Source organism: Blennius ocellaris (genome assembly GCF_963422515.1).
Source record: "Blennius ocellaris genome assembly, chromosome: 11".
In the NCBI taxonomy this organism is placed as follows: domain Eukaryota; kingdom Metazoa; phylum Chordata; class Actinopteri; order Blenniiformes; family Blenniidae; genus Blennius; species Blennius ocellaris.
The window spans coordinates 18,358,095-18,430,183 of NC_137660.1; the positions used below are offsets into that span (position 1 = coordinate 18,358,095).

The following is a 72,089-nucleotide window of genomic DNA, read 5'->3' on the forward strand; positions in this document are numbered from 1 at the left end:
TATCGTCCGTCTCTTTGTTTTATACACAAGAAACTGTTTTCCATTTGTCTCAGATGGCACTGCAAAATGAAGAGAAAATTTAACGACAAAAAAAAAAAAGAAACAACAATGACTGGATTTCTCCTGTTGTAGCTTTTACAAAAATGACCTCGCTAAAAGTGCCCTCTGTGTTGTGCAAACAGTGTGAGATGTTATTTTATGGGAGGTTGAATCTTTCTTTGTTTTTTGGTTGTTGTTTTTTTTTTAATTCTCTGCAGTTGAGCAATAACTAAATACAAAAATTGAGCTTTTATTTTTATTCAGGTGGAAAGCAAAAAAAAAAACAATTTCTGAAAGAAAGAAAAAACAAATACTGTAGAAAAAAAAGGGCAAAATGGTATTTAAAAAACAGTCACTGTGCAACCAAAAATAACAATAAGTTAGTGTGTGATATAACAGTGTGTTGAATGCATTTATCTATTTGTAAAACCTGCTTGTCTGCAGAAGTTTGAGAATGTTATCAGTAGTTTCAGCTCAAGAATACCTTGAGGTGTTTTGAGTGTAAATCCGTCTAAAGCTGCCAGCACTGACATACACAGCATATGCTAAATACAGATAAGAGTATTTTTAATAGATCGGCAAAAAGTCTCCCCACATAGCTCAATGGATGTGCTTTGAATGTAGTTGATAAGTTGGCTTAAGCTGAATGCTGTATCCCAACGCAACATTGTGCTACTGGGTGAGCCCATCACAAACTAGCCTTCCAGTAAAGACCACTTCCAGGGGGGGGATTATAGAAAAGCCTCCGAGATCAGCTTCATGTCTTGCTGGAGTTTCTGATTATTAATAGTGCTATGTTACAGCGGAAAAAAATAGGCATTGGCGAGGATCATATGGGGGGGAAAAAATCTTCAAGCCATTTATTTACCTACAATGTCAAACTGAAAAAAAAGGAGGGAGGAGATGTGGGACACTTTCAAAGTTTTCTGATTCTTTTAATTAATTAACATTTTTTTGAAAAATTCAACCATCGCTTCGTTCTTTTAATTTATGTTTTACATTAAAACACAGCAACGTGCATATTTCATACATTAATAGCTTATGTATACAATTTAAACATTGAATATAAAAAGATTCAGCCCGTCGTTGCTGTTTTACTCTCAAACAAACTTAAGTCATGAAACTTGTTCTCAGAATCTTAGATTTATTTATGTTTAGAGAAGTGACTTACTTCTATTTAAAGTTATTTATGTGATAGATAGATAGATAGATAGATAGATAGATAGATAGATAGATAGATAGATAGATAGATAGATAGATAGATAGACAGACAGACAGACAGACAGATAGATAGGGTTTTTTGTTTTTCTTCAACTCTCCTCAGGTCATCTGATTATGTTGGTGAAGAAACGCGAGGGGCAGATAAGCCTCTTTTATGCTTCCAAGCCACTTAAAGAGCTGAAGCACCAGCTTCTGTTGCTACACTGTGAGGGAAGAAAACAAATCATTCTGAAACGGGTCCTTTTAATACCGTCCACACATGTGAATCCACGTGGCTTTGATAGTTTATCTACTTATATGTATTTTTTTTTTAAGTTAGTTTCACAAGTTGTAAAAATGGTTCATCTGATCCACCTAAGTGGAAATCCATTAATGCATTTTAACTTATGATAAAGCCTGACAGCACCAATAATGCTCAAAAGATGATGCATGCATTAAGCTATAAAACAGCAAGGATCAATTATCTAGCGGCTTTCATATTAATATATAAATGTATGTAATGTAAATATTGTAAAATCTTGATATTCATTGTCCATCCAACTATTTCTTAGTATTTCTATTCACAATGCATGTTTGTTTTATTCCCTTTAGGAGTTTATTTGAAAGTTTCTACCTGCTTCTACTCTAATGAATTAATCTCTTACTCTTTGTAAAATGCTGTCAAACACAGTACAGCTATCTTTTTCTTTTTTTTTTGGGGCTGCAAGGCAAATAAAACAGAATCTAAGATTGTATTTTATTCAGTAATATGGAAATGTCCTCAGTTCCTGCTGGATGTCACGGGGGCATCTCTTCTCTGCCTTCTTAATAAGCTAGTTCTGCAGGCCTCTACTGTAATATATTTCCCCAATAAAGCAATTCCAGAGCCAGCCTGGCCTTTTGACCAGCACTGAGAGCGTGGAAAGCAGCAGGCCGCCTTTGCTAACTAGGCTTACTCTCTAATATTAGATACCTGTCCCTTGGCTTTTCAGAGGGGGGCTTAGCAGTTGATATTTTCATTTGGTCCTGCCAAGATGCGACACCCCCGCTTTAATCTTGTGTTTGACGTTAAGCGCTCTGTTCATGAAAAGTCTGTGTGAACTTCAACCTTCGGGTGGTGCTGTCATACAAAAATGATGTGGTGGGGGAGTGAGGCTGGTTGGTCTATCCTTGACCTCTCCCATTGGCCCGCCAAAGTCTTTCCCCTGCCCTTCTTAATCAGGTGGGACCCTTCCCTTTTAGACTGGAAGATGGTATATTCCCCGCATCCAGCTGCGTCTTTTATACCAACTGGCACAGATGAAGACATGGAAGAGACATTTATTAAGGAGGAAAACACGCCGCTGTTTTTCCTGTTTGTTGGATAGAAACATAATTCAGCGGATAGAAAGTAGTGAAAACCGCAAATTAGAGAACATCTCACAAGTCAAATATGAAATGTTATGTAAAAGAACATTTTGATATAATAAAATATACTTTTTTTTTCATTGAAAGAATTTGTTAATTCGTTTTCAGTGTCATTTACATATTGAAAATGTCAACACTTTATCAGTGTTTCAGGATATTTACAGCCTTGCTTTAAAGTTCTTTTTTTTTACTTTTTAAAGTCATTTCAAATAAATGTAAGTATATGTTCTGAATACAACTGAACATAATCTGTTGAAATACAGCAGTAAAAACCACACACATTTCACCATTTATAGCTCAATCGGTCTCTGGAACTGTATACAATTCTTACTGGGTCGCAGTAAAATATTATACCATCCTTTTGCGACATCATGTGCACTACTGAGCACTAATACATAATGTAATATCTGTAAAACATAAACTGTATATCAAAGATATTTGCATTTGTCTCCAATTCAACATACTTCCAATCACACTAGTTTTGCACATGTTGCACCAATGATCAAATATGGTGGGACGTTTTATATTTTTTAAGTGAAATACATCAATCAGACAAAGCACAGAAGCCAAACTCAAAAATGTGTAGGTCGTAATAAGAAATTCAAAGCAACAGTATCATTTATTTATCACTTTCACAAGTCCTACACGTGCAAACTTTTTCAATGTTAACTTGTACGTTTAATTCATGTCAGCTCGGGCTGTCATTATCTCACTGTTCTCATGTCGGCAGAAATGCGCAGAGAATGATGAAGTTTCACTTGCTTGATAAAGGGTTAATCGGGATTAATAAATCCAGAGTTGCAGAATATTGGTCATATGCCAGATTAATGGCCTGAATGGGAAACCAGGCACACTCCTTTGTTGAATCTCTCCTGTCTTCCTCCGCTGTGAGTGCCGGTACACATTTGCAGGTATTAAAACATGTTTGATAAAAAAAAAAAAAACAATCAGAGGGATGAGCAGGGGAGGGGAGGGCAAAGTAGGAGTAAACTAATGAATTTCTTATGATGAGTAACTACCTCTTCATTCATCTGCGGGGTATTGTGTGCTGCTTCCGTGTTAGCATTTATCGTGATGTTGAGGACAAACAAGCCACTTCTGTGCAATCGTTAAGGCGAGTTTCCCTACTGATTGATGTGTGGAATCAATTGCTCCCCATAGCATCCATGTCAGTCTATTACCACACTGCTTGGTAATGATAGGCTGTTCTCCACCAGATTATAGAGCACAGTCACAAAAGCAACAAAGACTTGCTTCTCTGTGTCTGACCTGGTCTGCTATAATTGAGAATAGCTTCTTTTTTTCTGTCTTTTTTTTTTTTTACTCTGCAGGTAAACAGAAAAAAAATACGTTGATGGATTTATTATATTTAAAATAGTGATAGTTTGGAATGAATTATTAATGTAGTTTCTGAATGAATGAATAAAAAGGTATGTTTTAACCCTTTCCCGGGAACTCCTTATAAAAAACGTGGAATTTTGAAAATTCATTAGTGCAATTAAAGTATATTTCAAGGCATTAAAGTCTGACTAAATACTGTTAAATGACATTTCTATTGAATGAAATCTGCTAACAACGTGAATCTGACACAAAATAACAAACGTGACATCACTTTTAATTGGATGAAGTTGTAAAACACTGGCTGCAGACCATTAAGCACCGCTCTACTAATATAATATAAGCATTTGATGTGTGCTTGGGAAGAGGCACTATATGCATCTGCATTATTTAAGTCTGTTTTTAAAACATGTTCTTTTATATTTTAACTATTACAAGCAATAGATGAATTGTACCAACTGGGAGGAAATCATGTTTTACCAAAGACAATGGGGCAAAATGGATGATCTAAATCCATAATCTATTTAATCATGTTTAATCATGTTTTCTATGGTTGTCATTTATTTACAATTGAAGGAATGGATGAATATACTAAATATAGTCACTTGTTTTATAAAAGACTTAATAATGTGAGCCTGAAAAAGAAGAAGCTTTTTTCTTGTTAGAAACTTGTTGAACTCTTATATGATAAATAGAAATCATCTTCAAATCTATTGTATTTGTCTTGTTACAAATCAAATCACATTGCATTGAAAACGTACATCCGCTTGCAAATTTAAGTGTCATCTTTTCCAATGCAAACATATTTGAAGTCATCAAAACAACAGGTGTTTTCCACTCAAAATGCCCATCTGAGTAGCTGTCCTTTTTTTGTCATGTGAATACACTGCAGCTCGGTTACTGCCAAGCTGACTACCATCCAAAGCAGCAAGTGCCAGCAGCATTGCAACTCATTTAGTTTGTGGCCCGGAGATGCAGCGCACAGCCCTGATCCTGATTACACATGATCAAAGATGAGTTCTTCAACAATTTGATGATGTTTTTGAGCTTGAATAAAACCGACATGCCTGCTGCTTGCACTGTTTCTTCTGAAACCCTTAATTGAAAAGACTTTTGCGTATTATATGAGGTTTAATACAACAATTGCAGTTTTCTTCAGGTTGACCTCCATCATTGGAGTAGGACTACAGTATACGCTGCATTTAATTGCCAACAGTGAATTTGATTATCAGGAAATATGGTGCGTATCAAGTGATTCCCTGCCCTAAAGTAATATTATTCTGTATAGTTAGAGTTGGAAAAAGATGACATGAGAACTTCAGTCAAGACAAAAGGCAGTGGCTAATGAGACTGGTTAGTGATTCAAATTTATGGAAATTTTATTAATTACAGACACCTATCTTTCATCTGCACCATTTGGTGGTGAAGTAATTAAAACCAACAATGACGGTCCCAGCAGTGCAAAAAGCAAACAAGATCAAAGAAAGTGGAGCAGGCAGGAGAAAGTCTGGTGTGTCCTGAACCGGGGCCTGGCCGTGGGCAACGTGGCCTCATTAAAGTCAGACTGAGTTGATCACCAATTAACCTGCTTTGTTTGGCTTCTGATTTGAAACTTGCATAACACCCACTTCTCCTCGGGCTCGTCACTGATAAGGGTTTGTGCGTGGTGTTGGCTGGAGGTTGACCGAGACACATCACAAGTGCCGCCTCGGGTCCTGAAGGGACAATTTCTTACTAGTTGATTGGGAAGGACGATTGACCCATAAATATCCTCATAACATCATGGTTAATACGATTCTTTTTTTGGGGGGGGGGGGTATTTTGTGTATTTTCACAATTTCAGCTGTTGTTGTCATTATTGTCTCTGAGTATAAAAAAAAATTAAAAAAAATTGGGAACTGGAGAATTAGAGTAATTCAGTTTCTCTTTTTCTCTTTTTCTGTATGCAAATTTGGCCACTCCAAGAAAATCATGTTGGAGGAAATCATTGTGACAAGAACAAATGAACCTCATTGTCTTAACAAAATAGTTGGAAATACTGTAAACATGTAAATATTGCAATCATGCGGATGATTAAAACCATGTGTGAGTTGAGAAGTCAAAAATTTGCATTTCAGACTGATTCCCTGCACATGTGGAAAAAGTTTCCTGTATTGTTATTTATTTTGTGTGAGTGTTTCTCTACAATTGCTTTTGTTTAAAACATGCCAGATCCTGATTTTAATCCCTGTGATGAATGACTCCTATTTGTAGGAGGTAAAACACAACAAGTACATATTAAAATAGGATTTTTCTGACCTACGTACCGTCATTCAGTCTCCACATGAGATTTAATTAGTATTTTAACATTGTTGGTGACTAATCAGGTTATTAAACCTGTTAATTGACTCAAAATCTGAGGCGAAGATTAACTCAAAAGTGCAGAAACGGATCACAAAAATCTCCTCATAAACCATCAGGAGACCCTTTGGTATTACAAACAACAAACGCATGGCCGGTCTTAACTTTTATTATGTGCAGTGGAGGTCATATTTAAAATGAGAGATTAGCCACTCATCACAATATTGGTGGATTATCACCATACCTGCAATGAAAGCAACCCCTGGCTGCGGGTCGATAAGAGTTTGACTGCATTTCGAATTAATTTTCGTGAGCTTAGAGAGCTGGACTCCTATCTTGTTATTGATCACGGCGTTAATCCATAACCAAGCTCATCCTCTCCCCGTGGAACGAGCAGGAAAATATAAAGCGATCACTGTGGGGGACTCTTGACTTCGCTTAAAAACTGGAACAGACTTAGGAGTGATTTGGAGTTCATTATTTAAAGAGTGGCTTCCAGCCCTTCCTTCCTCTTCCTTTTGTATCGACCTGCATGTGTTTCTTCTTCTTTTACAGTTTTGTACCAACATTTTCTCGGCTCTGCATTGCTTTGGTCTGGGTTGTGTTTATACATGGCGGCTGATTGATTCCCCCGACAGCAGGAACACTTCACACCTCAGCTGCTTTCTCTGTTTGTCTTTTCCAACAGAGGGACCTCCACGGCGGATGAAATTTAGCCCCGACCCCTGACCTTTGGGTTCAGCGTTTGTCTCCAGTCCAGTGACCACAAACAACTCCTGGATTGCTGTAAATGTCAGTGCAGCGGTGTCCCCGCCCTCTCCCCTGTGAACCACAGAGACGCACTCAACCTGCACTAACAGGACACTTTCATGAGAGCTCCATTATCAGTTATGCTGTATTTGATATCTCCCTTTTTTTTTTTCCATGGCGTGTTTAATAAATGAGCATCTGTAATCAAGCAAGAAGCCATTTTAAACCTTCCTTTTCATGATCTCTATTTTCTTTTTTTTCCTCTCTTTTTTTCTTTTTTTGTTTTTACAAATAATAAGTGACGAAGCATCTTTATGTAATTCAAACACACAATTTATTTGTATTAATTTGACTCTGGTGGGAATTTTAGATTTTAGAGGCAGAGCTTTAAACTGAATGTGACCCATTTAGCACACAAAGTAGTCTGCACCATCCATCATAAGGCTCAGTTATAATAGATTGTAATTCATGTTCTGAAGACACTGGTTGTAATGCATCCCATTTTGAAGCACTTTGGCCTGCCCTTCCCCCCACTCATAAACACACACGCTCCCCTTTCTCTCCTCTCCGGGCCTCCTGAGGTTGGTGTCTCTGCGTTAGGACTCCATTGTTGCCTACTGCTGGATAATGCCCTTATTAATTGTACCTCTTTGTAAGGTGTCAGCTGTAGCCTCAGATTGAGATGGATGGATCTCTGGAGTCTGCTCCCTGGCCCTACACAGACGCTCTATCTCCGCACAGCACACAGATGCAACAGTGAGTGCTGCCACACTTTGACTAAAAGCTCAGATAAAAACAGCCTTTTTAATTATTTCACACACGCACAAAGAAAAGAAACATGTCTCCACACTGAAAAGCCTAATTCTGCCACTGCTAAGGTGAGCTAGCATGTGATGTGTTTCAATTATCTGAGTATCTGAGCGCAGTATCCATAGCAGTGATGAGCTATCTTTTCTTTTTTTTTTTTTTTTTTATTGATTATTTTAGTGTGTTGCAGAAATACTGGTTAATTAGGTGGATTGAAGCCTCCGCGAGATCAACAGCATTAACATCAAATCCTTTCCCTCTCATTAAAGGAAACAGAGTCAATTTAATTAATGCATATTAATCCCTACTGATGCTCATTTTAGCTTTTAAAAAAGGCTGTGTGACGGAGAGAGTTTGTTGTTATTCATATAGTTTTTTAAAATGTGAAATGTTTGATCCATTTCGAAAAACACTGAGGACTCCAGTTTAGATCATTTCGAAATGTTTTTGTTTTTTTAATCGTCTGTAGATTTGTTGATTCAGTTGATGTTAGGGAGGTTACCTGTTCCACACCACCAATAATTGTACAGGGATGCGTCTGTCGTTCTTATATGTTGAATTAATTCAACAAATATCACAGCTGATTGACAAGAAATAGAGATATTGAGGAAAAGAAATAGACTCAACTGAGAAAAATTAAGATCCTGTGAAACAAATGATGGTTTAAAATAGTGTAAAGAAAGATATTTTAAATATATATTTGCACAAATATTTTAACTTGGAGTAAAAAAAAAAAAAGGATTTAGGATATTTTGGGGATTAAAAAAAAAAGAAAAGAAAATTGTAAATGTCACTGTGCTGTGATAATTATCACAGCATTAATTTAGCCCATATCTGCCCCCCTCCGGCTCCTGTTCCACTGATACCGGCCAGCTTTATATCTTGTTTGAATGTTCCCTGCTGTTCACTCTCTTAACACGGCTTTATGAATGTCAGCGGATGCCACTTTAACCGACCCAATCATCACGGTCAGACAGTTAACCAGGGCTGTTGAGTTTAGAATAATGAGTTGATCTTAAAGCCCCCCTCGGGTAACGTGTACTGCAATCATTTCACTGAGCAGCATCAACATTTCACATACGGATCCTGCAGAAGCTCCAGCGCCTGGACTCTGCACCCGCCGTATGAACGGGAGGAAAATATTAATTTGTCATCACTTCTCACGTTTTATCGCCTCGCAGATGTCGTGCCCCAATTTTTATTGAAATGATTACACTTATAGACGGTCCCAGCTCAAGAAAATCCCCTCACATGCCTTCTTTGTTCGACAATATACAGTGTAGATTTTTCACTCCTGAAGTAAATTTATAGGCTTTTTTTTATTTTTTATTATCACATTTTATAGAATGTAAATAACGTCGTCGTATTTCAAAAGTTAGATAAAAAATTGTAGTAAAACAGGATGTACAAATCATTTTTTTATGTCCTTCCCGACGGAGCAGATTCCTCGACACATTGTAATTCTTTTAAAGCTCTTTATCCACACTTCTCCTCAGAAACAATACGCTGGCTGCACAGGCAGGAGGCTGGAGGAGGAGAGAGGAGGAGAAAAAGAAAGAAGAAGGAAAAAAAAAAGCGCAGAGCAGAAAATGGAGATCCATTCCCTTCAGATCCCATTTAGAGAGGCCCTGCACATTTTTAAAGTGTCAATTGTTTTTGTCTCTTGAAGTGTAGATGGAATGTTTGAATTCCAGTATTAACTGTAGTGCCTGCTGAGTTAAATTATGGTCCCTGGGCTGTGGGGTGGGAGTAATCAATAAGAATACACGAGGCAGTGTGTAATGTGTCTGCTCCTAGCAGCAGGGACACTGTCCCCCTTACCCTGTCCCCCAGCAGGTTAGATAAATATGATACTGAAACAGGGCACACTGGATTATATGATATCAATGTAGAATCAGGGAAGTGCTATTACACTCCCCTAGCCCACTGTGAGTACTATTGACAAGGTTGGCTTTGAACACGGTAGTGTATTGCTCTCTCTGCCTCTCCCTCACTCCGTCTGTTTCCTCTCCCCTCCCCCCCCCCCCTCACTTTCACTCTTTTCCTCTGCATAATGTGAAGAACCCCAGGAGGAAAAGGATCTATATTTCACTTAGCTTTGATTAAAGTGACTATTTTATTATGCCTTTGTCTTGAAGTTGTTTATTGCTTCCACAACTTAATCTGTGAAGGGCTTGCTGTGATCACAATTTCCAAATTTTTGAAATGTTCTCTTTTTTTGGGGGAGGGGGGCTGAAAAGCCAATAGCATAACGCACAATCAATATGCAATTGATTTGATTTTTAACCCTCCCCCACAACATGATCCTCAAAACATTTCCCTGATTGATAAGTCGATCTTTGTTTCTTTGTCACGCTGACCTCCTTCAAATGTCCGGCCAATTAAGTTGTGTGCAGATGTTGTTGTTTGCCTGCTTACCAGTTGCTTATACAGTAACCTCATATCACTGCTCCACTCAGGCTATTGATTAACTCTTCTGGCTCAGTGCGGAGAGATCAAACCTGGCATGTCTAAAAGGCCATTATCAGTGTCCACTTCAGATAACCTGCTCCGACCTGATACAGCCCCCTCTCACAGGTCGCAACCCCGCTGCCCTCTTCAGCCATCATTATCATTCGTTGTGTTAAATGACATGCAGGTCAAGAAAACTGCGCCGCGCTGATGTGTCACCTGTCAAATAATCCATGTTGCCACAGGACAGCGCCTGGAAAATGTCACCCTGCTGCTTCCTCGGGTAGATTTTAGCTTCTTTTTTTTTTTTTAAACGTATATTTAGAATCTACAGTTATAGTTGCAGTACTTTTTCAAAACAAATTCATGTTCATGCACTTTTATTGGTTCGTATTTATTTTGTTATCCTAATAATCAAACGCGATAACAATCCCTATAATACAATCCAAGGAAATACTTTACATTTTGAACACATTATTTTGATAAGTGACAGGCTGATGCACAAATCTAGTCAATCCTTCATGTGTAGTTGACTTCTCCTTATTAGACCATTAGTTTATTTTACGCTTTGGCAATTTTATATAACATGCCAGCCCTTGATATTCACATCTCAATCACTTTTCTCTCAGAATAAAATGACAAAAATTGTGAATAGGCTTTCCTCATTCAGACTCAACAAGTGTGCCCACCCAGTGGATAGGTGGAAATATGTTAATATACTCATTATGATCTGTAAAACTATATGCTGTAGCTATATCAAAGTGTGGGAGGATGAGCCGCTCCAGATGTTGTTAGTATAACATGATTGTATTGTTAGTGGCTTTTGGATCCATAGAGAGAAAAAAACCTCCTTTACTGCTTGTGAGTCTTTAGATACAGCCTGTGTTGTCGTAATGGTCACACTTCTGGTTTTACACTTAAACTTAATTATCATTTTCCATTTGTCCACATTCTGTCATCATCATCATAATAAAAATAATAATAATAATAACTGATCATTTTATGCTCCATTTATTTCTTTTATCGTGATTTGGTGTCAGAAATTAAGATGAATAAGCCCACCCCACAGATTGAAAAGCACTGCTCTGAAAGTGTATGGGTTTCGTATCCAACATCCAGCAGCCTTCCTGGTGACCTATTGGTGGACCCCCCCCCCCCCCCACCCCCCCTTCCAGGAATGGAGTGGAGTCTCCATCCTTGATCCCAGCTGTGGATTTGTTGCACTGCTACCCGTCCCCAAGTGCATTTCTGCATCCTGAGAGGAATCTGGATATTAAAGCTTTTTTTTTTTTTTTTTTTTTAGGCCAGGTATTAGTGACACCACGCTCGCTTTTACACAAAAGATTTGGCAGAAGCTTATTTGCATAAGGTCAGAGTCAAGCTCCTGATGGAAGTTGTGCAGCATCCCCGTCTCTTAGCAACACTCCTGCTCTCTTGGTGTCTGTGCTGGATTGACTGCTCGTTGGCACTCATCTTTCACCAAGAAAATTCATAATGAAATGCCACCCCACAACCTGCATCCATCCCTGTAACGCCTGACACTCTTCACTCTCCTCCCGGGCTGCAACAATTCTCCCACTGAAATTAATAAGTGGTCACAGTGTTTAATGACAGTGAATGTCACTGTGATGTGCTCATGCAGATTTCCTGCAACTTTGGTTGGCGGCTGTGGTGGTGGGGGGTTTGTCTGGGTGTGGATGGGGGAGGGTGGGGGGGGGTAAACATGTTTATGAAGAATTGTTCCAAGATTAGAGGCAAATTAGCAGGTAATTGGAGACACCTGCAAAACAAAGGGGAGGATGGAGAGGTGCGGGCATGGAGAGTGATAAAGGGAGTGAGACTGGGCTTCTGTGCTGGCCTCCACCCATTTATTGGTGGGGGGAGGCATTTAAAAAGAGGGGATTTGGTGTGTTGGGAAAATGACTTTTGTCCTCGTCCATGGTGACAGAATACAGATGCTGCCAAGAGATGTTAATAGAGGGTCAAATTTTGGACAATAGTATCCATCATTGCTTTCACAACTGCCTCCATCCTCCAAAGCTGAACGCTTTCTCTGGTTAAAAGAAGAGATGTGAGCTCCAATTACTGTTTTTGGCGAAGGCAGCCAGCCATAAACTATACTGTAATTACCGCTCTGATGAGGATTTCTATCATCTCGGCCACCTCGGTCACATGTGGTCCTTGCCCAGCACATTTAAACTTTCTGTGAGAGGTCAGTGCAGTCTCTCGCCCACTCTTTCACATCCTCCTCGTCCTTACTTTTTTTTTTTTTTCCCTCAATGCGCAGGTCCTTTTCCTTTTTCCACCTCCCGCTCTTCAACAACATCCAAGTCATGACAGGTGCTGGGCGGACATTAAAACCTGCTGTTTTCTGTGGCCAAGAGAGCCGCGTTTCCCCACTCATTTACAGCCTGAGTGTGAGGAAGTGCGCCTGAACTGAAGAGACGCGCTCACGGCGGCTGCGCCCACAAAATAGCACACTATATTATTATTATTATTATTATTATTATTATTACTATTATTATTATTATTATTATTATTATTATCCTACTGACTCGTGTTGATTTTAAGTATAATATTTTTTTTATATAAGCTTTGAATTAGACGAACGGCCGAAATTAAATCAAAAGTAATAGATACAATATTGTTTTAAATGGACAACTGTCTTGGGAGGAATACACAATATATACATTTAGGTTATGTTGTTATTATAGATTTTCTAATGATGAAAAATGAAAGAAAATGCTGTTGAGATGTATTTTATTTTCTGTATTTTATCTTCTATTCGTTGCCCCTCTTCACAAGAAGAAATGTCCGCCCTATAGATTAAAGTGCGAACCAATACAAACTAGAAGCGCATAAAAATTATTGCGCTGCAGAATTACCAGCTAGATAAAACTATTTGTTTAATTTATTTTATTTTGTTGTAGTTTAGATTATCACTGGGCTCTTAATTTATTGTGGCTACTATTGTTTGATTGAGAGCTAATAAGAAGATGACTTGTGCTTTGAACGTTTTTTTTTTTCTCTCGCTTATTTTATTTGGTCTGTTTTATCCAGTCTTCGACAGTGGGGAACTTTTTCAGACCTTCTATATGAGACGTGCTTTGCGTGTTTTTCTTCCACCACCAGCACTGATCAAGAAAGTCTCTCTCTCTCTCTCTCTCTCTCTCTCTCTCTCTCTCTCTCTCTCTCTCTCTCTCTCTCTCTCTCTCTCTCTCTCTCTCTCTCTCTCTCTCTCTCTCTCTCTCCAGTCCTTTTGCCCCTCAGCTGTTTCCCGCTGCCAGAGGTCGCTCAGTTGTGTCGTGCGGCTTCACTGACTTCAGCATAAGCAAACGACTAATTGTCACCCTTTAATTGCCACCCAGTTGCCCTCCTCTGGCCCGTGCAACGCCGTGGAAAATCGCAGCAACATAAACTGTTGTAAATAACAAACCCTTTGAGAAGCTTATTGACTGATGCGCTCACGTGTGTCAGACAGAGCTGCTCTATCTGTCCATCTCAGGATCAGCAGCGCACCAAGTAGGTCTAATTTCTGGGGACATTCAGCTGGGATGTGTCTCAATTGGAAGTGAGATCAGAGGCTGTGATTGTCTATTGGTTTGGATTGGGTTGCTCAGTGCAATTCTGGGAACTTTTATTGCAATCTACAGATTGCCATGATGGAGAGCCCTCGATGTGGCAGCAGCTGATTACATCAGCCAGTCTCTGAGTCTACCTTTCATCTCAGGTATTTATTCGTTCTGTGCGAGTCCTAAACAGCTACACCTTCTATATTTGTCATTGTCCGTGTAGGTGCGGGCTCTCCATTACTGACGCTGAGATTACCAATCTGCCACTTTCATTTCATCAATTTATGCAGTCATTACTCGATCTCAGAGTTTGATTAGAAAACAGACTAAATTGGCAGTGATATTCCCCACATTTATCAGGTGTGAGCGTCCACATTCTCATTTAAAACACGTTTTATTTGATGTTGACTAATGAAACACGTACGCCTTTTTTTTTATTTGTACTCGATTTCATCAACATGTTGCCCCCTTTAGACATGTCAGCTATAATATTTGATGGAAGAGATTAAATAAACGGTGAAAATGCACAATACAAGAAGAATCTACGCAATGCGTAAAAAAAAATAAATTCATTTGTCATTTTCAAATGTTCTATCAAGGCTAAAAGTCACATTCGTATATTTTTGCTGTGTATTCCTGCTGAAAGTTTTGCTCATCAGTTATTTTTTAATCTGAATTAAAAAAAAATTTTTAAACCACATTGTTCTCATAAATTGTTGGGAAATTTAAAGTCCTACTTCCTAAGAAAACAGAGTCTCCAATTGTCTTTCATGTAAATGTAGTAAAAGCACTTTATTTTCCTTTGAAGAGCTGAAAAATTGAAAAAGAAAAATGACAGAAAATCAATAACAAACAAAGACCTCACACAAGTAAGAATGCAAGTAATAGTGAAAGTATGCATGACAGAGTTATGTATTTAACTTAACTAATGGCTATATTTTACATCATTTTGACACTTAAGTGTAAATGTATTTTGTGGGGGTTGAGCTGGATTAGTTATATTTTTCTCTGCTATTTAATGAATCCTTTAGTTTTACCATGATGTGTTGGTGGAAGTCAGCAATAAGTTACATTTCCAAGACAAAACATGAATACTCGTATCAAAATAAACAGATACATATTTGAAACGCAATTGAAAAACAGATTCATCTCATTATGTCTTCAGCAGAGTACTAATGATAGTCTGCAATTTCTGTATATAATAAGTAAAAAAAAAAAGGTGGCATTGCCCATGCTATTGAAGCTACAGGTTTATAAATATAATCTGTAAATGCATGTATAGGAGCTGATGAATGTGAACACAAAGTAGCATGCAAATAGGGCACTCGGATACAGTAACTGAGTAAATGCACTCAATTACTTGCCACCTCTGCAGCTCATGATAAATCTCCCTCATCTCTGTGCAGGCTGTGATCACTATCAACATGTGGTTTGCAGCATGTTCTGGTGAGCAGCAGCTCTGTGACATATGGAGATGCTTCCTCCCACAGCCACACCTGACTGACTCTCCTCTGTCTGCACAGATGATATCACACAGCTAACTGCCACCATATTCCCAAAAGACCCTCCTTTTTACAGTGAAACGTGTCATCTGACCATGTCCCCCAGCTCAACCCAAATATTGTGCGTTGTTGGTAAAGCGAGGTCAGACAACTTGCAAGTCGGGTATTTCAGTCTTGCGTGCTCTAATTAAGTATTCATGAACAAGCAGTGGGAGGAAAGTATAGGTTTACACGACACTGGTGGCTGCCGGCCTCCCTCACATACACACACACATGCACCAACCACCCTGCCCCCACCCTTGCAGACAGGCCATCATTCCTCGTGTACTTCCAGCAATGATATCAAAAAGGTTTTTTTTTTTTTTGGTCAAGCCAAAGAGAGGTCACTCTAATAATACCCAAGGTCAGTGGTGGGAGCCAGCGAGTCTCCCAGTCATTATTCATTTGTTCACAGAGTTAATGACAGTTGCGGGGGGAATTTGGAGCCACAGCCATGTGATGTCACCAACACATGCCAAGGGATTAGGAGGGCAGGCAGGGGACAAGAAGTGAGGATTATACAGAAAAGACAACAACCTTTAGTGCTTCACCACGCAACTCTTCATGTTTATTGCTGGAGTAATGACAAACACATGGAGGCATCACAGAGTGGCCGAACGACACAACACTACCGCCAATGTGAGACATTGCCACGTTTGTCCTGTGCACCTTTCATGAGTTCCACTTAGAGAATTAATACATATTAACATGTTTATCACCAAATATCTCCAAACATTTACACCCTTGCAAATCACTGTATTTCCTTTATTCAGTGGATTAGTTCCTGTGGTACTTAAGTGCAGCAGCAACACTGGTGAAAGACTGAGCATGTTGGCTGTCGCGCAGACAGAATGAACAATGAACACACCTTATTCAGTCATTGGGCAGGCAGCACACAGTGAACAATGAACCCCTCCCTCCTGTCTAGCACCATGTCTGATAATGACCACATCCACCGCCGGCTGATAGCGCTCTTCTTTTATGACCTACATGAGCATAAATACGGGCTCAGATAAAACATTTGAGGAAGGATATTGAGAATATTATCAGCTGTGCAAGAAGAGCAACACACACTGTAAATTTCACGCTTTTCTTTTTGTTCCCATAATGTTTTTGTGAAGAAACACATGTGCATGGCTACCTGCGGTGTACTCATCCATAAAGTAAAAAGATGTCATTTGCGTCATGCACAGGCGGAAATTATGGGGAGGGGGCAGTTGGGGGCTTTACCCCCACCACCCTTTCGTGAGGAACAATTATAATTGCCCCTCTCTAATATAATGTTTCAAGAATGACTGATAAAAGTCCTATATTTCCCTGTGTTAGCTGAATTTCTGCCCATTTTATACACTATTCTGTTATTTTGAGGGGTATTTACATACTTTGGTGACCCCCTCCTCCCTTTGAAACACTAATAAACCAATTAAAAGTTCTTCAAAACTATATTAATCTATCATTTGTAAAGCAGACTAAAACACATGGCTCTCTGTTCTGTTATGATGTAGTGGTAGTACATCATAACGTGTTAGCCATGGGAAATGTTTCTGTTTATTGGCACTTTAAATTTCTTCACTTTTGTTCTCATTCTTTAAAATGTCCCTGTGTTTTGTTTTTTTGCCCCTTGATTTGATGTTATTGAAAAGTATCCATGAAAAAGAAGAGCAATCTGCTCAAATGATTAGTCAGGAAATCTTATGGATTTGGACACATCGTGTTAGCAGGAATCCGCCGCCGTGGCCTTTGTCTCAGCACCTAGCATGTAAATACAGCGGCTTCCCTGTTTGAGCGTAAGGTCGGAGAATAAATATGAACTGCATTTTGCATTACTTTCAGATGAGTGAAGCTGTCAGACCAATAATATGAGCTTTCAGCCCTACTTTCTGCCACTTATCCCCCATTCTAGGACTGAGGGGTCATGTGAAAATTGAAACTGACAGTCAAAGCAGCATGTTGAACAGGCTGATTGGACTAAGCTGCCACGGCCCAGATCAGAGCTCTTTAACACCAGGCCAATCAAAGGTCTTTCTGGTGAAGCCACCCGATCCTGACGCAGGGATGCCTGTGAGGAAAAGGAAACTTCTCAACTATTTGATAAACTTGCAAAAGTGAAAACCCAGATTATATAAGAGGCTGAAGCAATAAGCTCTAAATGAACCACAGAAGAGATTAATTAGAGAGGCAGTTCTAGTTAGCTCCAGGAAAAAGAACTTGAAGATTACCCTGAAAGGCAAAAAAAACAAAAACTTCAGAGTTCACAGGGTGGGACTCTTCTTCTCACAGCTCTCATTTCCAGCTTCACATGAATGAAGTCCAGTTCTGTTTTTCCTCCTTTGTGTTTGTTTGAATGAGGATATTTGTATCACCTGTGTTGCAGATGATTTAATGAGCACATGATGCTGTCACATGAAAGAGTTTTTACTTCATCAGCAGCACTCCCTGTCAATTTAGATTGTGTTCCATATGCAGCATTGCATGAAGCTCCATCCAAAGCAATCAACTCGCCGCCATCCATCCAGACGATAATGGATCACGTCATTATCACTTTTGCTTGGGTCCATCTTTGAAACGGAGGGAGGAAGAAATATTTTTTATCAGGTGGAGGAATAACTCATGAACCTTTTTATGTCCTGCTGAGAACCCTTGAAAATAATAATACACCACAGCAGACAAGCACAAGAACAACTGAAAGGCGGCGAGTGTTATAAATCTGATGGGATTTGCATATTTTGCCTGCTTCGCAAGAATCATGCAAAAAAAAAAAAAGAAAGAAAGAGAAGCAGCAAATCAGTCAGAAGTTAAGAGTTCACATTAAGACAGACATGCTTCTCTAGAACTCACTTGTGATTGAAAATTCAGATCATTTGAAGGTAAAAGCATCTTCATGAACAGTTTTTAAACTTGTGTGTCTGAAAGGCTCAAAGTCAAGAAGATTATTATTCCAATAATCAGTCACAATGTGCATGTTTGAACTTTGTTCCTCCTCTCTTTTGCTATAGCAGCTTCTCTTTGGTTCACTTCTCTTTTGTTACATCTTTACACACTAATTCCTTTATTCTGCCATTTAAAATGGTTTAACATTGTCAAAACACACTGAAATCTCAGCTGTCAAAGTTAGTCTTTGCTTGTGGACCACTGTCATACAACAAAGGAATCGGTGTGTTGCATCTTAGTTTTCTGCTACAAGAGAACTACAGAGAAGAAGACGGCAGAATTGTTGTGTTGAAAGGAAAAAAGTTGTCAGATTTATTGTAGATTTATTGAAGGAATGAATACTGATGATCATATTGATATGTCATGTAGGAGATGGAGACAGAAAAAGCCCCAAAATAAAAAAAAAAAAACAACAACTTTAATTTGGACAGTGAAAATAAAATAAAATAAATATGTATTTGTAATACTCATTAGTGAGATAGGAGATAGAAAATGGTTTCATTGAATTTGCTTTGCCTAAACATCCAAATGGACATTTTATATCAAAAATCACTTCATAATAATAAGAATTTAAAAGAAGTTGAGAGCAGTTCAGGTGAAAATGGGACCTGTGTTCTCCACTGAGAATGTTTGACTGAACTTGTGTTGGTTTTGTGTGTAAACCGTTTTTATTTTAGATATTGTTGTGGTTTCAGAAAGTAGGTAAAATGTTCCCATCAACAGACTTTATATTTTATAGGCAATCTTCAGTCTTCAAGTTTAAGCCTCATTGGACTGAACTTTGAATATATCCACGTTGAATGTTTTGTTTTTGGCCTTTTACTAATTTGAAATGTTTTACTGAAATTCTAGGAACGTATCAACTCACCTTTGGTTCTCATCTGCTTAACTCCAAAACTTTGAAGTGCATGTGATTGTGCAGCCTCGTTTTGTGTGAAACCGTCTGAGATCCTGAGGGGGCGCAAGAATATTGATCTCCCAGAGAAGGAAGCGATTACAAGTGATCATCACAAAACATCCTTAAAATGGTCAAAGTTAGACACAGTGGTGGATCCAGTTTAGCTCAGCTGCTATAAAAGAATCAAAAGTTGCTCAAAGGCAGAACAAAGTAACAGCAAATGGAGTCAGTTAGATCCTGAAAATAATGAATAATGAAGTGTGCAACTCCTCTAATTTATTTGCTTTCTTGTGCCAAAATGATTCACATGTGTTGGGTGATGGGGTGGGGGGGTGGGGGGTGGGGGGGGGCTCCGTATTTCAACTATAAAGGTTGTCTAACAGCAGCAAACTGAATCCAAGAGAGAATCATGAAACACTTCAGAGTTCAGAGTTGTTTTCCTTCACTCCTTCTTTGTCGACAAGCTCAGCAAATTAGAGGAGAGCGCAGAGCAGGTTTTGTACATTAAATTTCCTTTACACGCGCAGAAACATTAGAGACGCTGTCGTTTTAACTGCGTGATACACGTTTTAATGTTGGAACATAACAAAAAAAAAAAAACTGGGTTCTCCTCCTCCTCCTCCCTCTGAAGGATCAGGTAAAAGACTTGTCTCCTGCCTTCCAAAAAGCACTCGTCCCATGTCCATCCCAACATCAGAATTCTCCAACCCATGTTCTCCGTTTTTTTTCTCTCCTCCTGATTCCACTGATCTGAGCTTGAAATGCGAAGACAGCAAAGCACTAAGCCTTCAAACGTGTGATTTTTTCAAAAGATCTCTAGAAGCAATCTCTGCCTGACTGACCCCTGACAGCTGCAGATCTCTTTATTTCTCTCTCTGCTGGCACTTCATTTGGTAGAAAAGCTCTCAGATTCACACCTCTGTCAGGCAGCACGAGTGTTTATTATGTGCATACACACAGAATCTCCCGTACACTGCACACCTCAAAGGCAGGCGTGGTGGAGTCTGCATGTCTTCTAATAAACATCTTAGAAATTCGGACCAAAATAATGCATGCGACTAACACTAATTGAGCTTCCCGTTTTGTTCATGTTTATCTTGCACAGATCTTGTTTCAGCTACAGTAAAAAAAAAAAAAAGAAAAAAGAAAAAAAGAAAAGAGTAAATATTTCCATAGAAATCAGGTGTGGTTTTTTTTCTCTCTCTTTGCTTGTGGAGTGAAGAAAGCCAGTAAGATCCATGAGAGGTGTTTCGTTAATACCACAATGAACCAGAACGGTGTCCTCTGACTTATCTGCTCCTCAGTGCAGATCCATTAAGTAAAATGATTTGCAAGCTCCTATTTTTTGCATTTCTCTCTTCTTTTTTTTAATCTTCCAGACAAAAGCAAAAGTTTAAACACATAATTCCTACAGAAAAAAAAAAGACATGACAATGTTGTTAAAAAAAGGAGAAAATTGAATTTGTTACACGTGCTTCAAAACAGGATCCTGGAGACAGAAAAATACACACTGAAGCAATTAAATGTAAATACACTCACTCATTTTAGATTATAAGCATCCACACCACAATAAAATTACCTGAACAATGGCATGTGTTTTTATGTGCACTTGTCTTGGTTTTTTCCAGCGTCACTCGAAGTGCAGGGCTTGCTGGAGCTTCCCCTCTCTGGAAATGAGACTGCAGGCTCTATCATTAGATCGGATGGCAAGTCTTTATGCAAAGTGTTTTGCATAATTACATACCAAAGCCAGAATAGCCACCCTCAAATTTTATGGGTCACAAAGCATCAACAATTGCTGCATTATTGTCCACCAAAGTCCAGCCCGACCAATGACAAGGAACGAAAAAAAGAGAAGAAGAGAGGAGAGAAAAAACCTCGTCTGCCTAATCTAAGCTTGGGAGATTGAATTTTCATTCTAATAAAAAGTAAAGAAGATTATTCCCAAACCGACAACTTGTTTACATATAGTTGTAAAGTTCAGAGAACTGGCCAAGGACTCGTGGAGCTTGATCACTGAGGAGCATGTGAGCTCCATGAATCCATTAAAATCCAACATATCACTCAGGTCCTGTACACATCTGAAAATCAATAAATCATACATTTTAAATTATTAGATTACGTGGTTTTAAATTATATATATATATATATATATATATATATATATATATATATATATATATATATATATATAAGACTTGTAAATACGTGTGTCGAAAAAAAAATACCAAAGCTATAAGTAATCAGCTCTAATATTTTTCATTATTACTGAATCTGATTTATCAGATACATGAAACCTGCGGGGCTCGTTTCTCTCTTAACTCATGTGCTTGTCATTATTCCTCTTTATCTATATTGTGAAGCACTGCTATAAAATTGCTGCTGCTGCTGTAGTAACAAAAATAACCAGTTAATGTATAAGGTAATATGAAAAACATGCAGCAGTCCTTAATACGTGTGATTATTAGCGCTGCGCTTTTTAAAGCGCGACAACTGAAATTAAAAAAAGAGAAAACAACCAGAGTCACTTCGATTAATTTTCAGTCATTCAAAACACAATTATTCGATTTGAATCAGAGCTTAAATATATTAAGAATTAGCAATAATGTCGTATAATTTTGCATTTAGGTTGACTCGTAATTAGTTTTCACTGTTATTGTCGCCTCGGATCACAATGAAAATAGATTTCACTTTGAGGAAAAACTAAAATAATTTATACTACAATATCACAGAGAGCAGACTGAGAGATAATTCAATCGAAGGTATCAAGTTTGATGGTGCTATTTAAATAAAGGTGTAGAAAAGGGAAATAATCCGACTCGGGGTTAAAATAAAAAAAAAAAAATTTTTTTAAAGGTCAGAGCGCGTCGGTGTTCGAAAAGTCCCCTTTAAAAACATTTCATATTTTTACTAACGGGTACTTTTAATTAAAATATTCTTAGTTGTAACTGATGACAGTCTGATGTAACAAAACAAATTATGATAGTGTAAAAACTGAGCATAATCAAAGTCCAACTAGAATAAATAATGGGAATATGAGGGATGAGGATGATGCTTTGCAGCTTTCACATGTTCCACATTTTTCAAACAAATAAACTTTTAGTACTCTGCCCTCTTTACGATGTACGTTTGAATATAAATACCCCGTTTCCGTTTACAAAACACACCCATCATTTTTGATTAAATATTGAATGCGTAATTTAATAAGTCATTTCTGTAAAAGAAAAGCGTCCTCGTTCAGCATCTGCCATAATAAAAACGAACAAAAAAAAATTTTTTCATGTCAAAAATGCCTTTGAGCATCTCTGCTATAAATGTCTTTTTTTAACTAATATTTTTTTTAAGGATTTTTAATCGAAACACATTGCAGAGAAAAGGCAGAGACCCAGGTATTCAGCACACAATGGGCGACAGGAGCAGGCAGAAGGTTAAACGTGCAGAATAGCGCCATCTCGCTGTCGCAGGCTGAAACTCCTCTTTTTTTTCCTCCCTCCTTCCTTCTTCTGCGGGGACCCTCCGTGAAGATTTGTCCTCTCATAAGGTTGACCGGTTTCTGTGTGCATAGCCAGCTTTGACAACAGCCCGCATGCTGCTGTCTTTTGGCGGCCACCAGTATATGTGTTATCGCTGTTCATTAGTGCGGGGGGGTCCCGGGACATGCGGGGGTCACTGAGAGAGAGCGCGCGGGGGGGGGGGGGGGGGGGTTGAACGCGTCCTCAGCTATTGGAGAAGTGCTGTCATTTCACCGTAATCTAATTCAACAAAAAATGATCTCTCTCTCTCTCTCTCTCTCACACACACACACACACACACACACACACACACACACACACACACACACACACACACACACACACACACACACACACACACACACACACACACACACACACACACACTGGGCCCCCAAACTGTGCATGCGGCTGGATCACCAATGGAGATTAAAAAAAAAAATAAAAAAAAAACCTGGGGGTCCCTCGGAAATCAGAGACATTTAATTTCTCCGGCGGGTCAGGGTTTTTTTTTGTTTTGTTTCGTTCCTGCACGCACGTTTTACAGGATGTATACATTTGTTGATGCTGAGCCTTGATTCCAACTTCCCCTGCTGATATCTGTCCTTCTGCAGCACATGGACAGTGTGCAAAAAAAATACAAAATAAAAATCCCATCAAGCCACAGAAAATGTCAGATGTGGGTCCGTGTGACAAAATCTTATCAAGAGGGGATCCAGGGGCTGTGAGGCGGATCTATGCGGGGTGTTCTTGACATGAAAACAGCCCTGAGAGCCCGGCAATTGGGAGCGAAAGAGCCGGAACTTCATGGCAACAAGAGATGCACGCTCGTTCTCTTTATGATGTATTGTTTGGATTGACTTGAGCATGAGAAGGGGAAAAAATAGTTTGCAAAATTATAGTGGGAGCTTTTGCAACAACGCGTCTATTTTGCAAGTTTAAGAGGATAAAAGCACAAGGGCTGTGGAAATGTTCTGCATTTATCAGAATATATTTCGTACTTATTTGTTTCCTTTTTTAAACAAATCTGCTCAGAGGATTTTTTTTTTCTGAAGAAGATATCAAGAAAGCAACTTTTTCCGCCCTTAAAGGTCAGAGAAACGCATCTATTTTATGCGTGAAAGGGAACATTATAGTGTAAGAGTACATGTTTAAATACAGGCCTTTGTCACTCCCCGTGTTTTTTACACTTGGAGCTCAACAATAAACTCCGCTTCACTGAAATATCTGCTCCATTTCAACAAACTGTGCAGCAGCTCGTGCCAAGGGGCTTCACAACATGTGAACTGGAGAAGGAAAACGCAAGGCATGTTTGATAAATAACCAAAATACATAAATAAACTACAAAGTTCTCAGCTTCTTGATGAAAATGTGTGCAGAGACAACAATTAACGCTTTGGTCTAACTTATAAAAAGCATTCTTACATTAGAGAGGGATTCATTTCCATTTTGTAGCCACAACAGAATTAATTTTCTTTGCTTTTTTTTTTCACCTGTGGAATTTGTGATCGTGTAGGCTGCTGCTCGCTGTTGATGGTGCTGGAAACACTGACGACGATAATAACGGTGATAATGATGACGATGACGATGAGGACGGTGATGAAGGCCGGACGCTCGAGCTGTGGCGCGCGCAGGGTGTGAATTTTTATTGTTAAAGCACCTTCAGTCTACCACCAGCGTGCACCAGAATTACGCCAAATTAATTTCACAGTTTGAGAGAGCTTTGCCAACTGCGCGTTTGAAGTTTCGGCAAATATCGCGCACCCACGCGCGCACGCTGACGCACACACGTGCACGCGGCTCTCCAGAAAGAGCATTTACAGAAAGCAGAATAGTAGGGGGAAGAAGCGACATCTCCATCACCGACTGGTGAGGCAGAACTGTGCGACATTACAGGCCTGTCTGTCTAATTAATGCAAAATTGATTACATATTTAGATCTTATTTGGGCAATTCATGCGGCATTTCATGTCCGCACGAGCTAATGTCCGCTATGTTTTACTTACACAGACATCACAGAGGCTAGAATCGTCATCATCATAATCATAATCATCATCTTCTTCATCATCACCCACACACACACACACACACACACACACACACACACACACACACACACACACACACACACACACACACACACACACACACAGAGTCAAATAAGTTGATTCGAACGGTAACACACTTCCACGCACAACGAGGCAGGCGCGAGTTCACGTGATCACCAAGGTTACGCGTGCGTCAAAACGCGCAGTTATGGCCACGCTCAAGCTCCTGCTTGCGCCAAACTGCTCGAGACTGACGAGCCTGAAACATGAATAAATACTACGACCCCTGGAAGACTGACAATCCGCTGTGGTGCACATAGTGGGGATCTTAATAAAGTATCTATGTACCCCAAGTAACAGATCAATACAAGATGTAGGCCTGTAGCGATCAATACCTATGAAGTAGTCTTGATGAAGTAATGCGTTAGGGTTTTGGGAGGCTGAATGTAGGTGTGTGCGTGTGTGTGCGTGTGTGTGTGTGGTGTGTGTGTGTGTGTGTGTGTGTGTGTGTGTGTGTGTGTGTGTGTGTGTGTGTGTGTTGGGGGGGGGGGGGGGGGGGGGGGGGGGTCTAATATCCAGCAGAGTGTTTGCGGTCTCTTCAAATCATCCCTCTGGCTCACCGCTAGTCGTGGTCCTCCCTCAGTGTGTGATCGTGTATATTAAGACAAATCACGCCGCATGGGCTGAAAAACACCTTCCCGTCTCCTTTGTTTTGAAGAATCGAAGACAACGAGATATCGTTCCAAGTCCCCCTTCTCAACCCTACCCCCAGAAACTTGTGTCCTTTAATTTTCATTCACTGATTAACTGCAGGCGCCGGTCCTGCGTATAGTGGCCTGTAATGTGAATTATTTGTGCAAGCAGACATTCAAACCATCACAGGAAAAGTGTTGCTCGGTCCAGGGATGGCCTTTATGCACCTGAGCGCGGCTGAGTTAAAGGAAAACAGCCCCCTGAAAAAGGGGAGAAATTCTACTCCACTGTCCTGGTCTGAATCAACAGCATTTACTTCCCCTATTTAATCCTAACAAAGCGCCGTGCTTCTTTTGAACACTGTGTCAGTGTATTTTCTTTTATTGTCTTCTTCTTTAAATTGACTTTGTCATGTTGGGGCTGGCTGGCCCCCAGTTCTGCGTTTCTACTCAAAAGTCCAGAAAGTAAAATGGTTTGATTAAAAAGTTTATAATACAATAATGGACTTTAATGCATTTCAGTTGGAAGAGAGACACAAACAACAGTAATATAGTCTTCATGTGCAAACTGTGTTCTGCAGTCAAGGCTTTGGAAACAGTGTGACGAGCGGGAAATAAAGGGAAAATATTCCGACAGCTATTTTTTGGGGGGACTATTTATGTTGCGGGCAGGAGATATATTTCCTACAGTACCAACTTATATCATAGTGGCTTTACAAATGCATGATTTTGTCTAAATCATTGGCACATGCGATATGACGTTTGACGCGTTTTATACTGTTAATTGTTTAAACTGTACGACTCAACAAAAATATTAAATAAAACATTTAAAGAAAGGGTTGAAGGTTGAGATCCCTGCGACATTTTTGCTCATGCCGGAAGTTTGAAAAGGCCGTGTCACATCAATGAATGTGAAGGGACAAAAACGCGCTGATATTGTCAACAACTTGAACTATTTTATTATAATTTTTAAGAAATGACAGCAAAAGTGACATGATCATAATGGATGTTCAACAATCTCTAAAGTTTGGAAAAATAAAGTCTTCATCTAGTGTTTTTTCTTTTAATTATAATTATTGTTATATTATTATTAATTGATCACAAATGAGTTTTCGTTGCCACCAAATCCCTGCTCTTATTTTGTGATGGTGTGAATTCGGACTGCGAGTTTTCCAGCAGTGGTGGCAGTCTACAGTATCCTCTGTTCGCACAGACAGACGCAGTGGGATACAGGGTGGATGACAGGTGCTTAAAACACACATTACTTGTAAAGTTACAGCCTAATAGCAGCCGGCAGCTGCTGTCGTGGAGATGCAAGGAGGCGCCTGCGTGCGCAACGCCGGTCGCTTTTTTCCATTTGTGTTCCGAGCGAGCCGAGGTCTCCGAGGTCTTGGGAAGCTACAGTTCCAGGGACAACGGGTAGATGGCACAATTTTCTTACATATATGAGGCGCAACGCTGGGAAATCTGGTGCAGCGAGTGTGGAGGAGAGGTGCGATTTCTTTAGATGGGAAGGAAAAGTAAGAAAACGATCGGAAAATAGAAGAGATACTAGATGTGGAGCCAATGAAGGGGGGGAAGATAAAGAAATAAAGCACACGCATACAGATTGAGTATTCATTTGAAACCACTTTATGGACTATTTTAATAATAATAATAATAATAATTGTCCATCTTCCAAAACGCTTGACTTCCTTGATGCACCGCAAATGGGCTGCGGTGCTTAAACATATATAAATGCAATGACGCGGAGGCTGTATGGGCTAATTTATCATCGTGAGAGCGCCAAGGTGCACATTATGTGTGTGTTTGTCTCTTAAGTGTGCCGCTGTGTGCATGATTGTGCGCAAATGTGCAACACAGAACGAGGGAGACAAACTGCAAGCTGTATCCTTCATCATGTCCAATAAATAATCCCACCAACAGCCCGTGAACCCCAAATAAGTTATCAGCCACAGTGTGTAACACCCCCTCCACCCCCTCAACGAGCCCCATCCAACCACCAGCACCACCACCTCAGAATCCACAAGCCTCCTTCCTCAGCCCCGCAGCATCCTCCTTAGCTCAGACTGCAAGATTTTTTTTTTTTTTTTTAAACTCTACCCCCACCCACCACCCCCTCTTGGGGTAAAAGTCCTACACCAGCTCGTGTGTCAAAAAGTTCTCACATCACGCAGACGTAAATAAAAGTGACGTCGCAGCGAGTTACACCTCGTTAGTTTTTTTGTACAATGCTAATAAATGAACAGAAGTACAAATCATGGAGCCCTGCGTTGTAAATCACGCTCTGTCGACTGAAATCAGCAGCGGTCAATGTGGAGATCCGACCCCAGCCCCGGTGCGCTACTGCGGGGGATTGTGGGTGAATCCTGCGGCGTCCCTCGCACACTTTTCGACCCTGCGCGTACATCCAATTCAATGATCAATTTTTGTTCTCGAAAGATAGTTTGTTTTGAATACTTTAAATGATCAATGTGGGCTCAATTCTGGTCTCAGGCTGGAGAGAAGAGCCACCGCAAGGAGAAATGGCGCTTTCAGCAAGAAGCTTTAGAGACCATCAGCATCATTTTCATCATCATGGTCATCATTTTTTACACACACACACACACACACACACACACACACACACACACACACACACACACACACACACACACACACACACACACACACACACACACACACACACACACACACACACACACACACACACTAATTCAGGTCTCACTCTCAACACCACCAATAATTACTGATAAGCCAAAATTGTGCAGCATCACAGCAGCACGCAGGGAAATAAACCTAGAACACACGTTTATGGAAATAATCGTAAAAAAACCCGAATTAAACTATGCAACAAGTTCCAGTGTTGGTGATCCAGCTCAGTGACAGATTTATTTATTTTGTATTATCATTATTATAAATAATAATTTGAAGCATTTTCTTTTCAATATGACTTTTCTGATTTTGAATGCGAGCATTCAGGATATGCCCTATATAAATTCCGTCCATTAATATTTATGTGAGTGTGCAGAGGTGAAACTTTATTCCACAAATAAAGCGGTGGGGAAGCTGAGTGAGGTATTTCCGCACTGTGGTGTGTGTGTGAGTGTGGGGGGGGGAGTCTGTTGTTATGAAATGTTATTATTTGTTGAGGCACCGGCGCCTTATTACAAGTGCTCTCCTATTTCTGAAGTTTAACAGACAGCAGCCTTCAATGCATTGTTTTCCAAACAGCACAGTAAATTACACGTCGGTACTTTTATAGGAAATATCATCACCTTGTCGCAGAAGCAAAATGAAGGCGTGGAGCGGGCCTGTTGCCTGATTGATTAATTATTTTGTAATTCATTAATCACTTTCATAGGGCAAAAGGGCAACATCCTGCTACAGCAAATTGACTCCAGTTCTCCCCTCCCTCCACCACCACCACCACCACCACCACCACCACCATCCCAATCCAACCCCATCCCACCCCGCACCCTCCTCCTCCTTCGACCACACACAACTCACGCACCCGTTGAGGCATACACCCACGCGCGCGTGCGAGCGCGAGCGCGCGCGCGCACACACAAGGACAAGTTCACACACAGCGTTTGGGAGGCGTTTAAAAGAAAACATGAAAAAGTGGTGTTTTCAAATTCATAAATTATAATTTAATACCAAGAACAAATTTACAGCAGAATGCTTGTTTACAATAAGCTAACACAAACAAACAAGAATTGTGTTCAACTATAAACTTTCACACACACTCACATATATCACTTGCAATTAATAATAATAATAATGATAAAAAAAAAGTATCTATACGTTATCAATACCCTGCAGTCATATATTTTTATATATTTATATAAAAACGTGGGTCAGTTTAAACTGTTCATAATTACAATCATGTATCATTCTCTGGTCCATATGTGGCTACGAACAGCCAAAGATCAGTGTTCAATCAGTGATCCCTTTTAATTCAACCACAACATGCTGTTTCTGTGTGTGTTGAAGAAAAGCCTCAAAACAAGGACAAAATTGCTAGCTTCCAAATACACACGCACGCACGCACCCACACACACGTTCTCGCACACGCGCACACACGCGCATCACGGCACCTGTCAAAGACCAAAAAGGAGCAATAATAACAGTAAAGTTAAACTATCCGCTCCTTTTTTTCCAAACCTGCTCACCCTGTTTAAGTCTGTAGCCTAATAATGAACGTCGTTTCTTTTTCTTTTTTTTTCTTTTCTGTTGCTTTAAATACAAGGGCTAGTGTACTGAATGCACAGATTATATCTATACAGTCAAAAAATAATAATAATAAAAAGAAAACAAAAAACAAAACAAAAGAGAGAGAGAGAAAACATTTACATTTATATATCAAAGGTAAAATAGGTTAGCGACCTGTGGCCATGCATTCACAGTCTAAATATACATGAAAAAGAAAACATTTGTAGTAATATGTATATACATTAAAAACATAACTTTCAGTGCTACTAGCTAAGTCTGCCACTCAATTTTGAAGACGTTGTATTACCGAGAAAAAAATGGCAACCACAGATTTTTTTCTTAATCACATATACTTTGTATAAAGGAAAAAACTTGTTGAAATGAATTGACCTATATTTACAAGAATACTGCCTCTAATAAGTGTTTTTCAAGTGAAATAACACGACTGAAGTTTCAAATCTAATTTATGCCCCCCCTCCCCTCACCCCCCCCAAAAAAAAGAAGAAGAAAAAAAGAAAAGTGTTGTAGGCCTACTTTAACAACGCTTTGATAAGAAATCACATCATGCTTGTCAGGCACTTAATGCTTGAAGTGAATAAAGGGTGACATTTCAGGGACGCTTTAATAATACTGCTATTAAACAATACTCTGGCTAGGCTTCCAACTTTTATGACCCATGACCTCTCCAACTTTTTATTCTTAAACGAGCTAGTTGAGTTTTCAGCGCTGATGCAGCTGCTGCAGGCGCTCACGAATGCACATTTGCGCATTTGGAGCAACCTGTCTGGAATATTCCTATAACAACTTGTAAAATTATCATTTTAATTGTGTCCAATCGGGGAACTAGTGCCAAATATTCAGAGATAGAAGAAAATTATTCATCGTGTAATTGAACACATGTTAAGGAACTTTAAACTAATTAATTCAATTTTCAAGAAAGCGTGTGCAGCTTTAGTCCAAAAACAGCAGTGAAAAACAAAAGTGGATCGTGTAACTTCAGAGTAATAAAGAGTAAAAGGTTTCCGCTGGGTCATAAAGTTGAACATGAACTCCAAAGAAAAGAAGAAGAAGAAAAAAAAAACAACAACTCCCTTTCCCAGATGGTATTGGTCATCCTAAGAATATAAGTGCGCTTGCAGCATTAAGCCTAGATCATTAAGCCTATAACTCCTATTGCTGTGGTTTTAATTCTTTTTAGAACTTTTTTTCATTATTTTTTTTTTGTATTTTTACATTATTTCACCTTCCAAAATAAATCATTGTCTTAGAAAATAACACCACCTGTACTACAGAAATCACATAGGCCGGTTTGGAACCAGAAAGGAGGAACAAAGAAAGTACAAAACACAGCTATACATGGACACAGGACAAGTCATTTGAGAAAAAGAAAAAAAAAATTCACGTTTTAGCATTTTTCCCTTTCTCCAGTTTTTTTTTCTTTTTTACCCAAATTTCCATTTTTAAATGCACTTAATACTTAAAATTTCCTCATAAGGATCAACAAAATCCCTTTTCCTTTTTTTCCTCATTTTCTTCTTTCATTATAAAAATGGATAGGAGCAGGTTGTTCTGCATGAACACTGGGAGCTTGTTTCTGCCATTTTGAAAGTTCATTGGATGTCTCAATTTTTCTTTTTTTTTTTTTTCTTTTTGGAGTAGGGGGGAATTCACAGTCATTTACGTCAATGTCTTTCTTCATGAAAGCCAGCCCCGTGTAACAGCCGGTTGGTTTTTTATTCCTTCCACAAAAGCAGCTATAATCATTGTAGTCTCGCAGCCCCCCCACCTCCCTCCAACCCCACCTTTTGTTTGTTCGTCTCCTTCTTGGTTTACTGAATTGACATGTAAGGCCAGTTAAAACTGCTCCCCGACAGCAACATATCCCTGATGAGAGTTTCAATTGGGGTTTTACCTACCAATCGGACGAAAAATAATTGTTCTATGACCGAGGAAGAGACTGTGCGGAGGGAAGGCAAGCGGAGTAACAACTTCCCAAACCGTGTGGGCTGGTTGGGATACTGGCTCCGGACATATTCCTCCAGGGCGCACTGGGACTTCTCCTGCAAACTTTCCACATGGGCCACATCTGAGAGGCCACAAGCATCTGAGAAGGGGGGGGGGGGGGGGGGGGGGGGGGAAGCAAATAAACATTAATAAAGTGTAACCCGAAGTGTTTCTCTCACTAGGAGCTTTGTCCCACTGTGGTGATACACTACAGCGAGAATTAATAGCCTGTCAGCTTTTAGAAATCAATTAAAGTAGGAAATCATCATGCATTAAAAAAAAAATATTGTTGCTTTATCTCGAAGAGAGTTATCATGAACAGAGTGTTTTTTTTAATACATGACAATAATTAAATCATGAAAAATAGCAATTATAATAACATCGCATATACGTGGCACGCCGTGATTGCGACAGATATTTATCTGTCACATCTTTACAACAGAGAATACATATATATATATACACACACACACATTTAATTAAATAAAGCTTGAAACCGTGTTGTTTATGTGAGCGTTAGGTTTGGTTGCGCTCCTCTTTTCGCTGCCATTAGAAGTCTTTGCATGAAACCGTTTGAAAGACAAGTAAATAATTAAGCATATTCATAGCTAAAGACCGTGTTTCACATGGGCCTATCTCTCACAGTCAGAGGCAGAGAGGAGGAGGAGGGGGAGGGAGAGGGAGGGAGAGGGAAAGACAGGGAGACCTACTGACCTTTAGTGAGCAGAGATTTAGCTCGGGAAAAAGGGCCCATAGCCTACGGAGTTGCCGTCATACTATACCATCTGAGACGCATAATCACTATCTATGTTGCTGCGTGTGGGCGGCAGCTGATAATGTGCCAAAAACGCTTGTAACGCGCATTGGTTAAGTTTGTAAAGTTTATGCTTGACAACAACCAAAACCACTAAAGTAGCAAAGGCGTGTCATTCAATCTACAGCTCATGTTCAAGCCTTCGGGACTCAGGTATGGAGCAGACAAATTAAGCCATCATGGCCCTATAAAAAGCTTGATAATAAAATCCAATGACCTGATATGTGATTTTTTTTCTCCTCCTGTGTAAGAGCTAACAAGTCACCAGCAGAACAATAGATGGCTTGCAGGTATGATATCATATCAAAGACATGCATTCACTCATCGGTGAAACCCTGTAAATCTCTTCCTCACGCATTTTCTTTTTATTCCCCTCTTCTTCTTCTTTCTCTCGTTTTTTTTTTTTTTTTTTACCGGTGTGGCTAATGCAACAAAATATCTTGGAAGTTCGGGTCATGACCCAGTTCTGGAGCAAGCCCAGAGACGCCTTGAATCCTACAAGGCGGAGAGAATATTCCTGCAAATAAGAATTAAAGCCGCCCCTCCTGTCACTGCTCTGTATCACACAATACTGCTCGATTCCAGCGTATTTGCAATTACAGGGTGTGCATGGGTTCTACATGCTTTTTGTCGCACATGTCTGTCCCTCAAATGACAAGAGAGCGTTGAAACCTGCGCTTTGCTTTTACTGTGTGCAAATGGGACATTAGGCTTGTCTTTCTTTTTTCCCCCTATTCCCCTCCCCCTCGGAGCCTGACATCATTTATATCTGTCATTTCCTACAAACAAGACGTGGGCTATACACACATTGATAAATGGCTGAAAGAAATGCCATGTGCAGAAATTCGTCTGCAGGCTATTTGAGTCTGCAAAAACTCTCCTCGCAGCTACATTTTAATACGCTTCCAGGCACTTATAACGGGGTTTAATTTTTCTGGTGCTAATTTCATAATATTTTAGTCAGTCTGCACTGGGTTGTGTTTTGCTGTCAATTTAATTTCATAAAACTATATTGTGACAGTGTCACAGTTTACAGTTCTGTCATACGCATGTGTCTGATATAAAACTTGAATAATCGAGCAGTTTTATAATTTAGCAGCCTCGGGCCTTGGGGAAAGAAAAGCCCTTGACCGTGGAGGCAGCACAGGTGAACATTTAAGTAAAACGTTCATCTAATACAAGGAAGAGCCTCCTGCCATTGCAGATATATTTAGGTCAGCGTTGATTTAGCTGATGTCAGTGTACAGGTTAGTGACATTCACACACACCGAACTTGAGTGTGCCAGTCTATTGTCTTACCTGTGGTGAAGAGCACAATTGCCTTTAAGCAGCTATATTCAGCAGAGTCAACGTGCAAAGCTTTGAGCTTTTCCACTTGTTCTTGGAAGATCCTAATGTGGTCCATAAAGGCCACCACTCTGTCCGCAGACATGGGGGAGGCGTGAAGGCCAGCCGCCGCCAGGAGAGGAGCCACATGCAGGGGCATGGAGCACTGCGCGGCGTTGAGCACAAATAACTCACTCCACGTCAACCTCAGCAGAGCCACCTGGTCGGTGATCTGAAGGTCTGGAAAGAAGGGAATATTCCTGGCCCACTCCACGGCACTGAAGAGCATCCTGGCTGCGAGTTCACAAATGTTCTCGATACCCATTATGTTGTTGGGCTGCATGCACTGACTGCCATACCGGGACGTCGGGTAGGGCTCCGCTCTCAACAGAAGAGAGATATATCCGGATAAGTAGGAATGGCAGTGGAGTGGGTCTCCATTTGTCAAGGCGAACTGACCGTGGTGTGGCTGTGTGGGTGGCACCCGTCCCCTTTGCACGGCTGCAGTAAAAAGAGAAACTACAGATATTGAAGCCTGAATTCTACAAATCAACAACAATCATCATTGTGAGCATTGTACTGAAATATTACACATTTCTTAAAAAAAAAAAAAAGAAAATAAAGTGCACACATGCTATATGCAAAGCATTAAAAACTAATAAAATACACCATGTTTTCTATATACAACCAAACACACACTCACACACACATACACGCAACACACACACACACATACACATTGAAGTTATTTTTTTTAAATAAAGACACGCTTCCTTTATGGTATTGAGACCGATCACGCAGTGAAGCATAGACGCGCTTTACACACAAACAACGCACATGTTTAGCTTTAAAATTATGTTATACAGCAAGATGGGCTGGCTGTGAAGGAACACAAAGAGGGCAAGGGAGACCTTGCATGTTTAACCCTTAACCTACTTAGCAATTCATCTCGTTTTACTATAATACATACGGGCCTGCTTTTTACAAATATTACAATAAAGAAAGGAGGTTTTTATTGGGGTTTTTTGCACGCATATTTCCAGCTGACGTCCATCTTCAAATACAGTCAGCGAGACGAGCGGGATGGATGTAGCCACAACACGCGCTCTCTTAATTCGCCACTCGCCATAATAGCGCAGGAGGCATTATTGTATCATGTATTCAATACAGATGTATCTATATCCCGCTCGTCTTATCTAAATATAAACTCGATAGCCCCAGCCTGGCCATGGGCTCAGCTCTTGTTCGTGAAATGCTCGGCTGGAATAATGCTCGGGGAGCTGGATACTGTAACGCACAGCTCCGCCGTCTCTCTCCCCCCCCACCCCCTGCCTCGACCACACGGCACACAGCGGCTCCATTGCGCTCTCCAGCCGCACCGCCCGGGAGAGAGCAGGCGGCGGGGAGAGGAGGCTTTAGGGGCGGCGTGCTATTGTACGGCTTCATGTCCGCAAGCCTGTATACGCGCTCACACACACACATACACACACACACACATACATACACACACAGACACACGTAAAGATAGGAAAACAGAAACATCGCAATACCTTCCCGTCTCATGCCGACTTTAAGGCATTTTTTGAGGCGGCAGTACTGACACTGATTGCGGTGGTGTTGGTCGATTGGACAATTCCTGTTGGCACGGCATGTGTATGTGAGGTTCCGTCGTACGCTCCGTTTGAAGAAGCTTTTGCACCCTTCGCAAGTAAACTGGCCATAGTGTTTGCCACTAGATTTATCCCCACAGACAACACACTCGATGTGCTGCGGCTGCTTCTCCGACTGCTGCGTCGTCTGGTTCGTCGGCGTGGACTGTGTGTTGTTGTTCGGGGGTCCTTGGACCGGAGTCTGGGGGGTCGGAGGGGCGACATGAGAGGTTGTCAGATTCAACTGGCCCGGTTGAGGGGTGGGAAGAGATAGTCCTCCTTGGGTTTGCGAGGAAAGGGTGCCTTGGGTGTCAGCCACATCGTCCTGGGAGCCTCTCCACACTACCATTGCCATATCTATCAGTCAACGTAAAGAAACTTTTTGTCTGCCGTTTTGGTGTCGCGGTGAAGAATGTCTCAAGGAAACGCGGTAAACTGACAATAACAGCCGGACACACAAAATGTCAAATCTAGCCTACGTTGAATCCACTCTGGATCTCCCGGGGAAGGACACAAAAAAAAAAAAAAAAAAAAAAAACCTGTCGATTTATTGCTGTTGGAGGCGATACGAAGCACGTTTTCAAAACTGATGCGATGGCGAGCTGAGTCGCTGCCTTGCGCTTAAAGGCCAAGTCCAGAGGCGCTTACAGTCAGCCATCCAGTACACCCATCAATGGGAAAGGTGGGCTAAATATTCAAAAACACCCAGCCGAGGTAGCATGGAGCGTTCAGCCAGTGATGGAGCAGGTTGGTGAGACCGTGCCCTTCAGCAGCAGGGAAACAATTGGTGAGCAGCGACTATCAAGTTCCAGCACAAGTCTTGGAGAAAATCACCAACTGGGTAAAAAAAAATCGCGTCTTCTTCCTTTTTCTCCTTGTGAGGGAGTACCAGCAAGCGCGCAAAGCTGAAGCCAATGTTTTGAGAGCTTGGGATATGAAGACAACTCTTCCCCCGACCAAAAAAAAAAAAAAAAAAGGAAAAAAGAAAGAAAGAAGCGAAAGCACTAAAAACCACACACAAAAAAAAACAAAGATCACAACCTACAAACCTCCTCCGTGCACTGAAAAATAATAGGAAAAAGAAGTGGAGAATCAAAGTGATCAAATATGTTAAAAAGGCGGAGGTTAGGAAGTGATTTGCGATTGGTAGGAGCCGGGCTGGCAGAGTGCTTTCTCTCTGATCAGCTCACTGAGCTCTCTATATAGTGAACTTTGACACGACTGCTGCAACTTAGCACACGTTACCATGGAGATGTGCTGCCATATAAGGAAGGAGAGTGTGTTTGACTGGTCAGAGCTCAGGGACCTCCCCCTCAACCCCATTGGCTAGTCGGCACTTGTGCTACTTGGTACCTTGCCAGAGCCAGCATGGAGGTCGAGAGGGCCGCTTGGTCCTAAAAGGAGACGTGTTTCGGATGGAGGATTCATTTCTTAGTCACTAAAATCGCTCACACCATAAAAGCTATATTCACACACACAGACCGAAAAAGCCTAGCAATTTCACGAAGGCAGAAAAATAACTTCATTATTTGATAGATCGATAGATAGATAGATAGATAGATAGATAGACAGACATAATCTGTGTTCATTACAATATAATAGTTGAGGTATCGAATTTAGAAAGATGACAAATACACACACACATTCACACGTTCAAAGTTAATTATCGATAAAACAACACATTCATGCTTCCATTTGTCATTAAAGTGCTATACACCATGAAGGGTCAGCCACCATCACCAGCTCAAGGCAATAAAACAGCCTTTCTTTGCAATTTTTTTTTTTTATGTTTGTGTAAATTCCAATCATTTCCCCGGCTGATATACCTATTAGTGCTACCAATCACACCAGGCGCGATTCATCACAATCCACATCCTTCATAAAAATGTTATGGTAGGCTACTGAAATCATCTGTGCACCCGCTCAAGCCTGAAAAATCCCACAGGCTGCAAATATCGCTCATCCACCTGGGTCACCAGGGGCCAAATGTGGGTCCCACAAGTCAGAGCTTTTGTCTGTATGTGGCCAAGATGTGAAATGACCGTCTCTGTAAAGAGGACCTACATTTGAAAACGTTACTTGGGGTCAAAAGGCCGTGCCCTTCACATTAAAAGCTAGAACTGAAGTACATCCGCGGCTGGATGAAAGAAGGATAACTATAATACTTTACAGCACCTGTCAGATGTTGCAAGAAAAAACAAACAAACTGAAAGATCTGCAGGTGATGGAAGATGGGAAAACAAAGTGAAAGAATCCGTGCACGTAACGGCGGATTGACTACAGTAGAGGGAATATGCTTAAATGCTTGATAATCTTTATCCTTGCATTTATAAAGCTGTAAAAGACCACTTCACTTTCACCGTGGCCAAAGGCTATCAAAGTTGAACTGCAGGTAAAACTTGACAGAGATGAACCTCTAAGCCTGGTCAGAGAGGTTTCCTATGGAGAGGGAAGCAGCAGAAGCAGCATGCATTGTCCCAGGATGTATTACAGTATATGGGTGCCCCCTAGCGTATGAAATTTTTGCTTCAAATAAGATTCAATTTAGAGGAGCCATCCGACGCGGAAACTGCTTCAGTCTCCTCTCTCGCATCGACCAAACTAACAAGCCCCATTTTAAACTGATGGCCGTTTGTTTAAATTCGGTTTTACATGACTTGGACCGCAAAGCTTTGAGAGTTGCCAAAGTTGGATTTACTTTTTTTTTCGTCACTTCAGGCAGTCCAGCGGTAGTATTTAGACCAATTGTGTATTTATTCAAAATCAAATTAGCCAATTACATTTTGTCTGCATTACTATTTTGTCGGTTTTATTTACAGATCTCGTGAATGTGGAAAGTCTGTAAATAAAACGCTCCGCCAGGTATCGTCTGATCGGAGAATCCAGTTTTGCCTCAAATGTAAGTATCCCTTTCCGTTCATTATTATCACCGCTAAATCAGCACAGTCGCAATGCATTATCCCACCGATTTAAAAATAAATAATGCATCTATTAGTCGTGCAGGCGTATATATTGGAATGAAAGACGCGTACTGCTGCAGACAGAGCACTAACGCACACAGACGGGGTTTCTACAGAGCCCATTGAACGCGGACCACTTTGTCAGTCATTTTCGCTCATTACCCAAGTGTTAATGCACATGATGCACACAACAAGCTCAAATAGTTCGCAGACGTCCATTCATCAAAGCTATTTGATAGTGATAGAGAGGCAGGAGGTTGTATACTTATAGTAACAAACCTACCAAATGCATATGTCGCTGATTCGTCCGTAGCGGGATGCATCTTCTCTCTCTTTCTCTTATTCAGAATATATTTAGTCTTCTCTTTTTCGACACAGTGCTCAGGTTGAACCTGGCAAACGCTTCCTCTCCAACAGACGGGATCAAACACCCTCAAAAAAGAAAAAAAAAAAGCACGCAGTTTATTGGAAAATTTTCAAATGTCTGATCATGCAAAAACTTTGGAGAGCCAAAACAAACAACTGATTCACGTCATGTGTTGTTGAGCGAGAAATTGGAAGCATAAGTTGACGTGTCGTCCGAGAAGAATATCATTTAACTGCCTCTGGAGATGATAAGTCGCCTATAAGCTTTACGGCGAGCAGAGATCCTGCATGTGCGCCTTTTTTCCTCTCCTACAGTATTGTGGCCAAAACGCGCTCGTACGCCGCTGCTTTGTGTGGGCTGCAGAGGAGAGAGGGAGGGGGGGAAGTCAGAACAGACACCTGTCTTAAAGTGTGGCGAGCAAGCATTACGCCATTGTGCATATTACAAAGTAGATGCAGGTATAGGAGGTAAAAATGCAATATGAACTGCAATGAAAACACAAACGTAAAAGTATTATGTAATAATCAGTTGGCTTTTATTCACTGTATTATTATTATTATTATTATTATTATTAATATTAATATTATTATTATTATTATTATTATTATTATTATTATATAACCAAGACATTAGTAATTTAATAAAAAAATTATATTCTTGTCTCAGATACTTGTAACAATTATAGATTATTGCCAAAGTCAGAGGGTATTTAAAAAAAAACAAAAAACGATGATAGCTCAATTAACCTCGCATCAATCCATACCAGAAAGACATTTTCCAACATTTTTCCAGGCATAAACGTTTCCACACCAACGTCATTGATTTGCTATTATAAACCTCCCACCCACCCAATAAAACTGGAGCTGCTGTTTTTTTCCCCCCCTTTCTTTCTTTTTATTCCCCGGGTTTAAAAGTTCCATGTGTAGCGGTTCTCTCCTCAAGCAGATAAAAAGCACTGGATGCTCCGCAAGCCTGCATGTTCACACAACAATACCGCTGCCCAACGGGATCAGTATCGATTAAGGCGAGGCAGAGGATGTCGCCTGCACTAAATATTTACTGATCACACACAAATAGCTGGATCTTTAACGATTTCCCATGCTCCGGCTGGGAGAGAGGACTAAATCACTTTATTATTGTTAGTAAAACAAAGCGCGCGCACGCCCGAGCACAGGAGTGGGGATGTGCTGATTGGGATGATTGCAGTTAAAATAATCGATAGTGAGATAGATAATAGGTAAGATTTATAGGCGTGCAATGAAAAAAAAGAAGAAGCTTTCAGTCAGGTTAAACTGGCGCTGCGATTTGTAATTATTGTGCAAAAAGTCAACAGATTAAATGCAAAACTGCACAGCTGGAAATATCCATTCATAAAAAAAAACGTGTTTCCAATACTCTGGCATAAAGACAATAAGAGAGAAAGAAAATATTGCACGACTGATGGCTCTCTGTCACTCTTGTGTTAAAAGTCAAAAATGGGGGAAAAAGTTGCCTTTAATCTTATCTCTGCCTTCACCAAGTCCTTCATGCAGATAGAGGGAGACTGACCCGGAGGTCTCCGGGTTCCCGGCCTGATTAACCCTTCAGGACCTGCGCAGGAGCAAAGGTTAACCAGCCTAATCAACTTCAAGAGTCTAAATGAATTAGATGACTGAGGAATCGGGACCAGAAACTAAACTGTCCCACTCTAAAAAACATCCGAGGAGAAAGCCTGTTCACTTGGGACAATAGACACAATTTAAATAATCAGAAATATTAAAACAGATAAAAGAATTCATCACAGATCACAGAAAGTGTGCACAGGCAACAGGTAGAAAATTAATTAAACATGTTTTTCAAAAGGCTATTTAACACACACACACACACACACACACACACACACACACGCACACACACACACACACACACACACACACACACACATATATATATATAATCCCCCCCCCCCCTGCTAGACATCATTTGATTGATGGCGGTGCCCAGCATGTCATGGCATTCTTATCTGTTGCATTGTGTAATATTTGTCAAATACCCATTGACTCTTGAGCAAAAAAGGCGTATTATCTATTGTCTTTTCATTGCAGTGCATCAATGTAGTGTGATTTTCATAAAATGCAAAAATATATTTAATTCGTCAGTCAGATGTTTCCTTGAGAATTAAACTATGAACATTCACCGAAAAAACATAGTTGAAGTTTTAAGAAGTAACTTGAGACTTATATTACTTGATAACACAAGCATAAAAATATACGCAAACAATTATTTTATATATTCTAGAATTTTTTATCTGGTTTTATGATTGCATATTTGACTTTTAAAAGCCTTTGCGTTTAATCCTGACAGTGTGTACGCCTCTTATAATGTGTTATCTTTATTATTATTATTTATTTTTTAAATTTAACATTCTTTTTAGGACAACTGCATTGTCCATAGTTAAGCATGGCCATTGTAGACTTTTATAGTATTTCAAATGGAAATCTTCTGTCTTGTCGTGCTGTTGCGTTTTTGTTTTCAACCCTTAATGAGATATAATTTAAAATGTTTATTATCTTAATCTTAATTAGCATTTTTTTAACCTTCATACTGTATATACACATATGAAGGTGTACATTTTGTTCTGTGTATTGTTACAGGCAGACATGCTGTAGCTGAGACTGCCTCGTACAGTTCATTCAGCGGTGTGGATCACTTTCTCTGTCTGCATGCCCTAAGGGCTGCTATCTAAAAAGGCAATAGATCCCAGATAGCTCACTGTGTTCAATTTGCCAATGACAGATTACAGTGCCAATTTAAACAGATAGGGATCAATTTGTCTCAATGATCACTCTTTAGGCTGACTGCCAGCATGCTCTTAATGTATTTGTAAATGCTTATTGTTTGAATCATTGCTGTTCAGCTTCGAATGATCAGAACTGTGTAGAGACAGACGAGTGGTGTAAACGACATGTTGTTTTGGCTGCTAAAGACAGCGTAGATGGAGCGCGCATGATGATTACTTCAGGCAGCAGCACTGTAGCAGCAATGACCAGAGGGGTCAATGGTTTAACTCCGAGGACTCGCTGGGAAAGTCTGGGTAGGGGAATTGTGTGATAAGTGCTCTCTAACCCCCAGAAAACTACTGCTGAAGTGCCCTTCGGCAAAGCAGCTTAAATCCCATCTGTCCCAGCGGAGCTGCACAGCGGCCATCAGTCTAACGCTGCAGTTGTAGCAGGCACTTGTGATATGTGTCTGGTTGAGCCCCCTCTCTTCTCTTTAAAATGGGAGAGTGGGCAGTCCACTCGCCTCACACTCAGACTTTTTTTTTTTCTTTTCTGAGTTTGTGTGTATTTAGAGTGAAAAAAAAAGTTTGGGAGAAGACACAAAGCCGTGGCAGCATTCAGTCTTGAGCCAGACATGTCTCACATGTGGCCCCAAAGGCAGCAGACAGCGTATTGAATTACTGTAACTCAAGGTGTAATGTGGTAGCAGTGAGGGATATGTAAAAACAGCACGAGCGGATGTAGCAGAGGCTTATTTCAGCCTCAACTTACCACCACAGACAACAGTGTTACACATTATGAGCTATTATCCGCGGGTTTACTCAGTTCTAAGTGTTTATTATGCCGTATAATTACATTGTTTGTAGAATAAGGACTCATAAATGCACGTCGGTTACCTTGCACTATAATTACAGCTGTCTTCCTTCCTTTTCTAAAGATTGCTGAAGAGTTTCTATGTGATTGTGCTGCATCGAAGAAACTAAATGAGAAGTACTGGGCATGAATTTGATTTGCACTGTTACACCTGCCACATCTATGACAAATAAAGGTTTATGGTATGATATGTGGTCTGCCTGTTTCTTTCTATACAATGCCTCATATGTGTGTGTGTGTTTTTTTTGAAGACTGGGCTTTTTATTTCAATTTACTGTAAATTGTTATATTAAACATGTATGGTTTTTAACAGGAGTATTGTTTCAATTGTATGACGCCACGCTGGTAAAATCTATAATGAGGGGTTGGAAACAGAAAGTGTGACTCGCAATTTTCAAATTATTTTTTATTGCTGTACTTGCCTCGACTGATTCTGCAGGATGTTTTGATCAAAAATACTTTGTGGTGTATATCAGTGGTTTGTTGGCGATCGGCTGCAAGCACAGGTGACTTCGCAAGTAAGATGTCTACACTTCCAATACTTAAAAAAAACACACACACAGAGGAGAGTAAATATAGAAAACAAATACAATATCTGAAATATAGTTTCATATTAAACTTTTATAATAGGCCATAAAATGCAAATTAAAGAAAATGTGAAAGACACGTTCGAGGAGTGCGTTTTTGTTTTTACTCTGCAAGCACTGAGGAGAGTGTGACAGCTGCAAACCTATAATGTGATCAAAGTGCAGATCTTTAATACAGTCACACTTAAACTAAACCGCTGCAACAGAAGTTATAATGTTTCCAAACCCGAAGCTGGCTGGCTGGAAAATCAATCCAGCTTTAAATGTTTTGTCATAAGAAGGCATTCCTCTGCAAAAGTGCTGCGCACATAAATTTTATATCCACCAACGAAACTAGCAGTGCATGAATATTGACAACATTAACTACATCTCCGCTTCCACAGACTGCGACTCAAACATTTGTTAACAGAACATGCTGTATAATCACAAATATTGCCATTTGAAGTTTTTCAATCACACAAATCCACATGCGAGTGATCAATGGTCCTTGTGAGCTGATGGAGGGAATAAAAGCTTCATACGATGTGAATGGGATTTAGTGAGACCTCCACAGCAACCACGACTGCATGTGAATGGGAGGTCATTTTCTCCGTTTAAGGATGACCTCAAGGAGGGGGGGGGGGGGGGGGGCTGTGACAAAACAGAAATGACTTATTTACTGGATCTTGCCTACTTTAACTTGATCTGGAGACATGCAGCATTTTCTCTCAGCTGCACTTAAGAACATCAGAGTTAATACTCCTCGAAAATGAGTTGTGTGAAACTCACTGTCACCGACTGTTGTAAAAACACAGGAAACATTTCTATTAATACTGCAGTATTGAAATACAGTTCTAAAGGATTTTGCAGTATTTTTTTTTTTACCCTTAATCAGCCAGCCTATAACTAATTGAAGCAAATCTATTAAGCATCACATTGACTTTGTTCATTACGCACTATATGTTCAATACAGGGACGAAAAGCATTCTTATTTTGCAGCTCTTATTGCTGTTTAAATGTTTTGTATTGTTGTTTTTAGCACTTTGAGATTTACAAATATAAATTGGAATAAAATAAAATTTATTATTGTTATGATTATGATTATTATGTAATCTACTGTCTGCTTTATTATGTAACTCTATAATTGGCATTTTGAGGTAATAAACTGTGGTTGAGGATTACAGTATATACGGCAGCAGTCTTACACTAAGATTTCATTGTTCACAGTTTCATACTGTAATAGATTTGAACCGAGTATTACATTAGATTACATTAGATTACAATAACATGCCAGTAGTTTACTCTTATTCACAATTGCGCTCGTGTGATGATGCTGAGAGGTGATTTACACATATATTTTGCTAATTAGTTTTGGCGTGTATGGCTCATATGCAGTGTATGATCAGTGAAGTTACTATCATGCCATGTAAGATTAAATTTAAAGGAAGCTATTTACAACGCAGTGTGAATTTATAATACAAGAGGACTAATTCCATTCATGATTCAGAGTCTGTAAGTAACCTTCAACATCAAACAAACATTTGCCGAAATGCCTCAAAATGTTGCATTTTTCATATTCAGAGGTCAGAAAGAGTAATACACAGTATTCTCCGCTGCAGGATTGCTTTGAAGATAAAAGGCTATTTTCTTAGTCTGCCATAAGGAAATGCTAGAATACTATCTTATAAAACTAAGTTATATCTAAGTATCTGTTGCTGCTTTACATTGAAAAGCCTGACGGTACCACAGATTAGAGTCACGGTTTTAAGTTTCCATCGTCACTGAGGGATCCATGTTGGTGTGTGTGTGTGCTCAGCAGCGAGAACATGAGGAGGAGGTGTCGCCACCAGTGTTCACTGGCAGGTTTTACTGGAAAAGAATAAAACACCTGATGCAGACAGCTGACAGTTTCCTCCGTCACATGCAGTGATGCCTGTTATTCATACCTTTTCAGCTATTTGATGAACACATTTTATACCAAGACGGCCCACTGCAGCAAGAAGGTACGTATGAAATGATCAGAGCTTGAAATTGAGTGGTGCCAGCGAACAGTGCCGCAGCTACAGCAGCACAGCCTCGTTCATAATGATTTACAAGAGAAGCAATTATATAAGTACCACTGTGACAAAATCGCACCCTTAGAATAACACAATGCATTTTATTGTTTTGTTTTGCACAGCTTAAGAACATATTTACACTTTATTTACAAGCAGCTCACTCAGACATTTACAATACAACTGCACTGCATTTCATCACAGGGATAAAGGGTCTATAAACAACCCATAAACACACTTCATCAATGCTTCAGAGTATTTTATTTTTTATTTTTACATCTCAGCATAAATTACATAATAAGGCAGCTTTGTACAGAATGTTCAACAGGTACACAGCCAAGAAAACCAAAACAAAACACAGAAAACATTAAAAAAAAAAAAAGAGTCAAAATAACGCAAATGTTAAAAAATGGAACATTGACAAGCAAGATGATTAAAAATGTGGTGAACTCAGAGAAAACACTTGTGACTTATTAGCTTTGATGAATCGCAGTCAGAGTTACATCTGTTTCGGGATCAATCGACAGGCGTAACAGAGCTGTAAACAACAATGGAGGCTGTGAAGTCTGTGTATGCAGTCATAACGTCTGGCATAGAGAAACTGGAAGGCATTAAAACAAACAGAGCAAAAATGAACCTATTAGCTAAGTGTAAACACCAAAAAAGACACGAGCTACTGGATGATCACCACTGTCTTTGTGTTAAAAACAAATGGTATGAACTGGTGTAATTTCCATGACAACAGCTGGCACAGGAGGATGTGCCCTCGGGCAAAAACTGTTGAAAAAAAAAAAAAAAAAATCCAACAACAACAAAACAAGGGTGGCCACACATGCTTGGTGTTATCTGAAGTTGAAAAGTTTCATCTGGCTTGGAAAGGAGAAATATGAGCAGGACAAAATAACACAAATGTATCTCACAGCCAACAAGACGAACCTTCATTTGCTGCTCATTAAAGTACTAATTGAGAAGAGAGAAAGGCTTGAGGCAGCACCGTTGCATTGTCGAGGTAGGAGGTATGGCAGGTTTTATTAAACGAATATGTCCTATCTGTGGCTTCTGATTCTTAAGTAATCCACGCCTTCCTGTTTGTGCTATCGTGAAGAAATTCTACTTAATTTGGATTAATTTCATAAACAAACAGGGATGGATCAACACAATCTTTTTGACGGGTGGGGATGGGGGTGGGGGTACACGAAGCACCCATGGTGCTTCAGCAGCTCCATCCCTGTTCATCAAATCTTAACATCTCCTTGTTTAATATGGTGGTGCTAGTTTGGTACTCCAGCTGTGTTCCCATGGCATTAACCCCTGTAAACATAATTGCATTTCAAAATATTTTCAATTAAATATGTTGGTGATAATATTCTGTTTACTTAATATTTAATCTTAATTCACTATGGTGTGCACCGGGCATGTTCATGCATGGTTGTTGTTTATTTACTTTTTAATGACTGATGAAGCCCCAACAGGCACTTCTGCATCTCATAACTCCTGCTATGTGCCCACTGGCACAAACCAGCTCACTTATTCAACGCTACCTAACCAGACACAGACTCTGTTGCTTCACCAGTCTGCAGCCAGACTTTTCAGCCATAATGTCATTAACCATAATGGTTTTGGTAATAATCTTTTACGCAGCTTATTTCACAGGAGGATTTATAGCTTTTCACACAGACTGTTCCAGAGTGTTAACTAATACTAACTCTTGGCGCCCTTTTTTTTTTTATCCAGATTTTCCTGTTTGAATGAAACATTAGCAAAAGCTAAGCCTGTTAAAAAGGGTGTGACTGATCTCTTCCAGGAACCATACCATAGGGGGACAAATCTGCACGGTCAGGCTGAATAACTGGCATGAACCAACAGTGCAAGGATTAGATCCTAAAAAGAGAAACTCTGCAGTGAGATGAAATAACTGTGTACACTGGCAAATGCTGCAGGCTTATATCACTGAGATTTAAGCCTGCAGGGTAAGATGCTATCGTGAATATTAACATATTTGTCTGAATTCAAACATGTTGAATCATTGTGTAAAAACAAATCAATGATCAATAAAGTTGGCTTTCTTGATGAATACAAATCTTTGTGAATGAGTATATTCAGTATAAACTCCTTGGCTGCAGCTAGCTGTGAGGAACCCTTGATGCGACTGATAAGATTTACACTCCTTTGCAGATCCTCAGCTGTTCAAAAGCCATTGATATTGTGCCGTTTGCCACCTCGATCACATGGTACAAACACCTTTCCAAACACTTCTGAACTTGCTCGGCACACATTCAGTTTTAGTGATGAAACAGTGGCGGACAAGTAAAGAGATGCCACAGTTTATTCAAACACCACATTGTTTGCAGCTCAAGGTGAGAATAATGCTATAAACTATAAGGCTGCTCATATGATATATAATATGGGTTCATATTTCCAGGCTGAGGGGGAAAAAAAAGTCAGGCCAATTTCATCAAGCTAATTGCCTGTTTGTGAGAAGGAGCAAACTTTTCTACCACCACTCTATTACGGAGGCTCTTTCTTAATCATAAATAGAGCCCTTGTATCCCAGAGGGACTTGCTATTCTAATTTACAATTGAACTAAAGACCAAAGCTATCAATCTTTCACAGACACTTTATTTCTGCCCCCCTTCTCTCTTGTAATTGTGGCGACATAACCATAAACAACAGAGAAAAGGCTGCTGTGACTGATCTGTGGAAACGACAGCATTAACACATGAGCTGCACATAAGCACTCCCATCCGCTGTGTGTGGCGCGCACACGCGCATGCACACGCACGCACGCACGCACGCACGCACGCACGCACGCACGCACGCACGCACGCACACACACACACACACACTACATGTTGTAGCGCACAGATGAACAGTTTTGTGGAATAATGTTGACTCGGAAACCATTAAAAAGTACTTCTTTGTAACAAGACACACTTAATAAAGTGTTTGTATTACAACCAAAGGTGTTATTATGGTTCAATGTATAATTTACTAATGCTTTATGAATTATAATAAATGATGAAAATAAATAACCTTTTAGGTTTCCAGTTGATGACAAAAATTGGGGTGACTTTTGAAGATTATACAGTCAGTCATAATAATATGACCACCTGTCTTACACTGTTCAGGTCCCCCGTTCACAGCCCCATACACAACAAGCCACGAGGCACTGGGTATCCGACACCTTCCGGTCAAAACCAGCAATAACATCTGCAGCAGTTGGAGCTCGAGTAGCTTAGGCCAGCCATGATCATGTCCCCAGTTTCTCACTTTTCCTCTTTGAAACCACTTTTGATATTAACTACAGTTGACTTTACAAAATGCTGAAGATTTGGAGATGCAATGGGACAATGTGGCGCGTCGTCAAACTTCTGCCAAATGGTTAAGCTTTTTAGTTTTTCCTGCTTCTAGTTGTGCATGAGTAACTGGGAGGAGGAAAACTTCGCAGTAGGGGGAAAAATGCATCTGAAAGCTGTAAAACTTGGAGCTTCACACTTTTCTAGTTGTTTTACGTAGTGCCGAGCTTGTCCCTTTCACTGACGGTGGCAACTGGAAGCTGGGGGAGGCCATGTTTCTTGTTTATGATTTTCATGTGAAAACTGTAAACTGGGACATGGGGGGCTTCCTAACTGGTAAATATCCCAGTTCCGTGAATTTTTGCTTTGAGGAAAAAGGTTGACTTGCGACTTGATACGTTCCTCTTAATAACTGGGGGTCATGATAATGATAATGGGGGTCATGATAATGTTGAAGTACCGGTGTTACCGGTACTTCAACTGTAAGCAGTCGGGTTATCATGACAAGCTTTGGGTAAAAGCTGTCACATGCATAAAGGGATGCAAAACTTTGTGTTTGTTATTTGATGCTCACTGTGTCGTAGTATCTATATAGGCTGCTAAGCATAGCTCTCGGCCAGGGGTGTCAAACTCAGGTCCTGGAAGGCTGCTGCCCTGCATGTTTTCCATGTCGCTCTGCTTCAACGCGGCTGATTGTAAAGAGCAGCTCGTCATCAGGCCTTCTGCTGAACTTGGTGATGGCACCTTCATGACATGCCAGTGTGCTGAAGCGGCCCTCCAGGACCTGAGTTTCACATCCCAGCTCGAGGCTATTTAGCGTTTGAACAGGATTCAATATGTTATCAACTGCAACCAAAATATTCTTGATGAAAGACGGTAAATGACAAAGTGGTCTCACTATGTAATATAGCATGCTACATATATCTCTCACAGCCATGAGACAAGAGAACCCTATGCCCCACTAATATGATCGCTTTCCATCTTCAGCAAAGTACTGTGAAGCTCTCAGGCTGTCAGCGGCGCTACTGTGGAGCTACTGTGGATCCTCGGGCGTATTCCTGCTGGCAGTGGCGGTGCGGTGTCACCAGTGGCACACCGCGCCCCGTGATGTCTTTAATGATGAGTCTTTTCATTAATGAGTTAATGCAAAAACTCTCAATGTCATCAGCAAAGATAAGAGGGAAGAAAGCGCTGCATTGTACACATAATGACAGGCTCCCTGCATGCCCCTGAGATGTCACGGGTCAGCCATGTTAAGAATGTGTGTGCCCAATCATCCACTGATCTTTATCTGGTGGGCCCGCAGCTAACCATGACATGGGCCCAATCAGGGGTGCTGATGAATGGACAAAGGGGTCCTTGAATTGTTGAAGCTGCCACATGACTGCTCCTCTACTAAATCATGATGACATTAGCAATCAATATACCAATTACTGAACAAGATATTAAACATGTTCTGCAAAGCAATGATCTTTGCAAACTCTGCATGGTACACTAGGGAGGATTTGTGAAGTTCTGTGTGGAGTACAATGCTGCAGGCAAGTGTGTTGCTGATCTACAAGTTTATGCAGTGTGGTTCATGCTCAAAATGACAGATTTTAACAAATCAGTGCAAAGAGGGGAAAAAAAAAAAATCTAAAATGCCAAATCAAAGTCTGAAATTGCGTTTTTTTTTGCAAGACTTAGCTGAACAAAGAGCCCCAGTCACATTCAAATGTGCACTCAAAAACAAAGAACTGTTTGTGATAAGAGTTGGAGTTTGTGATTAGCTGTCTAGATTTATTTATGCCTTTTAAAAGAAGCCACAATGAAAGATATATAAAGTGACAAATTAGGATCTTAGATGGCTTTGGGGTGTCACAATGAGGTGCAATATAAAAGGTTGAAGAGATAAATTCCAGCCGTCATTGACATCATAAAACCTGACAAATTGTGATAACACACTGTGTAATCCACACCACTGTCATTCTTGTCTCCTCGAGCTCTCCCCTGACACAGTCACAGTCTCAGATTCAAGTCTGCAGCCAGGTTTAGACAAAAAAAGTCATCCGGTCCAGAGGCATTTGTCTCGTACTACATTATCTGAAATCAAACGCTCTATTCCACTCCCACCGTTCCATATAGAACAATCAGTCCGGCCCTAATGCGGGAATGTCTGTAATCCTCACAAAAGGATGCTGACATTTATACCCAGCAGAAATGAATTAGACATAGCCTGGATTCCTCCAGTGGCTTTGTGCATGCTACACGAGACAGGGTGGATAGATAATGACACTTTATTATGGGGTTATTATGGCAGGTAGCTCTCAACGATGAAAAGGCAGATCTAGTCAACATGGACAGCCGTGAGACAGGTGACCCAGCACGTTAACAAATATGGTAAATGGGCATTATGGGACTAATAAATAAAAAAAAATAAAATAAAAAAAAAGCTCTCGGGAAAGATCAACACAATAGCTGAGCCTTTCCAAGGACTGCCAAGAAAGATAGACATCTTAAGACTGCTTTAAGGAAGTAGTCTCAACTATTGTGACCTTGCTTTCCCACAGTGTTGAAGATGAAAAAGGGAAGAATATGAATCAATATTGATGAATCATATGAAGTGTCACAATTGTGTCGACTCTGTGTCAACGTTGGTCTGGTGTGATTTCTAACATCTGAATTCGATGATCAAACCAGCAAGTGTAAGATTTAATGAAATACTCTATTTCAATCATTAACACAACTGGATTTCTTTACTTGCTAAACTTTTTTCCTGAGGAGATCTCCAGGGTTACCTCTAAGAAACACCATGAACCTCCTTGATAATCTCTTTTCTCAAAAATTTACAGTGAAGCCAAACATGACAACTCTTCCCATCAACATACAAAAGCACAAGCCTTGGAAAAAAGAAAAGAAAAAAAGCAATAGACTGTTTCCCAGGTCTGTGCTAGATTTTACAAAAGGCTCTATTGTTATTTTATTTGGAGTGCAAATCTAGGTTTGACAACCTTCCAAAGTCTGGGACACCATTCAGCTTTGGTTAATAGGCAATTGTGATTATGTGGCAAAGTGACTTAAATATTTGTATTCATTACAATCATAGTAACAATGTGATGGATCTACTACTAATGTGTAACACATGTTTGTTGACATGGTCGACAACAAATAGAATACTTCTTGCATCTTTTAAACTCAATTTTAAGTTGAGAGAAGGTATCGTCTCTGTATCGCTAAAAGACTGCACAGCACACAGTATCGTTTCTTGGCTCTGCACAGAGGCAGATACTGTAAACTGCTTGTCAAGCTATTGTTGTGGCATGTAGCCCACAAAATGATATTATAATTTCAGTTTAGGTTTGTGTTTCGCTTGTGGCATATTTCCTAACTTCCTTAACTTTGAAGGAAGCCTGGCTCGCTGCTACCTCATGTTTCCAGTCATTATGCAAAACTACACTTATTATGTCCCAGCCTTAGGTTCCATTATGGCTAAGAAATGGCAGCAGAATCAATCTCCATGTCTAACACTCAGTGAGCAAGACTAACAACAATGTTCTCTAATATCTGATTTCTTTAAATTGTGAATGAAAAAAAGGCACATTTTTCTCAGTTGTGGTTTGGTGTTAGGTGTTCATTTATCTACTGTCACATTCATCTGCTATGTGTTTTGGAAATGAAAACACTTTAAAAACTGTTACATCTGTCCTCAACCACAAACCCTGCCAGTTACTGCCCAGCATCCAGCAGTATTGGCGAGACAGCTGTAGAATCTTCCAGCACTTTAGTTGGTTTATTGACACCAAAGACCAGTGATCAAAATGGATTTTCAAGCTGAACAGCAGCCAGTTTGATCGATGTTCAATTTCACAGGCTCCTGGAACTGCCAATCCATATTGATATCAATTCTTACATAGTATAGTATAAAGCAAGTATTGGTATAAACTGCTTGCAACTTAACCTAGATTCATTTTAGTCCAAAAAATTAATGGCTCAGGTTGTAGACTGGGGGGTCTTTTAATCCCATGGTGGGCAGTTTAATCCCCACTGAACCCAGAGACTCTCCAAATGGTGGGTGAGCACCTTGCATGGCAGTCGTGGTGTGTGAACGAGCAAATGTGGCAGCAAAAATGGGTCATAAAAGGAGCTTTGAAAACTCCCAAACCAGTAAAAACGGGCTATACATGGTTTCTGTCAGAAAAAAAAAAAAAAAAATAGGAAGCAGTCCATTAAACTCTTATTGTTGTGCAGACGATACACAAATCTACAAAAACTAAATGAAACTGATCAACGTATTAAACTATAAACTGTCCACAAGACATACAAGTCTGGATGAGCAGTCATTTTCTGCTCCTGAACTCAGATGAAACAGAAGCAAATATAATTTACCCAAAACATCTGATAGAGAAATTCTATATACATATCGTAACTCTGGATGGTATTACTTCACTGACCTCCAGTACCACTGCGAAGAACCTGGGGGTTATTTTGGACCAAGACCAAGACTTTAAACATTAAACATGTTTGACTACTTTCTTTCCGCTGCGTGATGTGTCAGGAACACGTTGACTCAGAATGACGATGAGAAATTAATTCATGCATTTGTTCCTTCCAGACTTGATAATTATAATTAGCTACTATCAGGGTGTCTGAATAACTGTTTAAGTCTTTAGTTGATTCACTCCAATAGTTTCTCGTCATTGGCTTCCTGTTAAAATCTAGAATACAATTTGAAATCCTTATTTAAATATGTACAGCTCTTAACAACTAAGCTACATCAAATCCTAAAGAGCTGGTTGTCCTATTATCCCCCCAGAAGAAAACTTTATTCTCAGAGATTTACTAGGGGTTCCTTGGTTTTCTAAAAGGAAAATGGGAGGCAGAGCATTCGGCTGTCATGCTTCTCTCATGTGGAACCAGCTCCGTTTCAGTTAAGGAGGCCGACACAGTCGCAACTTTTAAGGCTAGACTTCAAACTTTTCTAGTAAAAGCTAATAAAGCTTACAGTGAGGCTGACTCAAGCCACCCCAGACTGTTTTCTAGTTACACTGCTATAGGTTAGTATTAGTGTCATCAGTGAAGCCCATTAACTACCTATACATTGAGAATAGTTGTACCTATTGAAAATCCTATATCATATCTTATGTAAAAGTAAGGATAAAGTCTTGGATTCAGTTTTGACATTTTCATGAGCCTTAAAGTGCCATTGTATGAAGACATTGCTCTTTAGTAAGTGAGATTAAAAGTTTTTTAAGTGTTCTCTTTTGTTTGAAACTTCCTACTTGGACTGATTAATGCCCTCCTCTAAAGCTCTTCTTGAGATTTTAATCTCTTTTGTTTCCCATTCAAGTCTTTTGTAAGAATGGGGTGTCCTTATTGGAACCAGTAGTTTGAAGGCAAGAGGTGCTAGGTGCAGTAAAAGCCAGTAAGAATGATCAAGGCAGTGCACAAATTAATACCATGCACTAAATCAATACAATCATACTAAATGCTTTGGAATGGACATATTGATCATGATCATTGCTCTCAGTGACGCCAGGCCAAGCTTGAAGTCATTAATATGAACTTAAGAAATGATAATACCTTGCCAAACTCAAGAGTGACACTGTGCTGACAGACTGAAAAATATTTCATTTAGCTTCCAATCTATACAATCCAGCTAAGAGCTGATATTCTGAGAACTGAGTCAGTTTGGCAGTCATCTCGACAGGAGAGATTTCTCTTACTTAACATGTGTGTGGTTCGAAATATCAGTTGGACACTTGAGATGACTCCAGTTTAGATTTTTGCCTTTCTGTCCAAGGTGTAATGTATCACAGGAAATAAATCTACAGAGGTGAAGGCAATTAACACAAGCAGCTGTGTGACGTAAAATGCAGAAATGCCAACATCTGTATATGTTCTAGTCTGACCAGCCACACAGTCAGGCTGCTGCTGGTATATCAATACTGCTTCCAGAAGCTGTATGTTCATCTAGTTCTTTTGTCGCTGTGCCAAACGTTTACCCAATGAGATCAGTGGAGATGGCTGCAAATCCTATAACATGAGATTAGCCTTTCTGACTTCACAGACAAGATAACGGCATTAGCTAATGTATGAACAATGGAATACCACAGTATGCATTCTGATATCTCATGGAGAGAGAAATACACAAGTACTTTGTGGCACTTTCAACCATTTTATTTAATGACTTTTTCTCCACCTGATCAGCTGAAGGCATCAATGGGGTTTTGTCTCATATGCAACTTGATTTTCAGGACATATAGAATGTGTTTGTCGTCTATGCTGGAGTTGGTGATCAACCAGTCTATATGTTAGTTTGAATTTCTTGAATGTACAAGTGATTCACACCGCGTACAATTTGTGGTTAACACTTGTTGCACAAATCGTTTAACACTGTACCCTGTAAATAGAGATCAAACTGACAATGACCAATCAAATGCAAATGACTCTTTCACCTTCAGTTTACTGAATTTTGTGTCTTAAGACTGTTCCTCTACATGGGGATAAATCTAAATAGCCTCAAGATGTTGCTCATGACATGACCCTGTGAATGCCTTGGAGAAACATTTATTGCAAGAGGCCTAAGACAAGATTTGATCCGACAGCTCCTGGCCCCTCTTTAAGAGATATGAACCAGAGATGGCATGTACTTGGTTGTGCAACTGAACCAAAATAATGCAAAAGGTGAATTTTAGTGCTTTTAAGTTTCTTAAAGGGATTTTTATCACCAAGGTTCTGTATGAAACAAATGAAACTGCATGCTCTTGCAAATAGATAGAATAGATGCAAGACACTACAAGAAAAATGCAGTATTCAAAAGCGGGGTTAACATATACAAGGCCTGTTTACATGACAATAATCTATTGAACACGGTAGTGACTTTGCCATGGAGTAATTTTACGGAGGGCTGAGCCCCACAAAACGAAATGTGATAGCATGGACTTTGACGTGTTGGCAGAGGAAGTTATCAAACATAGCAAGACAAAGGAATAGGAAACCCAAAACGCTGAAGGGATTCAGAAAAGAACTTTGAATAAAGTCTGTACATACGAGTTGTGGTGGTTTGACGAAATACCTCTCACCACATTAACAGCAGCTTTTCTGTTGAAGTCGAATCCCATTTGCAGATCAGCGAACACGCAAATAACAAGCTTGCACCTGTTGGTTTTTTAATGCAATAAATAAAAGACAAGTGCCTTGATGTTGCAAGACGAAGCACACTGTAGGTAGACACATTCAGGACGAGAAAGAAGGATCTTTACGAGCCTATGATGTTACAAAACAAAGTTGACAAAAATCGACTGAGAATCGAAACACTGTCAATGAATGTCTTTGTGGTTTAATTAAGTATGTGAAGGCATTCCTTTATGCAGTTCGACACAGTTGCTGGAACAGCTGTGCACCTCCACGATGAGTGTAAAAACGGCCATCTTTTACAGGTCAGCTTTTGACAATTTGCATGTTTTCTGCAGGTTTTGCGGAACAAATTTGTGAACAACCCTGGAAAGATCCAACTTATAGGCTGAGAATAGTCACCTGTTAATAAGCTTTCAGTTCAAATCTCCAAAAAAAAACCCCCACCAAAAACCTTCATAGTTTCTGACTAAAGAAGAACAGACTGTGATAATTTGATATTACCATTGCTCCACAATGACAACCCGGTTAGAAAATACACAAAAAACAAATGCCAACATGATCATTGCTCCCATTGCCGGTTGCTTTACTGGTTTGTTGTTGTGCAGCTTTTCCTTCGACCCAAGATGAAGATCAAGCTGAAGGGTCACAAACTGATGCGCAGGTTGCAGATGGAGCTTGACTGGTTTGAAGAATGGGATTTCCAAAGATCCTTCCAAGTACCGCACAAGTGCTGTGGGAGCGGTTGATAGCAGATATCTTTGAAGGAGATGATGGCCAAATTTAAATCAGGTGTGGCAGGTTTATAGCTGTGGTTTTCAAACTTTTTGATTACAAGTTGTAGACGGATGCTTTAGGCAATCTCTGCTGCTGTGAGAGGTTGCACTTGTATCGCAATTGACCAAAAATAACAGAAACTGCCGAAGCCTTTTAGGGCAGCATGAAGACTTGAATCAGTTCTGGTCATTTAACAAGCAGTTTGTGTCATTCAGCTGAGCAGCAGAAAGAAGCCTTTGCCAGCATCTGTGCTCTTTGAAGAGTATCTACACGTACAGCACACGGGTCCCTGAAAGATTTTGTTCAGTGCAAATAGCCAAAAATGAAACAGTGCAATTACAAATCATAACCTCAAGTGAATGAGTGTGGGCACTGCTTGAACATGATATAATCACACAGAAATTAGGGAAAAAAGACCAGAGGGAGAGTTCAAAGCACAACCAAGAGTGAAAGTCCCTCAGCCAGTGAACTTTTGACCTGTGGGCTTTCCATGTGACCCCACCAATAAGAAATGCCTTAGGTAATTTGAATCAAGGAGAGGTGTGTCACTTTCAAACACACTCTGTTGAACAACAGACCTACTGGAGCAGCCCACTGCATCTCTGGCCAGATGTGTGTTTTTTTTTTTTTTTTTTTTTTATTAAAGGAGAAGCTGATAGTTGCAGGTGCAAGGCTGACATGAGGGCCGGGTTTGCAGGCCTTCATAAAGGGGATATCCATTGCCTGTGTTTAATCAGAGCCAGTGGGACGGGATGGGATTCATTGCTCTTTGATGGAGAGCACTGTTATGAAGATGGACAGTCACTTTGCTCTCTAAGTGAAACCATCGTTTAGCCTCAATTCCCAGAGAAAAGGCCCATTTGTTATCCACAGGGGAGTGCAGCAGGGGTGGTTATGCTAGGTGGAGGCTGCATGCATTTTCCACACAATTACCGTGCATAGGCATACATTTATAGTGAGAGAAAACTGACTACGCTTAAGCCAAAGTGACACACAATAGAGACTTTGAATATTCTCGCTGGTGAAGCTGACCGAATCGGACTAAAATATGCACGCACGCACGCACGCACACATATCATCTGTGGAGACATGTCTGTGCTTGTTTTTCACTGGTGGCACATTTACACAAAAGCATAGTAATACTATTACACTGTTACTGATACTGGCATATTACATATCTGATATAACCTCAACTAATTCAGAAATACTGATACTGACCAAAACTCTATCAGAGTTGCAAAACTCAAGAATATTGCTGATTGTTGTGTTTCCACCAATATTTTAAACTTAAAAAAAAAAAAATTATAATATATGAGCACAAAGATTTTGTTTTAAGGAAATGGCTGGAATTAAGACAAGGAATGGTAAATATAGTATCAAGGTTATTTGAGTCCGAGTGTCTGAGAGTGAGGGGTGCTCAACACTTTCTTGCCACACTCCCCAAAACGTGCACCGTGGGTCCCTGAGCAAGACCCTCAGCTCCCACCACTTCACTACAGTTGGCACCGGGGAGCAAACTATAGTGGCACAACGTTGAAGTAACTATTAGTTGCCTTGAAAATGTTGGGCTTGTTCAGGTTTTCATATACCAACAAATTCAGATCTAAAGGCATTCATGCCACTATTTTATGAGTCCAACCTGTTTGAAATCAAACCCATGCAGTCGAGCCTTTGACAAATTGAAATGACATCTCAACATAATGTACTCTAGCATTTATTCCTATAGTTTGTAAATTCAATTGAACAATCTTTACATATATAAAGTATATTTGGTGGTGTATTCTTTACTAAAGATAGATATAGGTATATTCTGTTTACCCTTTCGAAGTGTTATGGATATGTGAAGGTGTACATGAGTGCATCTATCTTTGCATTTTCAAAACAAAGTTGTATTTAATTGTCTGAAAGGTGCTGTATAGATCGTATATTGGATGAATTGATATATCTTGCTGCAGCTTGGGGATGTTCCAAATTAAGATAAATAAAAATCTATTCATCTTTCTATGAAAAAACATTATTTTGATGATATCCTGTTGTGTTAGTTACCTCATACTGGCTTCATGTAACACCAACCCTCTTTCTCTATTTCACATCACCACAGGAAATAAGCACTATGTCCTGCACTTGCAATGACCATTGACACTGGACATAAATTATTATGTGCAAAATCATCCAGTATGACAGTAATTCATTGGGTATGGGGCTAAATTATCACCACTTTCGAAATTCAAAGAGCACATTAGGAACTTTTAGAAAGTTGGTCTGTTACAGCACTGACCTCGATAAGTCTGTGACAATTCATTTGGTTTATCAAACAGTTCCCTAAGTAACCGGATTAATAAAAAAGAAAAAAAGGAACCTTGTCAAAAGGAGTGTCACTATGAAGGGGACAAGTCGATATGTTGCTTTAATTCCTTATTTCGTCACCAGAGAGGATAGGATATGCACCATGTATCATTCCTGGAACGGTGCTTGACTCACCTTGTTCATGAATTTGGACTCAAATTTTAATATGCTAAGTGGGTGTATGTCTGGAAGGTTAATATATTGGAGAAAAGGCCTTTGATTGGACATGAGTTATTGGTAATGATAATAGCTAATCCAATTAATGAGAATTAATTTGCTAAATTAGAGACTTTGTCAAACACTCTCACTCCATACACACAACATGGTCACAAAGAAAAAAAACAAAAAACCAACAACCTGGAAATGTTATCAGGCCTGATATGTTCCTAATTTGCCAAGTCTGGCACAAGGCCGAAGTATCCTTGCCTTAGCTTTTAGTGATTTTAAATCACCTCACTGTATCCACTTTCAGGAATTTTCCAGATCCATTGTTTTGTTTCTAAATAACCAAGCTTGACAGGCTCGCCTTAGAGCAGTGCTTTATAGGATCAGGGTATCTGTGCCTTTTCAGCCACATGTTGTATTTCACACTTGCATTGCCCTGTCTCAGCTATCATGCCTTTGTTGTGTTTAATGGTATCTCCAGCCTTGGACTACTGATACCAGCTGAGCGGTCAGAGTGTTAGCACTCCTCAATATCTATTACAATTAGTTTTTGATTAAGGAACCCTGTGCGGCTGTTTGAAGCCTTTAATGTTGTGTCAACTGGATGATGATGGAGAGAGCAGCATGGACGCCTCCCAGTAACAAAGCGGCCAGTAAAAGGCTCAGAGTGAACCATTTTATCTTCTTAATGGAAACCAGATGACCTTTCTTTTCTTTTTCTCCCCCTCCTCCTGTTTTAATGTTGAAGTTTTTCTTGAGGTGATACTGACTCAGAGTATTCTTTCACTTATGTAATTTATGCCCGGGTTTTTGGCAGCTTCGCTTCGCCTCTCCTAACTTGGCTTCAGTCAATGTTTTTGACACTGTGCAAACCTTGGAGAAAATCATACATTTCAGCTTAGATGTAAGACAGATCGCTTGCTTTAACGATTAAGTGCTCATCAAAATCAGGATTTATTAAGGGGAAATGGAAAGTAACTTCATTTAAGAGCCGGAACTAAGTCACAGCTTTGTTTTGTGTGGATGAGTACCATACAGACAAAGCATTTTCATCCCACATTATTTTCAAACATTATCATCATTTGAAAAAGTCCTCACTTTTAAAAACCTGAACTCTCTCATCACTGCAAATGCCTGGATTGTTTTGGATTTTATAGTTGTAGAATTTTTAATAATATGCACTGACAGAGTACTTCAGCAAATTCTTCCAGGATAACTTCATCTCTCAATATCTGCCAGTTACTCACTATTACTGTTTGGTTTTAACAGTGCATGTTACAGAGCTTTTGAGTGGTTGTATTGAGGAAGTCCTTGGGGCCCTGAAATGATGAATATACAATCTACAATGCTTCATTTCCCTGCTTGGTTTTTGATTTTATTTAAATATCATAAACATTCTAGGGAGTTCTGATTCTAAGAGGTTGGTATGTCAAATCCAGTCAGCAGCAACAGGATAAAATCATGACAAAATATTTACCGGAAATATTTGATTCAAGGACTGAGGTACACTTGAGTGGCACTAAGTGTTGGTAAAGTGTTTAAACAAGTTGACAGGCGTAATTTTTCCTTTATCAATGTGCCTTAGGCATTTCAGTTCAGGGCGTTGATAATGTTAGAAGCAGTGGAGTGTAGGATTTCCTAATCATGATTAATTATTACTTAAATCTTTTGATAGTGGTGAGATTTGTTGAAACTTGTTAGAGAAAGGAACAAAAAGAAAATCCCGGCCATCTACTGGCTGTCCCTCGTTCCATGCCAACTGTGCTAAAAACGGCAACATTTAGATGATAAAAGTTGTTGTTGGAAGTGTTGTTTACATTGCTTGAGTGGTTTGATTTCATGTTTCCTCCCACAGTCCAAACATATGTGTAGTAAGATAATTAGTGTCTGGAAATTGACTGTTGTGAATGTTTTTGTGTGTGTGGTTTTCTGCCTCTCTGCCCTGTCATGGACTGGCAACGTATTCAGAGTGTCAACTGAAATCAGCTTTAATAAAGAAATAGTGGACACCAAAAGTTGTTTTTACTCTGAATATATACTTCACTTTTATAATGCAAAATTTTTAAACTTATGCATGAAGGTCACCGTTTTCTGAGACAAATATTATTGAACTTTCATGAAAACACAATCAAATACTCATGCCAAATTTTATTTTATGCAAAATATAACTTCAAACAACCCACAGAAATCCAGCACTTTATCTCATCGGTCATTATCATTAAAACTATATTCCTGGTAATTTTTTATGGATATATTATAAAACATTTTGAACCATTCTATTCAGTGGCCATTAAGTTTGAAAAGTTGCCTCAGCCAATGCCTGCAAGAAAATCACAAAATAGTCAAAAGATGTGATAAATAAACATGTTAAGGAGTCTGAAGGTCAAACAACCGCTGACTTTGTTTTTAAAAAAGGCTGCAAAAATATTCAGGCTTCATGTTTGAAGTACCCTGGTGATTTGAGTGATCACGTGTTGCAGTGATTCACAGAGAAACAAGTTTTCCACAACTACTTTACTTGCTTACTAGAAGAGTGTGAGAAAAGAAATAAAAATAGTTTGGTGCATTACATCAAAGTAAACAAAGTGATCCTCACAAAAGCTACCATGATGTGTTGTTGAGGCAGAGAATTAAAGCGCTATTTCCTGTATGACCAAAGCTGCGATTAGACACTATGTTCGCTGTTACTCATTCTGACACTGAGTCACCAGCTGGCTGGAGTTTACCACATCTCTTTCAGTAAAGAAAGAGGATAGCCAGCCAGGTAATCAATCACTGATTAAGTTTAGAAGAAGGTGAGTGTGTGATGGAAACAAGTGTTTCTAACATGTGATCGTGCCAAATAATGATCAGCCTCTGCCCTCACATGTCACACATACACCGACCCTTGTTTACAGTTTTCTCACAATCAGGCGAATCCAAATGTGTTTTATTGCACAATGTAATGTAACTTTGCACACTGTGGGTCTCCCCAATGTTTGAGGCTGCTGAGGACTGTGAGCTCTTTCTGTCGCACACACAAACATCAGGCGGAGATAAAAAAAAAAAAAAAAAAAAGTCCTGGTATGCAAGCAGCCTGATAAGTTGCAGCTTGTGTAGTTTTGTTTAGTTTACTTAATCCCTGAGCTGGAAATGACCTTGTGAACTTCAGTTGGGTTGAATGTGTTTTCCTTCTGCTTCTTCTTCTCTCTTTTTATTTTACTCACTCAGCAGCTCCCTCTCTATACAATAGCTCATTACAATTTGGATGATTTTCAGGTATTTTGATCTCAGGAGTGTAGCGTATCTACCATCAGGTGTCTGCATGTTTCAGAATTTTCTTGTGTGTGTATATATATATATATATATATATACACACACACACTAAAGTGATCCACAGGCTTCTTTGTAGTTCATTCACACATTACAGGTCAAAGATCGCTGTCCTAGAACAATTACATTCCCTCTTTTAGCACCAGCTCCAACCTGCTTTCATCCAACATGCTTTTGTGCACACATGGCCTATAACCTGGCCAACCTTGGCTTAATCATTACCATGACCTGTTTATCTGATTGTCATGCAGGTAACCATTAATAAGTGTTTACTTCCCAGTGACCTCTGAAATGTGCATGCCGCCTTTGCCCCACAAATGTTAGCACTATCATACAAGTCCCCCCCACCCCACATACACACACACACACCCTCGTCCCAGCTTTCTTGGTGAATGGCTGCACCCTTGAACTATAATAATTCAACTACGGTATAATAATTGAAGCTACATAAACTCCTGCATTTGATTCTCCACAAATTGCATCCAATCTCCTTTGAAAACAGCCTGACTTTCGACACTAAGCTCGACAAATGCTGAGGCTACACATTAGCCTCTAAGAAAGATTAACAAAGAATGGCAGGACAGACGACAAGAAAGTACAGGAAATAAAATCAATCAAGAATAACAACAAAATAAGAAAGGAATTGAAGGAAAAAAGAAAGAAAAAAGACAAGTCAGAAATAGAGAGAGAGAGAGAGAGAGAGAGAGAGAGAGAGGTAGAGGGAGAATCTGGCTGAGAGTTTTATTGGCTTTGAGAAATCCTGCCCTTTTCCGGTGAGCAGCCCTGTTGTCCATCTTGTGTTTAGCTGATGCAGAATGATAACTCACCAGTTGTCTTGCTCGCTGAGATGGGTAATATATAGCTGAGAGGTGTCCTGACATAGTTATATCTGTTGGTGTCCTCGAAAAGACAAGGAGAGTCAATTACAATGGCAGAACAGAACGCCTGTGCGAATGTCAACTCCCTGCACAGACGGCTGTGATAAATAACACCTGACCTCACACCAGGCGGTGGTTTCTCTGCAGGGCCCAAGACAGACCTGCACCAGGAAATGTGAAATCAAGGCAGAATGTGGGGCACTTTCAGAGAAGGGTGTAGGGCATAGCACAAGAGGACAGGGGACGTCTGAATGAGCAGCAAGACACGTCCAGGAACATGGTGCAATTGCACTACTGGTGTTTACTTTATGGCAAAGCTGTGAAGATATGAAACTTCACTCGGGGGTGTTGTGGCAGGCCCTGCTGTTATTCATACCCGTTTCTGACAAGAAAAACAAAGCTCCAACCTGTCCTGCACATACTCTATTTGTCCGCATGAGACATAAAGCAGCAGGTTGGTCTGCCCGGGACTCCCATTGCGCTCGTCTGAGTGTAATCTTTGTTGACAGAACGCTAGTGTGGGTATCAGGTCACTTTCTATGGCTCCCAGTAATGCACCACCACAGTGTGCTGAATCCAGCAGAGACAGCGTGCAGATTGTGGATGCTCTAAGTGCAGAGACCTCTGTGCTTGCTCGTGAACAGACTGGATTATTGAGCCCCGGCAAAGCTCACAGTTGCGAGGTGAGGGGAGCATCAAGCACCGCAACAGTGAGTGCAACTGAGTATTCCTATCCTCCGTCTGCATGTACTTTGTGTATATGTATGCACACGGGCGCAAGCGTGCGCGCGCGTGTGTGTGTGTGTGTGAGAGGGGCAGCGCAGGGCAAGTGGGGGAGTCCCAGGTCTCATGGGAGACGCACTGGCTGAAAGAAAGGAGGAATGAGCAACAGGCAGACACAAGGGCACAGGCAGATGTGTGGAAAGATAAATGAGGAGATAAATCACAGAGTGTCTGGGCCCAAGGCATTTGCATTCCTGAAATGAAACTCCAAGGAGAAACACTGCTGTGTACTGAGCTCCAGTGACTTTAAATAAAATGTATACAGTGTATGTAGGTGTGACGTGTCTTTGCGTGGGGGAGAAAAAAAAATGGAGACAAGATATTTTTCCTTCCTAGCAGCTAAACAGTAAAATCTATCACACTGGTTCATCACCAAGCAGTTGTGAAGGGAATGGATATGCTTTGTGAAACTCTAATGAAGTCAAGTTACCCAGTGACAACAGCTCCTGGCAGCTTTGGGCATTTATCACACGCTGCATTGAAATGATATCATCAACCTGAGTCAATGGGAGGTAATTCTGATAACAAATATTCCTGGTGTCTGCATGCTAAAACAAATGGTGGACAGGGGTCACCTACACGTGGCCTATTATAGGCTGCCAATGTTTGATCTATGGAGTCCTGGGCTGTCTCAACGCCACAAATAAGGACACTCCCCATCTGGGTATCACAGTGATTTCCATGTCCTCAGATCTCCGAAGCAAGACAATGAAGACAAACGTTTACTGGACAGGGAAAAGTATTTCAATTCATTACCAATTACTGATTTTTCTGCTATTAGAAACTGTTTTAGAGGGAACAACAGATGGAGAAGATTTGGGCAAAAAGGAGGCTCCTTTACGTTTTACATTTTAAGTGTGTGTGTGTGTGTGTGTGTGTGTGTGTGTGTGTGTGTGTGTGTGTGTGTGTGTGTGTGTGTGTGTGTGTGTGTGTGTGTGTGTGTGTGTGTGTGTGTGTGTGTGTGTGTGTGTAGTATCTTTGGCACATGCAAGAATATGCAATTTTTCAGTTACAGAATAATTCTCAAATCCATGCACCCGCTGGAAGAACCTGAAAACTCCACTCATAGAGGAGGCCCCAAACTGGGGGGAGTCTGGCTGTGAGGTGGGGGTACTAACTACTACAGGAGTGGCATTGACAAGAGCAGAACATCTTCCAATCTAGAGGTTTGTGGTTCAATCTACCATCCCTGCTGTGGGGTGAATGGGCAACTGATAAAATGATTGTAGGAACTGATAAAATGTTGACTATATATACATTATACAAGTAAAAGTTCTGGGCTGGTAATAAACGTATAAAATAATGTAGAGTATGTAGACGGAAAACAGCGAAACTGCGTTTTGCCGCCCCAACACAATCATTCACCCTGGTCATAAGTTTAGCAGAGCTGGGACTTTCCCATGAAGAGAGCAGGCGGTGAGCTGAGAGAAGGCATGGTGGGAGGCTCTGGGTGTGTGGGAGGGAGCATGAAGGAGAGACTGTCATCACTAATTCCTTGCCAGGCAGCCCAAGAAGTGTTGACTAACTAATGACCGTGTTTAACAAGTGAAGTGCATCACGCTTGAGGAAACACAGCTGGATATGGGTCCTGTGCATTGAGTGACTCAGAGAAAACAATTCATTGTTTTAAATGCTACCCGCCCACAAACAATCCTCTGAAAGTGAGCAAAAGACATGAATGGAGAAAAGAGAGGGAGTTAAAGTGGCGAAGGGAAACAGCTGGATTTTTGAAACTGTGTGGTTGGCGGCTGGGTCACGAAGGCACATCTCTGCGGTGCGGCGGTGGGAGTGGAGGATGAAACGGTAGTCCAAGCCTCGTAAATGAAGGATAGAAGGCTTGGGATGTTGAGTGTTGAGAGAGGGAACAAAATGCATTCTGGTCGAAATATAGACGCGAAACCCTCACACGTTTCCTTGTGAAGTGTGTGATGCATCAGTTTGTGAAACCAGCCGTTTAGATGAAATATGCGATAACAGGTCAGAGCAAGTTCACAAGTGTTATGTGGGAAAAAAGAGGAGGAAGAAGCTCAACAAATTAGTCAGGAGAACACGAATACACCTCTTTTGATGAGCATATACCTCAAAATTACATGGGATTTACGCATATGTTATCAACTTGTCTGACAATTATCTCAACTCAAATTTGGCATTTGGCAGCTCCACTAACATGTGTTGGGATGATGCAGTGGAGCCAAGTAAATGTTTTATATTATAACTACAGCACTCCTGGCCAGACTAAGGCTCATGCTGTTTTGTATTCCTCTCCAGAGTGTGTTCATAACTCATTTCACATGCCAAGATTCTGTTTGCCTATAATGAGGCAGAAAAAAGGAATTCCATTTTACGGCTCCACTTTAGTCGAGCGGTGAACTAGTGTTTCCCTAAAATTTCCCTCTAATGAGCATTTTTGCTCACTATCATTTATGACCAGCCTGCAGTTGCCTTTTGACCAGAGCAATATGGAAAAAAAGTGTGCCTATTTATGGCCTCTCTATTACCTGATTACATATTGCATGATGTTGCAAAACAAAGCTGATTTTACTGCCATGTTTGTTGGACTACATTCAACTAACTCAATCCTTTCTCTTTAAATTAGGCGTGTACACTAACTGTGACAATGCTTGAGACAGAGTGTGATCAAACGATGAGATGTCAATCATTTGCTTCCCTTGTTTGCTTTAGACATTAAAAACAAAACCCAGACCACTATAACCTCCATGAATCCATCAGACATTTATGGTTCCCAGAAAATGAGAGCTGTGGAATAGAGTTAACCTTATAACAATGGTGATTATTGCCTTTGCATCACAGCAATATCCACATTTCTATCAACAAATGCCTGGAAAATCAATTCTAACTATAAATAGTGAAAGTAGTACTTTGTGTTTATCAGCTAAACCTAGAAATAACACATTAGCATTGTGAAAATACTTTTTTCCCTCTTCAGTACAAAGCACTGTCAAATGACATCTTGTGTTAAATCAATTAATATTAGTGAGTTTCTATAGTTTCTTAGGTTAGTTGGTTATTCTATTCTGTTGTCTAGAGGTGGGTTTGTATGTGACTGAGAGGCTGTCTCTGTTGTCCACGTGGTGGTTTGGTGACTCAATTGTGGAACTGTGTGAATTTGGTCAGTTTTGCACTTTCAAAGTGATTTCGTCATATACAAAGCGAGTGAAATTCTATTTACTTTTCTATCTTTCAAAAACAAAATTGCAAAAATATTTTTTTTCCCACCAGCATTGAAACTTTCAATTTCACGTATTTCAAAAAGACCTCTGAAAACGGTTTAGTGTTTTGTGTTGTAGAACACATGATTTTTCACAAACTTTGGAGCTGAAAACAGGAATCAGAATTGATAAAAATAGCATTTGGAGTAATAACGACGTGATTTAAACCACCACCTGACCTCCCCACCAACCGCACACCTACACACCACCATAACAATCACAAACGCTGGAACACACACACACACACACACACACACACACACACACACACACACACACACACACACACACACACACACACACACACACACACACACACACACACACACACACACACACACACACACACACACACACACACACACACACACACTCTGAAGAAGCTGTCCTAAGCCACTTAAATCTGTGCTATTTGATAGTGTTTGTGAAACGTTTACTTGTGACCTGTGCTCTCAAACCCCTTAAGCCAACCACATGACTGAGGGAAGTGAAGGGCCTTTTAAGGCCCTAAGTATTGCCAGAGTCCTCCTTATATTACTGATGATATCTGTCCTGAGGAGTTTGCTGACAAGAGCCAAGGGATCAGAAATAGCCATAAAGCAGATGGGAAATTACATCTTATCCAACACATACTGAAATGGCCTGTCTGTTGATAGAAAAGGCTCACTACGGTGTCTTTAAGCAGGGATTTAGCCTCTGACCCGTCCTTCTCGAGCCCATGGACACTACTACTACATCATGACTCAGTTGTCATAGATAGCTTTACACTGCACCACAATACACAGCGTTGTAATAGTCGTCTGTCTAACAGGAGCACCAGAAATCCTTAAGCAAACCATCTGGCAGAAATATGCGAAGCGTACTAGTACAGTGCAGCAAATAGATGTGTATTGTTAAACTACAGTGGTAACACATGTCTGTGCTGTATGAGCTCACGCAGCACAGAGTTTGATTGAATATTGGAGAGACAGAGAGAGAGTGCGAGACAACATTAATCCCTTAAGCCCTTCAATGATGGCCTCTGACCAGGCCATATGAGATCCACTACCCTCTAGTAATCTGCTCCAAACAGTGATGAACCCAGAAAGTGGCTCTTGCATTTAACAAACTGTTGACAGCAGGATTATCCAGTTTGTGGCAATGCAAACGTCACAAATCCTGCAATGACTACATTGCTCTGGAGGAAAACTTCAGTGAAATGTATAACTGGACTATGAGAATTATGATGCGGCCAACGACTCCTTTGGTGGGTGATCTACCATGTATTTATGTTGTAGGATGCATTTAAATTATGATTTTAAGACACAATTTTCTACATCATCAGGCTCCGTGTCAGATTCACTTAAACTCCAGGGATGCGTGGATCGAAAGTATATATTATTTTCTGGTGATTCTGCTTATCATGGTGACTGAAGAAGCAATTCACTGAGAAAAAAAAATATCCTCTCAGCTATAGGGTCTGCAGCTCTCTCCTGCATGTCAAAATAAGTGAGCCAAAATTTCTAAAATGTCAGGATTTTACTTTAATTAATCTTTCTCCTCTGTAATGGAATGAAATGGCCAATATTGTTTCTAAAATTAGTAAAATATCCTTTTTATGTCTCCAACACCCTCACATAGAGATTTGTTTTCATTAGCTTAGTAAAACAGTGCCAAATGAACAATTTCTTTTATCCAATGAACACAGCAGGTGGAAGTTTTACCATGTGTATACAACCGCAGCATAATATCTGTAGTATTATTATGTTCATAATTCAACCGATTAAATTCTTGGGAATCACCCATTCTTTTTAATAATTGTTAATGTAAATGGTAATAAAATTCACTTTTGTCGCTCGTGTTCAACAGTGTTTCACACAGTTAGGCTCATTCATCTGTTCAGGAACACACTCACACAGCAATGGTGATGGCCACCAACTTGGAGCAACATGGGGATCAACACGCTCAACAACACTTCAACACCTCCACAGGGGGAGATAATGGATCAGACCTTTGACCTCCTGATCGGCGGACGACTTGTTCTACCAACTAAGAAACATCATCTCTGATATCAACAGTGACGTTAAAAAAAAAAAAGGTTTACTCTTGAGGAGGAGATTGACTTCATGTGGGTATCATTTCCAAACCGATGAAAGATTAAAATCTCAACAACAAAGGCTATATGCTTCTCCTAATTTCCAAATGTCTTATTTAGAATAAAGGTATGGCATGAAATGAAGGAAAAACCCTGACAAATGGCTTCTCTCACGTCCATCATGGCATCTACATATGCTTCATCAAACTGTGGGCTGAGGGGTGAAACTCCTGCTGACTTTTGGGCAAAAGGCCCGTCACATAGGTGAGAAGTCACCAGTCCGCCATCACAGAGACAATCACACGCTCACATATACTGTTGATTGATAGACACCAATCATGTGATACCTTTCTACAGTGACAGAAAAGCCTCGATTGCTCAAAAAGAATATCATCACAAAACCCAACCATATATCTCAGACACAGCATTCCCACTGGAGGGTAAGAGTGCCAACCACTTCACCACAGCAATGCCTGGTTTGCCACAAGTGGTTTTTAATGAGGATCTAAACAAACAAACAACAACATAAACACCTTCTGATATGCACATGAACTCCAGTTTCAATAAACTCAAGTGTATTACTTATGGTACCTACATTAAACCCATGATGATCTTTTTTCATTCTACTGTTTTCACACTTTGATAAATAGGATGCACAAACAACACAAAGTCAACTGTTTGGGGTTAAATGAAGTTTGTGGTTTTGAAAGGAGGAAGAAAAAAGCCTGACTGGTTTCCTTCCCGAAACGAGTTTTGTTGCTCTCAGCCTTGAATCTGCAGGCAGAGGACACTGGAGCATAAAACCCCTATTCATTCAAACATGATTTTTGGAGTTTATGGCACCAGTTCGATTGTATCACACAAAATTAGTAGCTGTTATATTTAAATAAAGAAGGCCAATGGTCATTCATGCCAAACATGGCAGTTATACAAGTTGTGAAAGAAAAGAGGCAGTCAGTGGTCTATGGTTCATTCTGCTTCAGGAAGAAGAGCTTTGCCTCTACTTGGTCAAAAGCTCAAGTTTGTTTATTTTCTCTAAAAATGACCTATCCCTGCTTCACACATGCCTATTTCTGCAGAGCTTGGCGCTCACTTTTATGCATCCAAATGCTGAAATTTTCTATGAATGTATTATAGATAACACATTAAGTTGGATTCAGGTGAGAAATCACCCACTGGTCTGCAATGAAGCTGGTACAAACCAGTCCTGTCCCAAAGTTACAGCCGATGGTTAATATCATTCTGGACACAGACACTTCATAAATAAGGAGTTCAGTGCTTTTCACACCTGTAAAAGGCAAATACTGCATGGCAGCATTGTGTTTGTGTAGGTTTTTGCCCAAAAATACTATACAAGTGATTGTTTGGAGCACAAGCATTAACTATTTGATAAATAAAAGCTTCAAAAATACAGAACAGTGTGAGTTCATTAGCTGGGGAGAGCAGCAGGAGCGTTAATTGTCAATCATGACCATACACCAACAGCCAACGAGAATGTAGCAAATACTGGCTCGATGATGGGAATGCTTAAAACTGTGCCATCCCTGCCTCGACTTGGTTGCGACAGTTGATTCTCCATGGCATTATCTCAGTGCTGAGTACGATGCTGTCCATGGAGCTTTACTGTAATGAAAACATGGCCAAGTGATGGTGTCGCTGTCCAAAACCACACCCTAGTAGTGCACTAGCTTACAGCAACTCGGCCAAGAATGGGAATTCTTCTTGTGCTTTATCATAGTAAGCATAACAAGCCTGGCGAAACCTCCTGGTTAAAGAGGACCCTTTCCCAATTTTAGGTTTGGAGAATTTTGTTGCTGATTACAGTGGCCTGTCACAGAAATTGTTTGGCAGCCATCAGGGACCAAATCTAGGCCCAGTCGGTGAGCAGGAGGCATAATCCTGTTTTTACCCAGGCTGGCAGCTTTAAGGAAAGTGGGGTCCACCATTTGGATTCGCAGATGATGGAGCTGTCTTCCCAGCTGGCCTCTAATCTAGCGGTGGGTGAGGATACACTGTGTAGCTATGCTGCCACTCTCCATAATATGCAGCCATCCTGACATACAGCGAGTGGACAGGCTGATAAATGTAATGATGGGGTGGATGATTCTTCCCATGGCTGTCAGGTGGGCTCTTGAGCTGCATGCAGACACATCAATGGGCAGTTTGAAAGAAAACACTAGCTGTATCCAGTGTCTGCTGTTTGTGCTGCGCCAACTCTGGCTTTTTATTTCCTTTCAATGGTTGAACACATTTGCTGTGAAGAGCAAAGAGCAAAGAGCCTTAATGGACTGATGAGCCATTGGGAGGGCAGTCATATGGCACCAAACAACACAAAGAATGTGGACATCTTTACAGACCTTAAGTCAACATGTACCATGAAGAGTGATGATGTTAGCGAGATTGCAAGATTTCAGCTTTGTTATTTTTCAATTCGGGTAACTTACATTTTGTACATGTATTGAATGAGGAAACTTAAAGTTGAACGTAATGCAAGAGGGCACCAGGAATCTACTATAATCCACCGGGAGAGACAAAGGGATTTAGATTTCATGCTGTAAATGCTGCTGGGAATATGTTTCTAATGTTTATCTTTTTTTATTTCAAGAGTCAGAAGTACTTTTTTAATGGCTTTTCAGAAGTTCATGCTCTCGCATTCATGTTGGATAAAGATTTAAAAAAATGTTTTTATTACGCATCTAATGGTCACAACATGACCTTGGGGCAAACATGTCACACATAAAAAAAGAAAGAAAGAAAAAAGCATTAGAAAAAAGCCAATTAAAATTTATTTTTTGCCAAACTGCTCAAAATCAAAGCTTAGCCCACTCACGTGAAATATTTAGATGAAAATATTACAAGTATTGCATGACGTTCCCCAAACAATGGGATTTATACCCTCACACACAGTCCTCAGTGTTCACTGGTTGGCTAGGAATCAGACTGTGCTGAAAGAAAAATCCCTCCCACTCCCATCCTGATAGAGTCCATTCAAAGGCAGACCC

General features: G+C 40.2%; 1 protein-coding gene across 2 annotated transcripts; it reads right to left on the minus strand.

Annotated features, from left to right (window-relative positions):
- Window positions 1–30,252: 30,252 nt before the first annotated feature.
- nr2f2 (nuclear receptor subfamily 2, group F, member 2) lies at window positions 30,253–35,930 on the minus strand. Of its 2 annotated transcripts, none has more exons than XM_080505079.1 (3): window positions 35,435–35,930; window positions 33,858–34,385; window positions 30,253–31,844 (listed from the first exon to the last, which is right to left on the minus strand). In XM_080505079.1, exons 1-3 carry the CDS (start codon window positions 35,886–35,888, stop codon window positions 31,570–31,572), a joined length of 1,257 nt encoding a protein of 418 aa, XP_080361205.1. In that variant the 5' UTR covers window positions 35,889–35,930; the 3' UTR covers window positions 30,253–31,569. The 2 variants fall into 2 exon arrangements, with proteins under 2 accessions (XP_080361205.1, XP_080361204.1); XM_080505078.1 differs by having other exon boundaries at window positions 33,858–34,403.
- Window positions 35,931–72,089: the final 36,159 nt, after the last annotated feature.

Bases quoted from the DNA above. Each gene is read 5' to 3' on its own strand.
- nr2f2 (XM_080505078.1), bottom strand. From the start codon at position 35,888: ATGGCAATGGTAGTGTGGAGAGGCTCCCAGGACGATGTGGCTGACACC. The intron at 34,404-35,434 runs GTATTGCGATGT...CAATATCTGTAG, and splicing joins AGTCGGCATGAGACGGGAAG to TTTCTCTTTTTACTGCAGCC. The intron at 31,845-33,857 runs GTAAGACAATAG...CCCCCTTCTCAG, and splicing joins AATTGTGCTCTTCACCACAG to ATGCTTGTGGCCTCTCAGAT.